At 44.9% G+C, this 72,089-nt stretch overlaps 2 protein-coding genes, 2 long non-coding RNA genes and 1 pseudogene across 4 annotated transcripts; 1 reads left to right on the forward strand and 4 right to left on the reverse strand.

Moving 5' to 3' along the window:
- Positions 1 to 4,329: 4,329 nt before the first annotated feature.
- LOC125553316 lies at positions 4,330 to 5,026 on the reverse strand. Its single transcript, XR_007304026.1, has 3 exons — positions 4,726 to 5,026; positions 4,544 to 4,645; positions 4,330 to 4,468 (listed from the first exon to the last, which is right to left on the reverse strand). It is a non-coding gene; the product is annotated as an uncharacterized LOC125553316 (long non-coding RNA).
- A 6,852-nt stretch (positions 5,027 to 11,878) lies between these two features.
- On the reverse strand, positions 11,879 to 23,138 carry LOC125550118. The gene is made up of 5 exons (XR_007301539.1): positions 22,650 to 23,138; positions 13,008 to 13,249; positions 12,769 to 12,847; positions 12,240 to 12,537; positions 11,879 to 12,137 (listed from the first exon to the last, which is right to left on the reverse strand). It is a non-coding gene; the product is annotated as an uncharacterized LOC125550118 (long non-coding RNA).
- LOC125550116 (putative disease resistance protein RGA1) lies at positions 13,260 to 21,473 on the forward strand. Its single transcript, XM_048713031.1, has one exon. The coding sequence runs from the start codon at positions 16,261 to 16,263 to the stop codon at positions 20,416 to 20,418; it is 4,158 nt and encodes a 1,385-aa protein (XP_048568988.1). The 5' UTR covers positions 13,260 to 16,260; the 3' UTR covers positions 20,419 to 21,473.
- Positions 23,139 to 33,442: 10,304 nt separating the features above from the next.
- On the reverse strand, positions 33,443 to 36,038 carry LOC125550119 (disease resistance protein RGA2-like). Its single transcript, XM_048713032.1, has one exon. It carries the CDS (start codon positions 35,715 to 35,717, stop codon positions 33,840 to 33,842), a length of 1,878 nt encoding a protein of 625 aa, XP_048568989.1. The 5' UTR covers positions 35,718 to 36,038; the 3' UTR covers positions 33,443 to 33,839.
- A 13,957-nt stretch (positions 36,039 to 49,995) lies between these two features.
- On the reverse strand, positions 49,996 to 56,465 carry LOC125550120 (annotated as a pseudogene).
- Positions 56,466 to 72,089: the final 15,624 nt, after the last annotated feature.

Consider the following 72,089-nt stretch of genomic DNA (forward strand, 5'->3'; position numbering starts at 1 on the left):
CAAATTTGAAAAAAAGTTCATCAATTTTATAAAAAGGTTCATCGAAATTGAAAAAAAAATCATCAAATTTGAAAGTAAGTTCACAAATTTTAACAAACTTCGTCCATTTTAACACAAAAGTACGCGAACCAGGAAGGGAAAAAAAAGAAAAGAGGGAAGATCAAAAGAGTGGAAAGATGAATATAGCTACGTGAGGTCTGGTGGCGGAGTGGTGGGTTCGTTGTAGCGGCAAATTTGACAATTTTGACCTGTGGACGAAATCAATTCACGGAATGAACTGCCCGTGAAACTATTTCACACGCCTAACCCTTTTGTGTAGCGCCCGCCACGACGGCGCCACACCCTATTGTGCAGCGCCCAGCTCGGAGGCGTTGCACACCAGTCCATCGTGGCAGCCCCTGGGCCCGCACCCAGCAGTGCAGCGCCTCCGAGCTAGGCGCCACACGCGTAATGTGCAGCGCCTCCGAGGTAGGCGCCACACACTTAAAGTGCAACGCCCAGCGCGGGGGCGCTGCACTGTGACTTATCTAGCCACTTGGCTGCCCCCCCCTCCCCCACCCCCACACCACACACTCCAACCCGAGCTTTGCCCCCTCTCCCACTCTCTCCCCCTCTCAAATCCTCTCCCAAATCTTGCATATTCGAAGAATTTGTCCATGGATTTCGAAGTCAAACCCTCCCTCAAGGTAATCTTCTTCGATCCCCTTGTTTTGATCCAAGTAAAGTTCTCCCATTGCTCATTTCTTGCTAGTTTGGGGAAACCCTAGTTTTGTTTGGATCTAGAGATTTGCATGGAGATGTGAGATGTTTGTTTGCCAATTTCTATGATTAGGCTTTGTTAGTATGCTAGGGTTATTCTTATGGGTGTTCTTATGTTGGTGCTAGGGTTAGGTTTAGGGCTAGGGTTATGGTTATGGTTATGGTTAGGGTTAGGGTTATGATTAGGGTTAGGGTTGTTGTTTGATATATATATTAGGGTTTCTATTCCGTGTTAATCCTTGGATTAGTACTCATGGAAGCAACGTTACCTTGTGTTTCTTGGAATGCTTATAGGGATGGGAAGAACATGTGTGTTTGTTCATCATGGGGACAAAGACGCCTTTTTGAGAGGCAATATAGAACCGGACCCGGATGAGCTTGACATGGTGTTTGATAGTAGTCCTAGCTATGCGGAGCTTTTGCAACAAGTTAGGAAAGATTTGAATTGGATGGACCCTAGTGATATCATTGAGTTGGAGGGAAGGCATAATGTTGGTTTTGGAATGCACGTCCGTTGGAAGACAATGCGTGTCAACTCGGAGCAACGTTGGGTTGCATACAAGGAGACGGTGGCCGAATCACTAGACAAGGCTCTTGAGTTATTTGCAACGAAGAAGGTTGATTCAAGTTTGCATTTGGACTTGAACCGGAACCCCTCCCCTTTGGTTGCTAGTAGCCCCCCACCCTTGAAGCGAGATGAAATTGTTGAACCTCTTTTGACAAAAGAAGTGAGGCCAACATTGAGCCCGTTTACAAACAACCAAGATGAAGTTTTGCAAGAGGACAATGATGAGTATGCGGACGATGACAATGAAGTTGATCTCCATGACAACAATGTGGGTGATCTCGACAAATATCATTTGCAAGAGACAATGGACCATTCCATCCCTTTTTCCCGTGCATATGCATCGGACTTGGATGACGATGGTCCCGATGAACAAGTTGATGCGGAGGGGTTCACGGTGAAGGAGGCCGAAGCTTTTGAGAAGGTATTTCGTCGGGATCATCGGACTACATTGTTCAAGGATGTTAGTCTCGCGGATGAAGCCGTGGTAGATGGTGGCCAATGTGCACCTCTTGGGGTTAGGCCAAGCTCTCAGCGTGATTTGGGAGACGACAAGAACCGGATTGCTAAAGGTTCTAAGTTCGACACCTTGTTGGAATTGAAAATGTGGCTCGACAACTACTCGGTTACGCATTATCGTCCACACAAGGTGGTGCACTCGGACGTCAATGTGCGCTACACGGTTGCATGTGCATGTGAAGATGAAATATGTCCGTGGATTGTGCATGCAAGACCATGGAAAGGAGGTCCAAGTTGGCATGTAGTGAGTTGTGTGCCAACTCACATGTGCCAAGGCAAGAGGGTGGATGGCAAGATCGTGTCTCAAAACCACAAACAACTCATGTCCGAGTTCATCGCTTACAGGCTCTCCAACTCAATATCCACACTTCCAACAATGAGCGTCCAAAATGTCATTGACCTTGTGAAAGCCATCTTTCATTACAAGGTGAAGTACGGCAATGCATGGAAGGCGAAGCAAGCCGCATTTAAGATGTTGTATGGTACATGGGAGGAAGCATACAACTGAATCCCTAGGTTGTTGTTAGCCATGGCCGCGACAAACCCGGGCATGGTTCATGTGGTCGAGCCTCATGGGCACCAAACAACGGTTCATGAAGGAAGGAAAGTCAGAGTATTTGGCCGTGCTTTTTGGGCGTTCGAGCAATGTGTGAGGGCTTTCGAACATTGTATACCGGTCATCGCAATTGATGGCACGTTCTTGACCGGACAATACAAGGGCACCTTGTTGGTTGCGATAGCAAGTGATGCCAATAACCGGGTGTTGCCATTGGCATTTGCTTTGGTTGAGGTGGAAAACAATGACAACTGGGAGTGGTTTCTGTATCTTTTGAGGACGAAGGTGTTACCTGCTCAAAGGGAAATTTGTGTCATATCGGATCGGAATCAAGGAATTCTTAACGCGGTGGAGATTGACATTCCCGGGCATGCTCCATTGCATCATCGATGGTGCATGAGGCACTTTTGTTCGAACTTCTATAGGGCATGTGGCCTTAAGGAGTTGGCCGACGATCTTCAAGATTGTTGTCTCGCTTTCTCCGATAGGCGCTTTGCCACTTTGTACAACAAATTGCTCACACACAAAAAGCTTGATGCCGGGGGTCAAGACTTTCTCAATAGGCACATTCAATACCGGAACAAGTGGGCACGTGCTTTTGATGAAGATGGCCGGAGATACGGTCAAATGACAAGCAATATGGCCGAATGCTTCAATAGGGTGCTCAAAGGTGCACGTGGATTACCCGTGACGGCAATAGTTCAATACACATTTGACAAGATGAATGCGTACTTTGTAAAGTACTCGATGGAAACCGATGCACAGATAGCGGGTGAGAACCCATGAAAGTACAAGTACAAGTTCCCATCCAAAGTTGATGAATGGTTGGTATTTCAATCACGGAAGGCGGACTCAGAAGAAGCTATATTGTATGACAATGAAGAGTGGAAGTACGAAGTGAAAGAGCCAGGAGGAACCACAAATGATGGCCGGCAACATGGAGGGAAGGCTTTCAAGGTGTCGTTAACACAGTGTGATTGCACTTGCGGGAGGCCATTGTTGCTTCATCTCCCATGCTCACACTTGTATACCGCCGGTCGTGTTAGGAATGTGGACATCAATCACCCACGCACCGTGAGGGAGTCGGAGTTCTCAATTATGACGGTCAAGAAAACATGGGCTCCCCGCTTTCACCCGTACTTTGACCAATCACAATGGCCGGAGTATCATGGAGTTCAACTATGGCCGGATCCGAAGTTGAAGGTTGTTAAACAGGGTAGACGTCAGACAAAGCGTCTTAGAGGCGACATGGACGGATGGGGCCATGGTGGCCGCCATGAAGCGGGCAACGACCAATTCCAAGAGCCTCGTGAGAGCTCCCGTTGTGGGGAGTGCAAAGGTCAAGGCCACAACAAAAGAAAATGTACAAAACCAAGGAAAAGGTCCAAGACAAATGATGCAAGCACAAGCCAACAAGGAGGTACACAAGGGAGCCAACCAAGTGGTAGCCAACAAGTGCCAAGCCAACCAAGAGGTAGCCAACAAGTGCGAAGGCAACCACGCGGTAGCCAACAAGTGCCAAGGCAACCAAGTGGTAGCCAACCTAGTGCTTTCCGCGCTTGCTGGCTCCTCCCCCCCTCTTGACGGATATCTTCTTCACCTTCCTAGGAAGAGGAACCCGCTCCGGCTCCGGCTCCAGTACCTCCACGTCATCCATTTCGTCATCCAAATAGTCATCCAAAGCAGCCATCCGTGAGGTGCCGACCGTCCTTTTGCCTCTTTGGGTGAAGTCCTCAGGTGTGTATTTGTTGATTCCCTTCCTAGGCTTTAACTCGTATGCAGACCGAACCTTGTAGGTCCCCAAGACCGTATCATCAGGAACCTATGCATCCACAAAAGATATGGAAAGACCGTGTGTGAGGATATAGTTAGCAATGCATCAACAATTGGATATATATCCTCATGCCATACCTCTTGGGTGACCACACCCGCATCCTCATCCTCCAAAGGATCAGCGTTGCCAGAAGTTGGATCTGATGGTGTCACCGACCTAGAACGTTCTGGTGATACATACTCGGGGTCACGACAACCGAAAGGTTTGATAGCCGCCTTAACTTTTGGCCCTGGCGCTGCAACATGAACAAGTGAATGAGACATCGAACGTAGCAACACATGTTAAGTGCTAGTTTGAAGGAGATGTGAACCTTAATGAATGCTCGAAGTGCACCTTCCCCATCACTTTTGCCAGCCGGGGTTGTTTCCAGAATAGTGTCGGTCTCATCAGCTGCTTTCTTGATCTGGGCACGCTATGAACAGAAACGGTATTAACATGTTAGGCAAGTGAAGATGTGAATAGTGCGAATGGAAAAGCAAAAAGGGAAAATACCACAAAGTTCATCATTGGAGCTGAAGGGATCACTGAGTTGCCTTTCCTGACTAATGCGTTGTACTGGTGCTGGGCTACCTCATCAAAAACGGTGGATTCTTCCAAAATCTCCTCGACATACGCCGGCTTGCATACCTCCACACGGGTGCTTGCAAGAAACCATGTGAGATAGTTGTTGAACGCGATCGGGCAATGCTGACGAAGCTGGGCTCATTTTCCAGCCCGAGCTTGCTCCACAGCAAGCTTGAACTGTATGATATACTTGATGTGATGCTTGGACCAATCCTTGATCTTCCGCTGCTTTTTCTTATCCAACCTGCAAGTTAGAAACAAAATATTAGCATCATCAAAACCGCCGAGAAGCCGCTAAGTGCTCAAGGTTGATTATATCTTACGCGTGTAGCACTATGTCCGTGTCCTCCCACTCTGGCGGGTGTGGCTGGAACAAACCAAACTGGCGGAACACCCGATGTGGCAGGTGAAGCTCAAACGCCCAGTTGCATATGAGTGGACACCGCATATGCCAGAGATCCCTATCTCTAATGCACATCAGATTCAGCTTGAACTCTAGAGGGTTCCCAAAGCTATCTCCTTTTCCATACGGTTCCCATTCAACCTACAAAATGGGATAGAATGCAAAATTGATATCGAGTTACGATAGAAGCATCATAATCACTTATGCAATGTCGATTCACCTGCTCAGGCGTGATCGCGTCCATCTCGCTCCTGTATAGCTTGTACATGACCGAGGGATCATCCGTCATCTCATTTAACACATCCCACTTGTAAGCCCAAGTGGGGAGCCGTAGTGGGTCGCCTTTGTCGTCCCAATCCTCGTACTTCACGGTCTTCGGTCGTCCAACCGGCAAACTCTCCCAGCTCCATAGGGAAAGTGCGAGCAAACAACCACCAATACCTCCAGATAGCCTACAACAGGCTTCGTCCAACCGCACATAAAAAAGAACTTGGCTGAATTAACAGCAAGATTGGATTCATAATGTACCAATGAAGTGAAACAGAAACAACTTCATACCTGTCTATACAAGTAAGCCAGTGTCGCCGAACCCCAACTCCATTTGCTATCGAAGACGGTCAACGCCTTGAGCCACATCCATGGAGCATTCTTGCCTGTGCCATCAGCAAACATAGTCCTGGATATCACGTAGCACATGTAGACACGAGCATATGTCTTCACCGTGTCCTCATCAGCATCCTCAGGGCAAATACTGAAGTTCGATACAATGCACGTGAAAGTAGCACCGGCTGCGACTCTAACCTTCTTCTTGCCTTCTTCTTCTGGTTCGCGAGGCTCCGGAGGAACATTACCAATAAGGGCAAACATCTGCTCGCGCCACCCATCAGAATCGGTGCTCATACATAGAGGATTCCCATCAATAGGAAGACCGGTGATCATAGCTATATCCTGGAGCGTCACGGTCATCTCCCCGGTCCAAAGATGGAAAGTGTGTGTCTCCGGCCTCCAATGATCAATAAGCGCGGTGAGTGCTGGAGCATTGTTGGGTGGCGTCGACCGGCTGACCAACTGAATGAAAGGGAGAAGTCCTGTCTCCCTAACATACGGTGTGTACCGCTCATCATAGCGCATCCACCCAAGGTTGACCCCGTGAGCCCGAAGCTTCAGAGGTGCAAGCTCCTACAAGCAAACAAACAAATCATTACATATGGGGGGTATGTGTTTGAAAAAAACACGAAATTCATAACACCGGCAACTTTCATTATTACCCGCTGCTCCACCGACATAGCGTACGACTGGTGTTGTTTGTCCCAGTGATCATTGATAAGCCAAACCATCCTAACAATTTGAAAGAAAGCTTTCTTGTCAACACGATTATCTTTTGAATACAAAAAAAAGTAAAGTACGGCTACTAGATGCAAAATACAAAGCATATGTATCCAAACCATTCTTGCCAATAGAAATTTAATTTCAATAAACTAAACTAAGCCTACCTCATGCAAGATTCAATACAAATATCTTTTCCATATAAATAAAATGTCAATCTATGTATCCAAACTATATAAATAACATGTCAACCTATGTATCCAAACCACATTCTAATCTAACAAAGGTTCCCCAAATCTAATACATGCAAGATTCAAACAAAAGTTCCCCAAATCTAATACATGCAAGATTCAAACAAGGATTCCTCAAATCTTTAAAATACCATATTTTCTATGGATAGAAAGAAGGGGATCGGAAGAGAGTACCTTCTAGGATGGATTGGTGAAGAAATGCACGGACCAAATCGTCGGATCTGAAGGATTTGGGAGAGGGGATTGAGAAGGGGAGAGGAGGAAGCGCCGGCGCGCCCCTTCTGTAACTCCTGGAACGAATGGGTGGGGTGGGGGGAGGGGGAGCGGCGCCTGGCATCTAAGTCACAGTGCAGCGCCTACGGGCCGGGCGCTGCACATTACATGTGTGGCGCCTAGCTCGGAGGTGCTGCACTGCTGGGTGCGGGCCCAGGGGCTGCCACGGTGGACTGAAGTGCAACGCCCCCGAGTTAGGCGCTGCACCGTATGGTGTGGCGCCGTCGTGGCGGGCGCTGCACAAAAAGGTCAGGGGTGTGAAATTGTTTCACGGACAGTTCATTCCGTAAATTGATTTCACCCAGAGGTCATAATTGTCAAATTTGCCCGTTGTAGCTCGTAGGAACAGGTAGCAGGTTCGAGTCGCAGTTTGCGAATATATTTTATTTGAAAAACAGGAAAAAAATAGATGGGCCGGCCCTGCTCGCGGCGCTGCAGGCGCCCGTTTGCAAAATGAGCTGACGCCTGCAGTGCCAAATAGGAAACGCCCATTCCTTCCCCTTTTCTTCGTATTTACTTTTCACTCCATCGTATGGGCTCAAGGCCCAAAGACAAACCGGACCAGGCAGTCTTGGCAATCAAAATGATAGGAAATAATAAAGATGGGTCTCATAATAATTAAGTCCCAAATAGTGGAGAGAATTCCTTTCCAAAAAATGAAATTAAAACATAAAAAACCTAAATAAATGTTAAATTATCTCAACCAATTCAAGGAATATTTCTTCCTTCATATAGTAATGTTAATAATGAAAAAAAATAAACATAAATGGAAACCAGAAGAAACTTTATTCAGTCATCTCTCCTTTCCCCCTTTGTTCTTGAATATATTTCCTCCAAAATTTAAATCTATGACTCCGTCGGCGGCATCCTCGTGGACACAGGTCCACCACGAGGATGCTGCCACCGCCACTTATTACAAGTTAAGTGGACTTCAATTATTATGCAATTGGGACCGTGTTATAGTGTCTCTATCTATGACTGTTTTAGAAGCCCGTGGGAACGTACGGGCATTCTACTAGTAAATATGAGTATAGAAGCTTCTCAAAACCGAAGCTAAATAGGTTGGGCGAGGGCTCCATCATCTCGCAAAAGTGCCCATTCCTTCTCCTTTTCTCCGTTTCTGCTTTTCACTCTACCGTATGGGCAGAAGGCCCAAAGGTCAAATCAATAAGTGACATATTCACCACCTCCAATGCTCCTCTTGGGAGCTAGCTCGGACATGCACGAGTGCCCACCAAGTCCAAGCAATGCTCGACCTGGACCTTCGGGACTGCCTTGGTTAACATATCAGCTAGATTATTCTTTGTGCCAATCTTCTCAATATACAAAGTTTTCTCTCACGCGTGATGCCTAATGAAGAAGTTGCGCACGTCAATATGCTTGGTTCTCTCATGAAACTTTTCATCTCTTTTGCAAGATGAATTGCACTTTGACTATCACAAATCACAACACGATCAACTTGCTCAATGCCCAAATCACCAAGAATACCATGCATCCAAATGGCTTCCTTCACTACCTTTATTACTGACATGACTCAACTTATGTGGGATGACAAAGCAACAACATGCTGCACGGTTGCTCTCCCGCTAACACAAGACCCACAAAGCTGAAATACATAATCAGTGAGGGAACGACTCTAACCTTGATCCAACATCATCAGAATATGAATAACCAACAACATGTCCCGGATTTGCTGCCCTTTGATCAAACATCAAGGCATACTTGCTTGTGCAACCAAGGTACCTGAGGATCCACTGTACACCCTTCCAGTGTTCTTTGCCCGGCCTTGACATAAAACGGCCCACACCATGCTAACTGCATGAGCAATATCAGGCCGCGTGCAAACCATAGCATACATGAAACTGTTAACAGCACAAACATAAGGAACTTTAGACATATACTCTTCCTCCTCTTTATCTAAATGCTTCGATGAGGTAGACAATTTAAAATGTGCTACCAAAGGAGTAGAAATTGGCTTTGCCTATGACATGTGAAAGCGATGTAGAACCTTCTCAATATACCCACTCTGTGAGAGATAAAGTCTACCCAAAGACCTATCACGACGAATATCCGTACCCAATAATCTCTTGGCTCCACCCAAATCCTTCATCTCAAACTCACTCTAAAGCAATTTGTCGACATTTATGGAAAAATAGTTTACTGTAATGGAATTGGGGCTGTGGCCCTTTCGCTCTAAGAAAACAGACCAAATAAGTAGTAACCCTCCACAAGCCCAATTACTTCAGCACGACAAAATTAGATGGCACTAGTTTGGAGAGTGAGCTGTGTCGCCTTCCGTTCCTTGGGCGCCCAACTCAGTGTGGTACTATTGGAGCATCATGACATTTTATCCATTTCTGAATCACAACAGTAATCATTTACATGTACTACAACGACATTAGTCAGTCAGGGCTTGAGACCTCTCCCGCCATCAGAATCCCAAGAAGAGCATGGTCTGAAAGAAATTGTTGCTTGGAGTTGGTCGCTTCCTTGAGCTCTTCCTCAATTTTCCTTTTTTATTCTGAAATTGATCTTGCGCAAGATCCGCAAGCCTGGAACAAGAATGTAAGCTTGCACACATGATTTAGTCATGTGATGCTAGCCGGATATTATGGCACAATGAAAATTGCATGCTTGAAGAGACTTTTTTTTTTCAATTTAGTAAGCAGTAGAAACAGACAAGAGAATAAATATAAGAAGTTGTACTGATCAGTCATTCCAAGTTTTGGATGAGAGTTCTATATTTGTAAATGTTCAAAAGAGTAGCTACAGCTAGGAGTGCATCTTAGAAGGAAAAAACCCCACAAATGGACAACATAGGCTATAACATTGACCAGCGTAAGCGTCGATTACAAGGTACCATATATAAAGAGCTCTTGATTAGTTAGCATGCTTCCTTTGTTTGTCACATGGTATGAAGCTAGGTCGATTGTGTGTATTTATATTTACTTTATTTATGATTTCCTAGTGGAATACCTTTACTAGCTCCTAATTCCTAAATATTCAAAATAGCACATCTAGTGGTCTTTTTTTAAAACTTCTATGTTTATTTTATTTTGTAGAGTTTCATCCTTTAAATACAAAGGAAAAGGTTTTTACTTTTACTTACCACACCAGGCAGCCATATCAAGTTCTCAGCTCCCCCTTTTCACTCTCCCCCTCCCCCTCACAGAGCGTCCATCTATGTGCAGTCGCATGCAGCACCTAGTAGATGGACCAGACCCATAGGAACAATTTTCCCTGCGAGCCTAACACACATAGGAACAATGCTTTTGCTTTTTCTCTCACTTTCTTGTTACCTTTTTTCATGATTTTAAAAATGTTATAAAGACATAATTAGAGATTTGTTTTGCTAAAATGTTCAGTGTGCATTTACAAAAAGATTCACATACATTAAAAAAACATAGCGCGTTTTAATTAAAAAGTTTGACATTAATAAAATTTCATCCATTTAAAACAATATTTGTACCATTTAACAAAAAATATTCATGAATTTAAAAAATATGTTCATGACATATAAAAGACGTTTGTAAAATTTAAGATTTTTTTTAAAGTTCTTAACAAAAGAGATGTTCATGAAAAGGTAAAAATTATTCGTGTAATATTTAAAATATATTCATGACATATAAAAAAGTTTGTGCACTTGAACTGGTAGAGCTTTTTTTAAGTCCTGAATTTGGAGGAGAAAAAAGGTGAAAGAAAAACAAATACAAAGGAAAAAAGGAAAAAGAAAAACTGAAAATACATAAAGTAAGAAAGAAAAGAACAACATAAATATGAGTTTTTTTAGACAAACAACATAAATATGAGTATAGAAGCTTCTCAAAACCGAAGCTAAATAGGCCGAACTTTTCCTTCTCGCAAAAGTGCCGATTCCTTCTCCTTTTCTTCGTTTCTGCTTTTCACTCTACTGTACGGGCTGAAGGCCCAAAGGTCAACCGGACTAAGCAGTCCTGGCAATCAAAATGATAGGAATTAAGGGCGAGTCTCATAATAACTAAGGCCCAAATAGCGGAGAGAGTTCCTTTCCAAAAATGAAATAAAAATATACAAAACCCTAAATAAATAATAAATTAGATCAAACAATTCAAGGAATATTTCTTCCTTCAAATAGTAATATTAATAATAAAAAAATAAACATAAATGGAAAACTAGAAGCAACTTTATTGAATCATCTCTCCTTTCCCCTTTTGTTCTTGAATATATTTCCTCAAAATTTTAAAATTCGTGAACATTTTCCAACTTTGTGAACAGTTTTAAATTCATCATATTTGTGAAATTTGTGATCATTTTAAAAATTCGTGAACATTTTTTGAATTCACAAATTGTTTTCAAATTCTTGAACACTTTTTTTTGCGGGTGAAAATTCTTGAACACTTTTGGACTCATGAACATTTTTCAAACTTGAACATGTTTTGAACTTCGCGAACAAGTTTGCAAATTCATGATTTTTTTAATAAAAATTGCAAATATTTTATGAATTAATGAACATTATTTAAGAATTTAGGAAGACACAGGAAAACCTGGGCCTTGCTCGTTCTGGAAGGGGGTTTGGATGTGAGAATGTTGAAGTAATATTTATTTGTACCTACTAACAGATGAAGTAGAAAGAGTGAAGTGAGGCTTGATTTTTTTCCCTATTTATTTGGACCAAAACATGTTCAGATAGCTCACGGCATGGCTAAGTGTTGTGGCAAGAAAAACAACGGAAGGGCTCAGTTACAAAACAACATGAGATGATGTCGTCTGGTGGTTCTTAATTGGGTGTACAACTAGTTAGAATGCACACGGTGAGAATGGACGATTTTTTTCTTTTTGTCTGATGAGATTTGTTTGACAACGAAGAATATATATATGCAGGTACAAAAGATCTTCTTACAAAACAGAGATAGCTATCCTCCATGTCCATATATAGAACATGAACCATCGACAAACTTTATTTATAAATAAATGACTCTACAAAACCAGATGAATAAGTAAATATGTTCCCAATTCGCATGGCATGGCTGCTCCCACTGAGTTCAGCGCCGCAAAATGAGTTCCGTCCAGAGCATTATGAAGCAACTGACCAGCACGTCCTTTTTTATCTGAAAGACAGTAGTAACCACATCAACAAGTATGCAAAGCAAAAGCAGTAACACAACAGATAAAAAACAAGATACACACACACACACAAAAATGGTTCTTACGGGGTCGTGGCTCCAGAGCTGACGGGGAATATATATACAGCAGGAGCAGGGGCTCCTCTCCTCGGGCAGAGCAGAACCATGCCGTTTACGTAATTCCTTTCTGAATCACGACGGTAAGTAATCGCTGACAAGCACTAGTAGAGGAGAACAACATGAGTGAGTGAGTCAGTCAGGACTTGAGAGCTCTTCCAGCATCAAAACATGCTTCCCTGAAACTGCTTCCTTGAGAGCTCTGCACGCCTCTTTATTCGCATCGTGAAAATTGATCTTGTGCGAAATTCAGAAAGTCCAGAGCAGCCTGCACGCACGACACGACACGATTGGCCGAGTTGTGTGGATGTCATTCAGCTGGATGTTATATATATGGCACAATGAAAATTTAGTAAGCTGGTTATTGAAACAAACAAGAGAGCCAATACAAAGAAGCATGTTTTGTGCAGAAGCTAACCATGAAAGGCAAATCCCTTACTCCTTGGATGCAAGTTCTATATTTAGACTAAATGTTCAGATGATGCAATTTAGGCCGCACCTCACAGGATCGATCCATTCAGGCACACGAGGCTTGCAACACTACTTGAAAAAGAAACAAGGCTCCTCTGTAGTCTGTACTGCAGCAGCTCCAACACAAGTATGGAGTAGAGCACCAAAAATGTTCAGATAGATAGCAGACTGCACGCTCCATTCAAATAAGCATCTCATGAACCATGCACAACATGATAGATCTGGATGTCTTTACAAAACCAGATGAGTAAGTAAGTTTATCCTTACGGTGTCGTGGCCTCAGGAGCTGACTGAATCACACCACACCACTAATTATTGACAAGTAATAGCGCAGACCAACATTAGTCAGTCGGCATATATATGCTCCTTGAGAATCCCTGCCAGAAGAGCTTGGTCTGAAAGAAACTGCTCCTTGCAACTGCCCACTCCCTTGAGCTCTGCCTCATTTCTTGCACATTGTGATATTGGTCTTGAGGGAGATTCAGCAAGTACAGAGCAGCGATGTGAGCCTGCACGCATAGTTGACCAGGTCATGTGGATGTCAGCGCTAGATGTTACTGCACAATGAAAAATTGCCTGCTTGAAGAGATGATTTTTCAATTTAAGCAAGTAGCAGAAACAGAGAAGAAACAATGAATAAGCCAAGTCTGTTGTGCAGCCAACCATCTTTAATTACTTCTTGGATGCTACTTCAGTTTCTCAATGTTAACAAGATTATCTACAACAAATGATGCACACAAGGAAAGAAGAAGTGTTGATGCATGGTATCATCATCCACTTGGGAGCAGTAGGCCGCGTACCTTCTCTACTCTGCACCGAACAAAAATGAGAGCAGAGCATGTATGTAGCCACGTTATTCAGTAAACATTATTTGATAATGCGTGAATATCTTTTACATACATCATAAAGTGAATATTATTTAATAATGTGTGAATATTTATTTAAAATATATGATTTGTTTTTAAAAAGTACGTGAACATTTAGAGAGAGAAAATGTACACACTATATTTTCTTGATTTAATGAACATTTTCTAGGATACAAGAACACTTATTTAAAAGTAACATCAACAAAAAATATACATTTTTATTTTAACCAGGTTATGTAACAGTTTAACATCTTTTCAAAATGCATATACATTTAGACCATTTTTAAATATATATAAAAGGGAAAACAAAAAAATGAGGGAGAGAGATTTGGAGTAGAGGGCAAGTCGTACATTGTTACCGAAAAAGGCTTTCGCCCCGCTTTATATATAAAGCCACAACCAACATACAACGAGTGATACAACACCACACGCACCCAAGGCAAGGTACAAAGATGCTAAGAAGCAGCTAACACTCCCACAACAAATCCAAGTAAACAATAGATAGACACTAAGCCTCACTAGGAAGTCGAGGGAGCACTCAACCGGGAACAAGCCACCGAGAAGAGACCAAGCTACCCGCTGTCGATTTATGAGCCCCAAGGTGATGCCTTCATGAAGGATACGCCACTGGAGTGCCGCCACCACCCGATCCAGAGGATCACGATTTTCATCCGGGGCACCTTGGAGGACATGGAGTAACCACGACGGAGCCTTCAAGAAGATCACGACGTCCACGGACGACGCCTCCGTCGGCCTGGGAATGCCAGGCAGGGTATTCACCCAGGTAGACACACTCCGGCTCCGAACAGGTTGCGACCAGTCCTGGGGACAGACGCCGCATCACAGCCACCAATTGACAAGCACCAGCCGCCATGCCGCCCACACGACCATGGAGACTAGCCCGCACCTGAGCCGCGAGCTCCGCCCACGAGCACGCCGCTCCCGCCACCAAGGCCGCCGCCCTGCATCCCGACACTCCAGACACCAACAAAGGGACAGACTTGGAACCGACCGGCAAAACCCTAGCATAGCAGAGCCGCCGATGACTGGACTGCCCCGAACAGTGATCTGGAGCTCGGAAGCGCTAGGTAGGGGAAATGGGGAGAAGAGGAGCGGAGCATGTCCGGACCAGCGCCCCCTGCGCCGGTGACGGGTAGAGAGACCACCCATCCCCCTGCAACCTCCCCACACGTCACCCCTGACGCCCCACCACGGCCTCCCGCAGCCCCACGCGGGGCAACATCAGCCATCCGTCCACCATCGAGGGCCGCCGGCCCGTCCGCACCCAGCCGCCAAAGAGGGCCTCCAGAGCGCCCATCCACCGAGGGACCACCGCACCACCGGCAGCCGCCGCTGTAGCAGCTCGCCACGCGCTGCCGCGGTCCACTCCCAACGCCACGACCACGCCGGGTCGAAGCCAGCCCCCGCGCCGCCTGTCGAGGGAGAGCCACCAGATCCAGCCGATTTGGGCCGCCGCCGCCAGGCTCGCGCCACCGCCACCACCAGGGGCACATCCCGCCGGGCACACCACGTAGCCCACCACGCCGGGACAGCAGCCAACAGTGCCGCCGCGCCCCATGAAGCGCTGCGCCCCCAAACGACGAGGCCGCCCCGCGTCACCCACCACCGCTCGAGGGGGAGAAGAGGCCCCGCCGCCGCCGCTGCTGGCCGGGCTTTGCCCGCCAGCGGGCGCGGCGGCGGCAAGGGGAGTGGAGGAGGGGAGGGGACTAGGAGCGGCGGCGGCTAGGGTTTCCCCCCGTCGCTCGCGGGAGCGACGCGGGGGGAGGGGATCACGGATCAAACTTGCCGGCCTCGTCGTACATTGTTTAAACCAATCCTATATCTAACTCCTATATTGAATGCATGCCCCCATCCAGTTGCTCCAAAAGTCCGAACTGATGTAGAGAGACGGGCAATATATTTCAACACTCAACATGCAAGCATATATATGCCACATCATCGTACAATATGCATGAGAAAAGGCCCATCCCACTACCATATGTCTCTCAACATGCAAGCATGCCACTTCATCATAAAACATGCATGAAAAAAAAACCATCTCAACATGCAAACATGCATGAGAATTTTTATTTTATTATTCTATTTATATTTAATAAAAAAGTTTACAACTATATAATGATCAAACATAATAAATTATATGTCTTTTCAGTTTTAGCCTTCTATATTATTACTTCAAATATTCATGTTTCATACAACGAATTATATTAAAATATGTTGCAAGATATTCCTGCAACAACGAGCCAGTATGTGCCATTTGTGTTATGTAAAAGAAAGGACAAATGAGTTGGTACGTATCTTGGTTTGGTCGTCGCCGGCCAGATGAGACATCACATAGTAGCACTTGTACACCTAACCAAATACAGTACAATACTACTTACAAAGCTAGTAGCAAGTTGTCTGCCTTGATCAAATCTCCCACACCAGTTTGTTGAGCTAGCTAACACAAATCTACTATTGTCTCACTTGTTCCGCCTATATATACTCTTTGTTCAAGGAGCTGTCTTCTCTTGCCCACCTGCCCTACACAAATCGCTAGCTGCTTGAGCCTTTCTGCTGCTTCCACCAATACACTACTCCGGCAAGGCAAGGCAAGGCGAGGCGAGGCGGCTGGCGGAGTGTCTGCAGATAGAGAGATGGAGGTGGTTCTCGGCTCGGCGGCCTCGCTCCTCGGCAAGGTGTTGAGGACGCTGTCCGACAGCCTGGTGGCGGTTTACGTGGACAGCCTACAGCTCGGCCACAACTCGGAGCAGATCAAGGACAAGCTGCTGCACGCGCAAGTCCTCCTGCACAACGCCCAGGGGCAGGGGGGCCACAACCCTGGCCTGCAGGGGTTGCTGGAGAAGCTGAGCAGGGACGCCGACCAGGCAGAGGACCTGCTCGATGAGCTCCACTACTTCCAGATCCATGACAGGCTACACGGCACCACCCAAGAGGCCGGCCCGGATCTGGATGGTGTTGTTCTCCATGCCGGTAGTGCTGTTCGCCACGCCATAGGCAGCTTCGCCCAGTTCTTTTCTTCCTCGCGTACACCCAAGAGGGATGGTAGTGATGATGATGATGATGTTGTCGGCCGCGTCACCAAAAAGTCCAAAACCAACTCTGCTAGTGCTAGTCCTGATGGTGATGATATGCTGCATTTCGACAGAGTGTCCATGTCCAGCAAAATCAAGTCCCTGTTACAGGGCATGCAGTCCCACTGTGATTCGGTCTCCAATTTGCTCGGCATCGGCAGTATCACAAGCAACAGCATGGCATTGTCAGTCGTCCTACATCGGCCTCAGACTGCTTCCATTATTATACAAGACACATTGTATGGCAGGAGAGACGTTTTTGAGGAAACTGTCAATCGTATCACCACTCTTACCGGTACCATACAGACTGAGACTGTTTCTGTTCTTCCTATAGTTGGTCCAGGGGGTATTGGCAAGACAACTTTCGCCCAACATCTTTATAATGATGGCAGGACTAAAAAGCACTTTGATGTTCCAGTCTGGGTATGTGTATCGACTGATTTCGATGTGCTCAAGCTCACCAGGGAGATCCTTGCTTGCATAACTGCAACTGAAGAAGGAGGAAGCAGTAGTGTTGCAAATGAAACAACCAATTTAGACCAGCTTCAGAAATCCATAGCACAACGTCTCAAGTCCAAAAGGAGGTTCCTAATTGTCTTGGATGATATATGGAAATGTGGCAGTGACGATCAATGGAAAACCCTGTTAGCTCCGTTCACAAAGGGGGAAGCCAAAGGAAGCATGGTACTTGTCACAACTCGATTCCCAAAGGTAGCAGACATGGTGAAAACAGTTGATCCACTAGAGCTGCGAGGTTTAGAGTCTAATGACTTCTTCACATTCTTTGAAGCATGTATATTTGGTGAAGACAACAAGCCTGAGCATTACGAATATGAGTTTGCTGGTATTGCACGAAAAATTGCAAACAAGCTAAAGGGTTCCCCGCTCGCAGCCAAAACAGTTGGTAGACTATTGCAGAAGGACCTTTCTCAGGAACATTGGCATGCAGTTCTTGAAAAGCATCAGTGGCTAAAGCAGCAAGAAAATGATGATATCATGCAATCTTTAAAGATTAGCTACGATTACCTCCCATTTGATCTGAAGAAATGTTTTTCCTATTGTGGCCTTTTCCCTGAAGATCATAGGTTTACTTCTTCAGAAATCAATCATTTCTGGGTTGCAACAGGCATCATAGACTCTAATCACCAAGCCGATAGGGATTACTTGGAAGAGCTAGTGGACAATGGTTTTCTCATGAAGAAAGTCAGTTATCACCGTGTACAAGTGGAAAATGGTTGTCTCATGAAGAAGTTAAACTACTATGTAATGCATGATTTAATGCATGAGCTATCTAAGAGTGTTTCTGCACAAGAATGCCACAATATAAGTGGATTAGATTTCAGAGCTGATGCCATCCCACAATCTGTTCGGCACCTATCTATCAACATAGAAGACACATATGATGCAAATTTTGACCAAGAAATGTGTAAGCTAAGGGAGAGGATAGACATTGCTAATCTGCGGACTTTGATGATTTTTAGAGAATATGAAGAAGAAAGAATCGCCAAGCTTTTGAAAGATAGCTTCAAGGAAATAAATAGCTTGCGTGTCCTATTTATAGTGGTGAAGTCTGCACACTCTTTTCCATATAGGTTTTCAAAACTGATCCACCTACAGTACCTCAAAATTAGTTCAGCTTACAGAGACCGGGAAATGAGTTTACCTGGTACACTATCAAGATTTTATCACTTGAAATTCTTGGACCTAGATGGTTGGCATGGTCGTTCTGATTTGCCTGAAGACTTTAGCCACCTTGTGAATTTATATAATTTCTGTGGTGCAAGTAAACTCCACTCCAATATTTGCAATGTCGGTAAGATGAAGCATCTGCGGGAGCTAAAAGAATTCCATGTCAGGAAAGGGAGCATGGGATTTAGACTGACAGAACTTGGGCCATTGCAAGAGCTTGAAGGAGGACTGATTATACGTGGCCTCGAACACGTGACAAACAAGGAGGAAGCCGCTGCAGCCAAACTGATGTCGAAAAGGAATCTGAAGGAGTTGGAATTACTCTGGGGCAGAGATGGACCAACTACAGATGCTGATATTATTGATGCTCTTCAACCACACTCTAATCTTAGAGTACTTACAATTGCAAATCATGGTGGTACCGTCGGTCCTAGCTGGTTGTGTCTTGACATCTGGTTAACTAGTTTAGAGAGACTCACTATAGAAGGCGTATGTTGGAGCACCCTCCCACCTTTTGCAAAGCTACCAAATCTCAAGGTACTCAATTTGAAGAAAATTTCTGGAATGCATCAGTTTAGGCTGCAATGTGGTGGCGCTCCAGGGAAATGTTCTATGCGCTTGAAGACAATTGAGTTTCGTGAGATGCCAGAACTTGCTGAATGGGTTGTGGAACCTAATTGCCATTCCTTTCCAAGTCTTGAAAAAATCAAATGCATCCGTTGTCCCAATCTCCGTGTGTTGCCCTTGTCCGAGGTATCTTGCACCAATTTGCGCAGACTTGAAGTTTCTATGTGCCCCAAGATGTCTCTGCCCTCCATGCCTCACACCTCCACACTGACAGATTTGGAGGTTAAAACTGTCAGCGTGACTGGTGATCCAGACACGTTGTTGCGTTATGATGGAAAGAACTTGGTTGTGAGTGGGTACGGCGGTGCTTTGGCCTACCACAATCTGGATAAAGTAGAAGATATGGATATTGAAAATGTATCGCACATATCATTGGCAGACATTGAAAAGTTTAAATCCCTAACAGATCTAACTGTTGGAAGATGCGACGGTTTGTTCCCTCAAGAGCTGGATGGCAGTATTGTCTTGGGTTCAGTAAAGAGTCTGAGATTAGTTGTATCTCATCTTACCAGCAGCAAATCATCATCGTCAAAAGTGTTAAACTGTTTCCCAGCTCTTTCTGTGTTGTACATATATGGAGATGAAGAATGTGTAATGCAGTTCCCATCATCCAGCTCACTGCAGAAACTTACCTTCTCAAGGTGTAAGGGCCTGGTTCTTGAGCATGTGGAGAATGGAGGAGGAATTCAGGAGCTCCAATCATTATCAATATTCATGTGTGGCAAATTGTTCTGTCGGTGGCCCATGGGAATGGGAGAATCAGAGACCATTTGCCCTTTCCCTGCTTCCCTGAGGGAACTTGATATTGCCGACGAGCCAAGCATCAAGTCAATGGCTCTGCTCTCAAACCTCACGTCTCTCACCACTCTAAGGCTAAAAGAGTGCCGTAATTTAACAGTGGACGGATTCAATCCTCTCATCGCAGTCAATCTCATAGAACTGCAAGTGCATAGCTGCAGCACCTTAGCAGCAGACATGCTCTTAGAGGTGACCAAATTATTGCCTGCGGGTTACATCTCTAGATTGGAGAAACTCAATGTGAATAACATCTGTGGCTTGCTTGTTTCTCCTATTTGCAACCTCCTCGCCCCGACCCTCCACACTCTTGAATTGGAGAGGATGGAAAGCTTGACGGAAGAGCAAGAGAAAGCGCTGCAGCTCCTCACCTCCCTCCAGAATCTAAAATTTTCCTATTGTGAGCGTATGCAGTCCCTCCCTCAAGGGTTACATCGCCTTTCTTCTCTCGAGGAGTTACGTGTCGTTTCGTGTCCAGAAATCCGATGGATGCCCAGGGAGGGCCTCCCGGTTTCGCTGAGAAAACTAGAGATGATTTGGCGCAGCGCTGAGATAGACGAGCAAATTGAGAAAATCAAAAGAACAAACCCAGATTTATCCGTCTCTTGAAGGATAATAACTACACCAAATTAAGGTAACACTTGTCGCCTCCCTATTTTTATTTTTTCTATTTCTGAAGCAAGGTTTATTCCCCAAATCTGTGCCTCATCTTAACCACTGTTGTCAAATCTTACAGACTAGCAAACTCATCGTTGCAATCAATCTTATGTGCACACAAGTTGTCAAACCTGCATTAATCAACAGGTGCGAGATACAACCAACTGACTCTTCATTCTGCATGCAACACTAGCTGTTGACTCTTCATTCTGCTACATCAGAACCAATTTCTGATCCTTAATTTATGACTGCATTCATAGTGCATTTTCTTCGCCAGGCTTCTGTTCCCAAATAAAGAAGGGCGTGGGGCTCACTTGGTTCTGATCACGAAGAGGACTTGAGTCGTAGCTGCAAGAAGTGATCGAGGCTGGAATCATGGAATTGAATTATCAGGCTTGTGCTCATTTTTGGCATGAAGCAGCAGGACTGAACAGTCCAATTTAACTGTTGGCGAAGAGCAGGATTATCTTGTCTTGGTGGTGCATTTATTTCCTTTACAGAATGGTATGGATTCCTACTATTACCGTGAAGTGAAACTAAATTGAGGTCCACTATACAAGAGAAGGGAGAATGCTTTCCAATTTGTTTGATTCTTGAAAAATCCATATTTAGCCTGATACTGAATTATACCTGTTAGGACCGGAGCAATGAGGACCATTATTTGGTCAACCACCAAGTTTAGTTTATGCTGGGGCAGAGTAGTGAATTTCACAGCTGAGTCAGAGCAAACAAACAAACAAACAAAACAGATGGAGCAACAATTGTCTTGATATACTGAAAGGTCAGTACTTACTTGACATTTTGTTCTCATTTTTGGGTTTTCCCAAGTAATGTTATGCTCAAAAGTGCCGTGCACTGAAAGATTGTACTACGTAATATCTGAATTACTCGAATCTGTCTGTCGCCAGAATGTTGCTGCTGCTTTGTAATTAAGGGCCACATTCCAGCTGATATAATTGTGTTGCGTGTTTGCAGAATATCAATGTAAGTGATGGCTCGCAATGGGATGTCCTTGGTTTGGATGCAGCAGCGAGCGGAGCATTCCCACTGACAGCACTTCAGCTCATCTCAGTGAGAGAGAGGGTCGATGTTGGGCTTTAATTCGTCAGTCTGGTAGTAGCACTCCAGTTCAGCATCACCTCGCTGTTGCTCCAGTCATTCACACAGCTGCTTGGAACAGAGCGACTTGTACAGTGCTGAATCTGCTGCTTCAGTTCAACTTCAGCAAAGATTCTTCTTCACCTGTGAATTCGGTACAGCTTCACAGGCCCGCCAGACAGTGGCGGAGCTTGAGAGTAATTCAAGAGGGGGCCATTAGTGAAAAGGAACCAAGTTAACAGGGAAGGAGGGGCTAATTTATAGTTTAAACACTAATTAGGCTCATAATGTAGCCTGTTCTTCAATGGATGCAAAAAATAAGGGGGGGCCATGGCCCCTGTTGGTCTACACTAAGATCCGCCACTGCCGCCAGAGGTGGTGGTTCAATTCAAGGTTGCGAAAATACGGTGGAAGTAATGCGGAGGACGGCGAATAGAAAAGAGAAGAGTGCTGCTCGGGCAAGAAGAGGGGAGGCGGATATGAACGAATTGGCGCGGGCCCTAGCATTGATTCCTACATGGCGGGTGTGCACGGGCGCTTCTGGGCCTCCCATCTCCGCCCCAGATATGGGCCGGATATGGGGAGTGCCCATCAGTCCGGGCGTTTAGTACGGAGAGAAGAAAGCTTCATGGTTGGTAGCTTCTTCCTGCGTAGTACATCGTAGTCCTTTCTGGAATGCATTCAAAAGTATGAAGATAGCATTAAGCTCCCAGTGCCTGCAATCTTGCAATTCACAAGCACAGCAACATTAAAGTGCAGTTGAGTGTTATGTGTAAAGTGGAACTAAATATGTAAACTAAGTATTGCTGTGTTTATGAGCCGTGAGAGTATAGAGGATGTGAGTTGTGTTTTTCTCCTTGGTTCTGGAGGAAAGGATAACGGTATTTTTGTGTAGGGGTCGTAGGTTAGGTAGGCAAGACAGCTCCCCTCTTCGTTGAACAATAATTAAGATGTATTCAGGACAGGTGTAGATAACCATACATACAAACAAAGTAAATACTAACAAAATCTCGAGTGTAGCTTGATTCTTATTTTTCAAAATCAAAACGCAGATGCTGTCCTGGATCGATAGAAATGCTGGTTACCAATTAATCCTTTAGAAAGTCACCAATTAATCTTGTCCAGCTGCAGCTGATGAATATTATCCTCCATCCATCTGAATCTGAATCTGAAAGAAAGAAAGCAGTGAGATTGGGCTGCCGCTTGGGAGATTGGGCTAAAACCACATTTGGACCGGATCGAACGGGGGGAGAGAGAGAGAGATGGGAGGATGAGGTAGCTGCGGTGGCGCGCGTCGCGTCGGCCGGGGCACCTCCGCCGCCGCCCCGACTCGAACTCTTCCGGCTCTGGCCCGGATCCGCCACCGGTGGCTCATCGACGACCTCCTCCCGGATAAGCTCAAGCCCAAATCCGAGGCCGCCGCCGCCGTTGCGCAGCAGACTCTGTCCGCCATGTCGAGGTTGCCTCTTTTCGCTTCTTTTTTTTTTGGCGACGAAACATGAAAAATGTGATTCGTTTGTAGGAATATTCATTGAAAACATTTATGTTTTTTTAATAAGAGGAAATGTTTATGCTTTGATGCCACGAGCATTGATTCTCCTCCCTCAAATTTAAAAAATAAAAATTCCACCCCTTATCATAAAACACGTATCAATTCACCTATAATACAACTGGATCTTCAGATTATGGTGTTGGTAGTCGATAACACCCGAATTCTACTGATTTTTCAGGGATACTTTATATCATCATCCACAAGTTAAGTATTGGGACCAAATGCTCTTGTAAACTTGCTTGTTTTGTATGATAACTGAAGTGGAAACAAGTTTTTGATGCCATGCTACAAACAAATGGGGAAAAGTAATGAAATATGAGGGATGGGAGATCGAGGAGCAACTGCAATTGAATGGAATGGAAAAAGATTACCGGCCGCCACTTCTTCTACACCTCCCTCGATTGATGTCGCTGCGTCTAGCCGTCCAAAACCTCCCCAACTGCCTTCTCTACACAAGTGAGATGGATATTGCAGATTCGAGCCAATGGCTTGGCCTACGTGTCGGCACCGACGCATCGGGCCGCATCGTGGTTTCCTACTATGTTGCTCTAGCTCCTCATGTAGGAGCATGGCAAGGAGAAAAAGCCAAGCAGGGAGATTGGCAGTTTTCCTTGCGAGATCGAGAAAAAGGACGGATCGGGAGCGAGGGGTGGGAGTGGGTCGTGGTTGTTTCTCTTTTCTTTCTTTTAATCGCGCGAAGGAAGACCGGGAGGGAATGTTGGACCCCCTTTCATAGTAGAGACATCTTCCCTCAAAAACTAAAATAGTAGAGACATCTTAATTATTATTATCTTGAGTGAATTCCAGTTTTTACCCCTTACTTTAGCATTTTTACACTAATTACCCCATTTAATAAATTTTCATCCAGATTACTCCATTTAGCAAAAGTTTTGCCAGTTTTTACCCCGGTAATTCTTTTGAGAGCGATCTGCCAACTAACTCCCTGCCATTAGATTCTCTTGGCGTTTTTTTAATGCCCGAACCGGTCACTTGGTTTAGCCGCACTCGATTTTTTTTCTCATGGTTGTCTGTTGTATGTGTGCATCACATCGCAGGAAAGACGAACAGTTATCTTGAGCCATCAAGTACGTTCAATTTTGCATTGTGGGTTGTGGTTCGTAGGTTTATTGTGATGATATTTAGTCAAGATTGTCACTAAGTGGGGTAATCTGAATGAAATTTTGTTAAATGGGGTTACTAATGTCAAAAATGCTAAATTAGGGGGTAAAAACCAGAACTCACTCTTTTCTTTTCTTTTTCTTTTTTCAATTTGCCAACAGGTGGAGGAGGCCAATCAGAGAAAAAAAATTCCCCAACTCCAAAATTTGCCCATCCGAAACCCTCGCCGCATACACCCACCATGCCGCCGCCGCCGCCGCTGCCGGAGGAGGTCTTCTTCCGCCTCCCGCCGGACGAGCCCGAGCACATCCTGTGCGCTTCCCTCGTCAGCAAGGTTTGGCTCCGCCTCCTCTTCGACCCTCGCTTCCGTGCTAGCTACCGCGATTTCCATGGAGCTCCGCCCATGTTGGGCTTCCTTTCTTCCTGCCTCTCCAACTCCGTCCATGTGGAGGCGGAAGATAACATCCCGCACTTGTTACCCACCACGAAATTCCGTGTGCGCATTCCCGACGACGACTGGGGAGGCAGGACAGGAGCTATGCTGCTTGGGAGTGGGACTGCCGCCATGCCCGCGTTCTCCTCGGCGGCCAGTCTTACCGATCCGTTCCACTCCTCGTTTGGGACCCCATGACGGGCCGCCGGAGGGAGCTGGTCCCGCCCCACCAATTTGGCTGCAGCTACGGGGCAGCGGTGCTCTGCACGGTGGCCGGCTGTGACCACCGTGCGTGCCACTCAGGTGGCCTACATCGGTGTTGATAGGATTGAACAAGATGACCAATGTGTGGCGCGCGCATGCATATCCTTGCCGGTGACGACGGCTGATTCAAGCAAGCCGTGCTCTGATCATTCTCGTTCTCGTTGTTTTGATAAGTGGAGCAAGCCGTGCTCTGCTCTTCATCTTGGGCCCATTGCATCGTGGTGTCTACCTCCAAGACGCACTGTACGTCAAGCTCATGCAAGGTGATCACATCACATAGCAATTCTCAAGTACGACCTGGGATCTAACTGCTTATCACTCATTGGTGCACCGCCGGCTGGGTATATCCTCCTCAATCGATCACGCCATCCTCATGGCGATGAAGGATGGCAGTTTGGGGTTTGGACATGTCGACGAGTTAACCCTCCACTTGTGGTCAAGACTACACAGGGGTTCTTTGCTTTTCATCCTCACCATGGAGCCTCTACAAAGGATGTTTGAGCAAGCCACGAGCAGAGGCATTTTGGAGCCTTTGGCGCGTTCTGGAGTAAGGCAACGTTTATCCATCTTTGCGGATGACGTGGTGGTGTTCATTAAGCCAAAACCTTTGGAGCTGGAGATTAGTAGGCGAATCTTTGAGATGTTTGGGGAAGCGTCGGGGTTGCGGATAAACATGGCGAAGTCAGCTGTTCTTCCTATAAGATGCAATGATCAGGAAATCACATTGGCGAGCATAGAGCTGGGATGCCCGAGAGGATCATTCCCAATCAAGTACCTGGGTTTACCTTTGTCTCTAAGGAAGCAATCACCAGCGTAGTTGCAATACCTTGTGGACCAGATGGCAAATTGTTTACCGAGGTGGAAGGCGGCACTTATGCCAAAAAGTGGGCGCCTAACTTTGGTCCAGTCAGTTCTATGCGCCATGCCCATACATGCCATGATGGCTTTGGATCTCCCGATGAAGACTATTGCTGCGATGAACAAAGTGTGCAAAGGTTTCCTTTGGTGCCGGAGGGCCGCTGCCAATGGCGGAAATTGTGTTGTCGCCTGGGACTCGGTGTGCACACCGAAATGGGCAGGAGGCCTGGGGCTGCCAAATATTAGATGGCTTAACGTGGCCATGCAGGCCAGATGGCCATGGCTGCAACGGGCGGACATTTGTAGACCATGGAGTGAATTTAGCATCTGAGTTTCAAGGGAAGCGAAAAGACTCTTCCGCAGCAACAAGGAGCGAAGCAAATGCTGGGCTTAACACACTCTTTTGGGAAGATCGTTGGATTGATGGCCTGAGGGTTCAATACATTGCGCCAAATATCTATGGTCAAATCTCGCGAAGAGTCAGACCGACGAGGCTGGTGGCACAGGCCATCTCGGATGGGTCTTGGGCATTGGATGTTGGTCCCGAGATAGGAGATGAGGCTCTACAGTAATTCCTCTCGTTATGGGTCAGAGTGAGTGTATGGGAGCCTAACGTGGATGTGCCGGATATGATATCTTGGGCATGGGAGACTAATGGGCAGTACTCGGTGAGGTCGGCATACGCGGCAATGTTTTGGGGCAGGACTGTTGAGCCCATGGCGGAGCTGACTTGGAAGTCTAGGGCACCTTCCACTTGCAAGTTCTTTACATGGCTTGCGTTGAGGGACCGATGTTAGACCTCGGATAGACTTGCATGGAGAGGACTACCTCATCAGGACGCATGCCCTCTATGCAACCAGGAGGAAGAAACGATAAACCATGTGCTACTAACATGCGTGTTTGCCAGATCGGTATGGGCCGTCATATGTCAAGCTCTGGGCAAGTTGGACTGGACACCGACGGCGCAGGATACCCTTGGCTCATGGCTTAGGGAGAAGCAGGAGCCTCACGGCCTACGGCGGAAGGATCTGCATACGATTTTCATTCTAATGCTTTGGGAATTATGGAAGCATCGCAATGCGATTGTGTTCAATGGAGCGTCTCCTTCGATGAGTGAACTTCTGAGTAGGGTGAGGTCAGAGGGTATGACTTGGCTGAGTGCCGGCAAGTTTAAAGGCAACGTTGATGTTTTCTTCCGTGGATTGTTTAGGTGGGCTAGTAGTGAGGAGTGAGTTGTAACGAACTCTTGTAAACTATGGTGGAGGCACTCTTTTGCCTTTCTTCTTTAATATATAATATGCACACTCGTGCATATTCGAGAAAAAACAGAGGGGTTCTCATAGCATTCCCTCATGGACTCAGCGTTCTGTCATCAATCTTAATAACCATCTCCCCATTCAAAATCCCAGTAAAAAAGACTTGGACTGATTGTCTCTTTTTTCTGAAAAGGGGGGGTCTCCCCGGCCTCTGCATCATTTTCGTGACCACGGGCCTTGACATCTACTCCCTCCGTTCGGAATTACTTGTCGTAGAAATGAATGTATCTAGATGTATTTTACTTCTAGATACATCCATTTTCGACGTCCACGACCAGAACCACGTCTAGATCTAGTAGCTCGGTCAAGTCCTCCTTCTCGTCCTCTTCCTTCTGTCCGACGAGCCCGGCGAGAGGAACCAATTCACCGTCGCCGGCGTCATTCTCGTCCTACTCCTGGTCCCCTTCACTATAAAAGACGTGGTCGGCGGCAGGAAGAAGAATAAGGCATGACATCTACGGCAGCGGTGTCGGCGGCGGCGGTATAGGAGAAAGCCCCCCGTTGATCCCATCACTTCGTGATACGTCTCCAACGTATCTATAATTTTTGATTGCTCCATGCTATATTATCTACTGTTTTGGACATTATTGGGCTTTATTATCCACTTTTATATTATTTTTGGGACTAACCTATTAACTGGAGGCCCAGCCCAGAATTGCTGTTTTTTTGCCTATTTCAGAGTTTCGCAGAAAAAGAATATCAAACGGAGTCCAAACGGAATGAAACCTTCGGGAACATGATTTTTAGGAAGATTATGATCCAGGAGACTTGAACCCTACGTCAAGATACAAAAGAGGAGGCCACGAGGTAGGGGGGCCCCCCCCAGGGCACGCCCTCCACCCTCGTGGGCCCTTTGTTCCTCCACCAACGTACTCCTTCCTCCTATATATACCTATATACCCCCAAACGATCAGAACAGGAGCCAAAAACCTAATTCCATCGCCGCAACCTTCTGTACCCACGAGATCTCATCTTGGGGCCTGTTCCGGAGCTCCGCCGGAGGGGGCATCCATCATGGAGGGCTTCTACATCATCACCATAGCCTCTCCAATGAAGTGTGAATAGTTTACCTCAGACCTTCGGGTCCATAGTTAGTAGCTAGATGGCTTCTTCCCTCTTTTTGGATCTCAATACAATGTTCTCCCCCTCTCTTGTGGAGATCTATTCGATGTAATCTTCTTTTTGCGGTGTGTTTGTTGAGACCGATGAATTGTGGGTTTATGATCAAGATTATCTATGAACAATATTTGAATCTTCTTTGAATTCTTTTATGTATGATTGGTTATCTTTGCAAGTCTCTTCAAATTATCAGTTTGGTTTGGCCTACTAGATTGATCTTTCTTGCAATGGGAGAAGTGCTTAGTTTTGGGTTCAATCTTGCGGAATCCTTTCCCAGTACAGTACGGGCAGCAAGGCATGTATTTTATTGTTGCCATCGAGGATAACAAGATGGGGTTTTTATCATATTGCATGAATCTATCCCTCTACATCATGTCATCTTGCTTAAGGCGTTACTCTGTTTTCATGAACTTAATACTCTAGATGCATGCTGGATAGCGGTCGATGAGTGGACTAATAGTAGTAGATGCAGGCAGGAGTCGGTCTACTTGTCTCGGACGTGATGCCTATATACATGATCATACCTAGATATTCTCATAACTATGCTCAATTCTGTCAATTGCTCAACAGTAATTCGTTCACCCATCGTAAAATACTTATGCTCTTAAGAGAAGCCACCAGTGAAACCTATGGCCCCCGGGTCTATCTCCATCATATTAATCTTCCAATACTTAGTTATTTCCTTTGCTTTTTTACTTTGCTTTTATTTTACTTTGCATCTTTATCACAAAAATACCAAAAATATTATCCTATCATATCTATCAGATCTCACTCTCGTAAGTGACCGTGAAGAAATTGACAACCCCTTATCGCATTGGTTGCGAGGAGTTATTTGTTTTGTGTAGGTATGAGGGACTCGCGCGTAGCCTCCTACTGGATTGATACCTTGGTTCTCAAAAACTGAGGGAAATACTTACGCTACTTTGCTGCATCATCCTTTCCTCTTCAAGGGAAAACCAACATAGTGCTTAAGAGGTAGCAAGAAGATTTCTGGCGCCGTTGCCGGGGAGTCTATGCAAAAGTCAACATACCAAGTACCCATCACAAACCCTTATCTCCCGCATTACATTATTTGCCATTTGCCTCTCGTTTTCCTCTCCCCCACTTTCACCCTTGCCGTTTTGTTCGCCCTCTCCTTTTTGTTCGCCTCTTTTTCTCTTGCTTTTTGTTTGCTCGTGTGTTGGATTGCTTGCTTGTCACGATGGCTCAAGATAATACCAAATTATGTGACTTTACCAATACCAACAATAATGATTTCCTTAGCACTCTGATTGCTCCTCTTACCAATACTGAATCTTGTGAAATCAATGTTGCTTTGTTGAATCTTGTCATGAAAGATCAATTCGCCGGCCTTCCTAGTGAAGATGCCGCTACTCATCTAAATAGCTTCATTGATTTGTGTGATATGCAAAAGAAGAAAGATGTCGATAATGATATTGTTAAATTGAAGCTATTTCCTTTTTCGCTTAGAGATCGTGCTAAAGCTTGGCTTTCGTCTTTGCCTAAAATAGTATTGATTCTTGGAACAAGTGCAAAGATGCTTTTATCTCTAAGTATTTTCCTCCCGCTAAGATCATCTCTCTTAGAAACGATATTATGAATTTTAAGCAACTTGATCATGAACATGTTGCACAAGCTTGGGAGAGGATGAAATTAATGATACATAATTGCCCTACTCATTGTTTGAATTTGTGGATGATTATACAAAAATTTTATGCCGGATTGAATTTTGCTTCTAGAAATCTTTTAGATTCGGCCGCAGGAGGCACTTTTATGGAAATCACTTTAGGAGAAGCTACTAAACTCCTAGATGATATTATGTTTAATTATTCTCAATGGCACACTGAAAGATCTACTAATAAAAAGGTGCATGCGATAGAAGAAATTAATGTTTTGAGTGGAAAGATGGATGAACTTATGAAATTGTTTGCTAGTAAGAGTGTTTCTTCTGATCCTAATAATATGCCCTTGTCTACTTTGATTGAGAATAATAATGAATCTATGGATGTGAATTTTGTTGGTACGAATAATTTTTGTAACAACGCGTATAGAGGAAACTTTAATCCTAGGCCTTATCCTAGTAATCCCTCTAATAATTATGGAAATTCCTACAACAGCTCTTATGGAAATTTTAATAAGATGCCCTCTGAATTTGAGAATAGTGTTAAGGAATTTATGAATTCGTAAAAGAATTTCAATGCTTTGCTTGAAGAGAAATTGCTTAAAGTTGATGATTTGGCTAGGAACGTTGATATAATTTCTCTTGAAGTTGATTCTTTAAAGCTTAGATCTATTCCACCTAAGCATGATATCAATGAGTCTCTCAAGGCCATGAGAATTTCCACCTAAGCATAATAATCTTCAACAGCTTCACCCGTTGCAGCATCATTGGGCACATCGTCTGGTTCCTCTTGATCTTCACCAGCTCCCCCCGTTGCAGCATCACCGTATTCAGGGGGCACATAGTTGTCATCTTACTCTTCTTCTTCGCCGTCTTCCATCATAACCCCTATTTCTCCGTGCCTCGTCCAAACATTACAGTGTGGCATGAAACCCTTGTAAAGCAGGTGGGAGTGAAGGATTTTCCGGTTAGAGTAAGACCTCGTATTCCCACATTCAGTGCATGGACAACACATAAAACCATTCTGCTTGTTTGCCTCAGCCGCATCGAGAAACTCATGCACGCCCTTAATGTACTCGGAGGTGTGTCTGTCACCGTACATCCATTGCCGGTTCATCTGCGTGCATTATATATAATTAAGTGTCCAAATTAATAGAAGTTCATCATCACATTAAAACCAAAGTACATACATAGTTCTCATCTAACAACATATAGCTCTCCAGAGCATCTAATTAATTAAACCATACATTGAAACTATGTAAAACATTTCAATGCGAAAACAAATGCGATCATAATCGCAACCAAGGTAACAATTGATCCAACGGCATAATGATACCAAGCCTCGGTATGAATGGCATATTTTCTAATCTTTCTAATCTTCAAGCGCATTGCATCCATCTTGATCTTGTGATCATCGACGACATCCGCAACATGCAACTCCAATATCATCTTCTCCTCCTCAATTTTTTTATTTTTTCCTTCAACAAATTGTTTTCTTCTTCAACTAAATTTAACCTCTCGACAATAGGGTCGGTTGGAATTTCCGATTCACATACATCCTACATAAATAAAATCTATGTCACGTTGGTCGGCATAATTTTCATAAACAATAAATGAACCAATAGTTATAAAGATAATATATATATACCACATCCGAATCATAGACAGGACGAGGGCCGATGGGGGCGGATACCAAAACCATCGCACTATATAAGATGCAATAATAAAAGTAAGAAAATAATACAAGTATCTATGTAAACATACAAGTAAGAGTATTTTTTCCTTTCAGAAAAAAGATAAGAACAAGAGGCTCACCACGGTGGTGCCGGCGATGAGCTCGGCGCGGGTGATCGACGGCGGTGAAGACGGGGACGGGGCGTGACGGACCACTAAATCTAGACAAATATTGAGAAAAATGGAGCTTGGAGGTCGAGCTTGAAGAGGAGAAAGCTTAAGTAGTGTGGCTCGGGCATTCCATCGAACACCTTGTGTGCATAGGAGGTGAGCTAGAGCACCACCAAGCCCTCTCCCCCTCGGCCAGAAAAAAACAGAGCAATTTGCTCTGCTCTTACGCGATGGGGTATATATAGGCACCTCATTGGTCCCGGTTGGTGGCATGAACCGGGACTAAAGGGAAGGTCCCGGTTCAAGCCACCAACCGGGACCAATGGTGGTGGGCCAGGAGCGAGGCCCATTGGTCCCGGTTCGTCCCACCAACCGGGACCAAAAGGTCCAGACGAACCGGGACCAATGGCCAACGTGGTCCGGCCGGCCCCCTGGGCTCACGAACCGGGTCCAATGCCCCCATTGGTCCCGGTTCTGGACTGAACCGGGACTAATGGGCTGATCCGGCCTGGACCGTTGCTCCCTTTTCTACTAGTGCATGCTTCAACTTGGAATCTTGATTATAAATTCTGTGATGGTATCTCTTCTCGTCGTATGGTATGAGACGTTAATGCATGTATGTATTGACAGTCACATCAAAAGTAGGGACTTTTATGTCATTGCAGTCAATCCAGCCAATTAATTATAAGAACCTTCACATGCTCTCTTCAAGTTCACGCAAGTTAAGTAACCTAGATGCATGAAAACTAGTACATCCCTTGTCCGTTTGTGCCGTCCAAGCGTTGATGCATGTGCTATTCACGTGAAATCCGCAAGTGATCTTGAGGCATGCAGCATAAAAAGGATAAACTTTACTTGAATTTATATGTCACATCGGCCAATCAACATTTTGACCAATATTGTACAGTAAAGCTTATTGGAGTGACAGTGGTCACACGCTTTTTTGGTCCATGCATGAGCATGATTAGGCGCGTAGTGAACCAAGAGCATGAAAAGTAGCATATATGAACTTATTCACTTAATTGATAAAGCCAATGTACACGTGATAGCATACATGGCTAAAGAGAGCTCTTTCTTACCGTAAAAATGTTCGGGAATTTCTAAAAGTATACATGGCTACAAGATGAGAAAACAATAAATAACAAATTATTCATTCTTCTGGCTGCATTTCGTCGCCATTAGAAGACCAACATGATGGTGTCTTCTCCTGGTAATCCCAATTTGACGCATTTTGCGTCTAATTATCGAGGCTTCGCACAGACGATCGAGTGAGCGACATATGGGTTGTCCCATTAGATAGCTACTTGAATCCGATTTTAGAAACATGTTTGGTTTTACCTGTTTTGTGAACCTTCTGGAAAGTTCAATCCATTCTGGTTTGAATTTTCTTTTCCTTTTCCTTCTTCTTCCTATTTTTTTGGTTTTTTTTCTTTTCTTTCCATATAATTTTTTGGATATCTTTTAGAAAGACGTAAATTTTAAAAAATATTCGGATCTTAAAATACATTTGGATTTTCATAACATGTTCGTGATTTGAAAAATTGTATACATGTCTCAAAAAGTGTCCGGGAATTTCTTAAAATATTCAAAACAGTTTGTAAAAATGTTCATGTTTGCAAAAAAGTTCAGAATTTTAAAAAATATTAATGATTTATTTCCACAATTTCAAAAAAGTTCGTGCTCTTTGCAAAACGTTTTTATAATGATTGAAAAGAGGGGCACTACAGAGGTTCAAGACACCACACTGTCGCTGGGTCACTATTGTACGTACATGGAAAAAAGAGAATATCTGAAGTAGGTGAATGTCACTTGCCCGCCTGTTCGCATTGTTGGGCTTGGCCCATTTAGAGACGCATGTTGGCAAGCTCGCCCTTTTTTACTTGCACCACCCACCCTCCCTCCTTTTCAGCGGGAAAAAGAAATGAACCTGGCCACATTAGTCATGGGCGCCAGCACACCCGATGCATATGCGCTCCTCTCCTCTCTCTTTCCGAGCACAACGTGTATGCGCGTGGGACCGGAGACACACTGCTCATCGTTGGGGTGTATGTCGACGACCTTGTTATCACTGGTGCCGAGCACTTCAAAAAGGAAATGAAGCACCTCTTCAGCATGAGCGACCTCTAGTTGCTGCGGTATTACCTTGGGCTAGAGGTGAACCAGGAGCGTAGGCGCACTACGATCACTCAGGCGGCTAAGCCACTTATATTTTGGGATGGCATCAGCTCTGAAATCTAAGCCACTTATATTGAGGCAATCTTGTGCAGAAACAATCTTAGATAGCTCATGCATCAAATCATGCATTACATAGCAATCAAATTCCTTCTGTTGTTGGTATCGATCATCCCAATAATACCCTTTCTTCTTCATGAGAAAACCATTGTCCATTAGTTCTTCCAAGTAGTTCCTATCAGCTTGGTGATTAGAGTCTATGATGCCTATTGCAACCCAGAAATGATTGATTTCTGAAGAAGTAAACCAATAATCTTCAGGGAAAAGGCCAAAATAGGAAAAGCATTTCTTCAGAACAAAAGGGAGGCAATCGTAGCTAATCTTCAAAGATGGCATGATATCGTCATTCTTTTGCTGCTTTAGCCACTGATGCTTTTCAAGAACTCCATTCCAATGTTCCCGAGAAAGGTGCTTATGCAATAGTCTACCAACTGTTTTGGCTGCCAACGGGGAACCCTTTAGCTTGTTTGCAATTTTTCGTGCAATACCAGCAAACTCATCTTCATAATGCTCGGGCTTGTTGTCTGCACCAAATATACATGCTTCAAAGAATGTGAAGAAGTCATTAGGCTCCAAACCTCGCAGCTCCAGTGGATCAACTGTTTTCACCATGTCTGCTATCTTTGGGAATCGAGTAGTGACAAGTACCATGCTTCCTTTGGCTTCCCCCTCTGTGAACGGAGCTAACAGGGTTTTCCACTGGTCCTGACTGTCACATTTCCATATATCATCCAAGACAAGCAGAAACCTCTTGGACTTGATACGTTGTGCTATGGATTTCTGAAGCTGGTCTAAATTGGTTGTTTCATTTGCAACACCGCTGTTTCTTTCTTCTTCAGTTGCAGGTATGCAGCCAAGGATCTCCCTGGTGAGCTTAAGCACATCGAAATCAGTGGATACACATACCCAGACCCTGACTTGGAAGTGTTCTTGAGTCCTTGCATCATTGTAGAGGTGAGTGGTGAAAGTTGTCTTCCCAATACCCCCAGGACCAACTATAGGAAGTACAGAAACAATGTTTGTGGCAGTAGTGATACGGTTGACAGTTTCCTCAAAAATGTCTCCCCTGCCATGGAATGTATCTTGTATAATCATGGAAGCAGTCTGAGGCCGACGTAGGACGACTGGCGTGCAGCTGCTTGGGATAGTGCCGATGAGCAAATTGGAGACGGAATCACAGTGGGACTGCATGCTCTGTAACAGGGACTTGATCTTGCTGGACATGGGCACTCTGTCGAAATGCAGCATATCATCACCATCAGCAGTAGCACTAGCACTAGCACTAGCAGAGTTGGTTTTGGACCTTTTGGTGACGCGGCCGGCAACAGCAGCAGCATAGTCACCACCATCCCTCTTGCTCTTGGGTGTAGGCGAGTAAGAAAAGAAGGGGACCAAGCTGCCGAGGGTGTGGCGAAGAGCAGTAGCGGCGTGGAGAGCTTGATGGCGGACAACGCTCTTCAGATCCGGGCCGGCCTCTTGGATGGCGGCGTAGGTGGTGCCGTGGAGCCTGTCATGGATCTGGAAGTAGTGGAGCTCATCCAGCAGGTCCTCTGCCTGGTCGGCGTCCTTGCTCAGCTTCTCCAGCAAACCCTGCAGGCCAGGGTTGGGGTTGTGGCCGACATGGCTCCCCTGGGCGTTAAGCAGGAGGCCTTGCGCGTGCAGCAGCTTGTCCCTGATCTGCTCCGAGTTGTGGCCGAGCTGGAGGCTGTCCACGTACGCCGCCACCAGGCTGTCGGACAGCGTCGTCCACACCTTGCCGACGAGCGACGCCGCCGAGCCCAGAGCCACCTCCATCTCTGTGCAGACACTCCGCCGGCCGCCCCGCCACGCCTCGCCGGAGTAGTGGTGGAGAGGAAGCAGCAGAAAACGCAGGTGCTAGCGGAATGTAGCGGGCGGACAGCTTGGATCTGAGTCGCCGCACTTGGATTTGGATCTGATTCCAGCAATGGGTTAGGATCTGAGTCGCCGGAGTAGTCGTCGCTGGGGAAGGGGAGGGAATCTGGATTAGGAGAGCAGGTGACGGAAAAGTGCGGCCTTTCTTCCTTGCTTGCTTCCTTCCTTCCACAACAGCTCCACTCCCCTGATGAGTGATGGCTGGAATGGGATGGGACGCTCTGCCACAACAGCAAATTCGACTGTAGACCTCTGGAATTCGACTGGAATGGGATGGGATGGGATGGGACGCTCTGCATCCGCTGCCCTCCTGCGCCTCAATAATGCGCCTCTTTTTAGTACGTACAAACAAATACACCCCCAAACAAAACAAATACATCCTTTAATCCGGTACCTGAAAATTTGGGTAGGGTACTCTAATTCTGGTTTCAAAAAATGACATGAGAAATTTGCCCATGATTTTTGCTGCCTGGAAATTCAGGTTCGGGTTCGCGTAATCCTGATTTGCCCGAAATAAATCACACTGAAAGGGAAAGAAGACATGAAACTAGAGAGCGTTTGTCGAGCATCATGCCGTGTCGGGAAAGATGCAAACTTCTCCCGGGTGGCTCGGCGACTAGGACCATGCTGCCGCGTTGGGGCCTATAATTAAGATTTGACGGAGCTAAACCCGACCGATGTCGAGGTAGAGGTAGGGGATTCAAAGCTAAACGTCTATGTACATACAATGGTACCAGCATCGGTGGCCACGGAGAGGCCGTTTGTTGTCGTTTATATCCATGGAAATTCAAGAGGGTGTCTTCATACGGCCCCTGGAGGTGGAGGGTGTGGTAAAAATCCTTCTTCTGCCACGAAGGATCTAGGATTCAAGAGGGAAAAGTGCATGTTTAGTCGTCATACTCGTTGGCTTGTAACACAACCGTCCTGCGACTTCCAGAATGTTTCAACAGTGAATGTCCTCAAACACGTGAATACATAACAGATACGGTCCTGGCTACAGCTGAGACAACTGCCATGCCATCATACAGTAGAAACTTGGGCGAAACTTAGCAGCACACAAGAGAAAAAAAATAATAAACAGTGTGGCAGGTTCCAACTTGGAACCTCAAGCACGAGCTACCCAGGAGACCTAATCATATTACTCCCTCCCCTCCGTTCTAAATTACTCGTCACAGAAATGAATGTATCTAGAACCAGAATACATCTAGATACATCCATACCCGCGACAAGTAATTCTGAACGGAGGGAGTATTAGGCAAGTCTGTCCGAGCTAGGATGTTTTTATACTGATAGCTAGCCTGTGTTACCTCTTCCAGCAATTTTTTCGAGAGAATCTTCAAACGATTTTCCTCATATCCTCTTTCTACCGGCTTCCCTTCTATCTATTTTTCGGACTTCAGTTTATTTATTTTTTTAGATTTTTCCTCTTCAAAAAAAAATGTCCAATGCTATTGAATTGTCTTTCCTTCTTTCAACACATATTTAGAAAATGTTTAACCTGTATTAAATATTTATTGCCTCAAGTTATTCTTACAATTTTTAGAAATACTTTCAACATTTTTTTAATACAAGTTGAACAATTTTTATGTAGAAACACCAAATGATTAGTAATAGTTTTTAATACACATAAAATTTTTACTTAAATTTCTAAATGAAGATATGGAAATTTTCGTTACATTTCTTTTTTGTAAATCGACATAAATTTTAGAAAAAAAAATTACCTCTTCAAGGTACACAATAATGCAAATAGAATTAATATTAAAATACACAATAATTGTATGCTCATAATTATTGTATTTTCACTTACTTTTAAAAAAGAGTGAAAACATAAGTACACGCTATGGCTAGCCCGTGCGTAGTCCTAAGCAGGAGGTCTCATAGGTTCGAAACCCTGCGCTCATATTATTTATTTTGCTATATTATTTCTCCCTCTTGTACTCCCAATCTATTATTTCTCTAATCTCGCAAACAAAACTTATTATTTCTCTAAAAAATATTATTTCTCTCTTATACACTGCCAAGTTGGGTCCACAGTTCTACAGTATGCTGACATGGCAATAGTCCCAGCATCTGGTGTGCACGCGTCTGTACGACCTTATCTGTTACGTATTCACGTGTATCAGAACCGTATTGGAGCATTATGTGAGTACAAGGATGATTGTGTTACTCCCTCCGGTCCTTTTTACTTCGCGTATAAGAACTGTCTGAAGTCAAGCTTCATAAATTTTGACTATATTTATATAAAAAAATATTAATATCTATAATACGAAATTTATACAATATGAAAACTAAAGTCATGACACATCTAATGTTGTTGATTTTTACATTCTGAATGTTGGTATTTTTTTCTATAAATTCGGTCAAAGTTTACGAGGTTTGACTTCAAACAAATCTTATATGCGAATTAAAAAGGACCGGAGGGAGTACAAATCAGTGAGGACGAGGACTAAGCATGCAATTTACTCGGAAAAGTGTCATGTTTTCCGAAGTGTGCGCAGGGTCCGTTCCTCCATTGGCATCAAAACCTTTTAGGTGTTGACCTGAGTCCATTCCATGACACATGAATGTCCTGGCATTTTTTTTAAGGTGCGTGGCATATTCGACGCATTTACTGCATTTCTAGAGCATTTTGAAATCTAGAAATAAATAAACCTATGGGCTAAGGGGCCCACCAGACAGACAAGCGTGTGAAATCACGCGAGCGGAGTCGGAAGCCCTTGTTATTTTGCTTGGGGTCATATTAGAAGGAACAAAGAAAGCAAAAATACTTAAAAAGGGAATAAACAAACAAATAAAGAAATTTATATGAATACAACCCAAAAGATTTCACAAAAGCTCGGCATTGCTCTTCTATGTCGAGTTCCTGATCGACGGAACTCGGCAACTATTTGGGAAAATACGATTTAGCCAAAAAAATCCCCCACGCGCCTCACTCTCCAATTCATGTGATCTCACTCCCGCTGCCGCACCCTGTTGCCGACCCCTTCGCCGATCCACCTCCAGGTGGTTGTCTCCTTCTCGAACGTCAAGTTCAACATCAGCTTAGGTAACACGGTCGTCTTCAAGCTGGGTGTCACTCCGTTCGACATGGCGAGGAAGAGCATGCATGCACTCAACTACCTCGTAAATTTATGAGGGATTATGCATTATTTCAGTTCTTATCAGCTAGCTTTAAGTTGGATTATGCATTACATGCTGCAAACTAATTTGTAACTTCCTTGCTGTATTGTTGCAAGCGTATTTCCGTAAGCACTCTGTGTTATCCTATAATGGTTCAGTATCATATAACTTTTCTTACAAGTGTAGAGAGGCATCTCTCTCCCTAATCGTCGTGTTATCCTTTTGAGTAGATGAAGCTAAATTCTATTGAAATAACTGTCTACTTGTGGATCATGCTTTGTTGTTGATGTATATTGATGCCCTTTTCACCCTTTTTATGCCACCAAGTCATGTAATCGACTAAATGATCCATATTACCTACTATATTATTCTTGCTTCACTTAACAAAACATGATAAACTATCAATAACAAATATGAGCAAAATAACAGATTGCTAATGACGGGCTTGAGCTCGGGCGCGGCATGCCGCCATGCCTCTGCCAGCTAGTATGTTTACATTTGAACTGTAAATGTAAGGTAAGTTTTGAACCGTGACTCGTACGTAAGTTGTCAGCAGCAGCAACGTCCAGAAAAATTGCAGAGCAGCAATGGCGGCTATTGGTGTCCATCTGCGAGGCGGCAGCACTGGTAAACGAGGAAGCAATGCACAGAAGCATAGGATATCAGGAGCGCTCGCTGTTGATGTTGTTCTACTCCGATAAAGGGTGAATTTTATTAGCTTAAAATGGAGCATGAAGAAGATACAAACACAAAGAGCACACATTCGGCCTCTGCATAGCTAAGATGCACACAGCCAAAATCAACACACACACAAAAATACGCCGGCAAATAGCAAAGTCATATAAGACCGAATCTATGCTCTAGCAAGAAAAAAGAAGGATCAAATACATGATTGGCAAACTACTACCATGACCTTATCTGCATCAACAATCTCTTGACACCACACGGCTGATGATGTTCTTCAACAGCAACGCCTTCGGGGAAGAGAGCGACACTCAATCACCGCCGTCACTGGATCCAACCACCCAAGGCTAGAATCTAGGTTTTCATCCTCAAGAATCAGTCCAAACATATCCGAGCAATGCCTTCAACAAGGTTACGACATAAAAACATCGTCATTGTCAGGTATAAACAGACCTAGGCTTTCACCTCGGAGCTCGAGACCGGGTGCTCAAGTGGCACCATCATTGACGCCACTTTTGTGCTGTCACCATCACATTTTCGCAATCCCAGTAGCTACGTGTGATGTGTACCGCCACCGCTACACAACCATCCCTCCGCATCAAGTAGTCGTCGATAGTTTGCATCTCACCGTCGAAGTCAACCACTGGGTCTGGAGAGGATCACTCACGAAGACCTTTCAGTAGCCACTGTAATTCTCAGTGAGGCCGCCGCCATGGCTAGAGTGGTAAAGACCAACACCGATGGTAGAGTAAATCGCCGCCGAGTACTACCTCGCCGAAGAGGCAACCGCCACAGACCGGAGCGGTAAAGACCAACACCGATGGTGGAGTACATCACCGCCGAGTACCACTTCGCCGGAGAGCCTTGTTCGGTCCCGTCGACCAGAGCTGGATGCCAGAAACAACCCACGTACGCAAGTCCGTGACAACGAGAATCACCGTAGGCCACAACCGGAGGCCACTTGTGCTTGAGCGACCGGCCGCTGAGCGCCCTATACATCGCCATGCAGCCACCACCCATGAACGGATTGCAAACCACGACCAACAAGCAAGATGGATCCATCGTTGCAGGAACAAGCCTCCATGAGAGAGGGAGTGTTGCACCCAAGGGGCAATCCCCGCCTCCACTTTGGTAAGCGCCTACGATGACGGCGGTGCGTGCGGCTTCGATGAGAAGGCAGACCTGGCGGAGGCGATTGGATCTCCCGGGTCGCCCCTTCCGAGCGACACGGGAGTCAGTTCGTTGATCTACTAGGGGCGGCAAGGAAGGTGCTGGCCTTCAGCAGGAACGGCGCATGTGACGGCTTGGGTGCAGTAGAGGGGTCGCGTGTGGGCAGCGCAGATCAACCCTGGGGGTGGCGGTAAGAGCAGGAGTGAAGGAAATATGCCCTAGAGGCAATAATAAAGTTGTTATTTATATTTCTTTATATCATGATAGATGTTTATTATTCATGCTACAATTGTATTAATCGGAAACTTAGTACATGTGTGAATTCATAGACAAACAGAGTGTCACTAGTATGCCTCTACTTGACTAGCTCATTAACCAAAGATGGTTAAGTTTCCTAGCCATAGACATGAGTTGTCATTTTATGAACGGGATCACATCATTAGAGAATGATGCGATTGACTTGACCCATCCGTTAGCTTAGCACTGTGATCGTTTAATTTATTGCTATTGCTTTCATCATGACTTATACATGTTCCTATGACTATGAGATTATGCAACTCCCGAATACCGGAGGAACACTTTGTGTGCTATCAAACATCACAACGTAACTGGGTGATTATAAAGATGCTCTACAGGTGTCTCCGATGGTGTTTGTTGAGTTGGCATAGATCGAGATTAGGATTTGTCACTCCGATTGTCGGAGAGGTATCTCTGGGCCCTCTTGGTAATGCATATCACTATAAGCCTTGCAAGCAATGTGACTAATGAGTTAGTTATGGGATCATGTATTACGGAACGAGTAAAGAGACTTGCCGGTAATGAGATTGAACTAGGTATTGAGATACCAACGATCGAATCTTGGGCAAGTAACATACCGATGACAAAGGGAACAACGTATGTTGTTGTGCGGTTTGACCGATAAAGATCTTCGTAGAATATGTAGGAACCAATATGATCATCCAGGTTCTGCTATTGGTTATTGACCGGAGATGAGTCTCGATCATGTATACATATTCTCGAACCCGTAGGGTCCGCACGCTTAATGTTCTGTGACGATCGGTATTATGAGTTTATGTGTTTTGATGTACCAAAGGTTGTTCGGAGTCCCGGATGTGATCACGGACATGACGAGGAGTCTCGAAATGGTCGAGATCGATATATTGGATGGCTATGTTTGGACATCGGAATGATTCCGGGTGAGTTCGGGCATTTACCGGAGTACCGGGAGGTTACTGGAACCCCCCGGGAGTATATGGGCCTTATTGGGCCTTAGTGGGAGAGATGAGGAGGCAGCCTAGGAGGGGGCGCCCCCCCCCCACAAGCCCAATCCGAATTGGGTGGGGGGCCGGCCCCCCTTGTAATGCCCTCGATGCGGCTATATCTCCCACGTGTCGAAGCACGACTTAGAGGCATAACCGCATTGAAAGCAATGTCGCAAGTGAGGTAATCTTCACACAACCCATGTAATACATAAGGGAAAGAGATACATAGTTGGCTTACAATCGCCACTTCACACAATACATGAATAAAGCATTACATCATCCAAATACAATCAAGGTCCGACTACGGAACCAAAATAAAAGAAGAACCCCAAGTGCGACAAAGGTCCCCGATCGACCCCAACTGGGCTCCACTACTGATCAACTAGAATGGAACAACACAAAGGACAAGATCTTCATCGGGCTCCTCCTGAGCTTGGTTGCGTCATCTGCACGGACTCATCGGCACCTGCAAGCTGGTTTGGAAGTATCTGTGAGTCACGGGGACTCAGCAATCTCGCACCCTCGCGGTCAGGACTATTTAAGCTTATAGGTAAGGTAAAGGTATGAGGTGGAGCTGCAGCAAGCGACTAGCATATATGGTGGCTAACATATTCGCAAAAGAGAGCGAGAAGAGAAGGCAAAAGCACGGTCGATAAAAGTATGATCAAGAAGTGATCCTAGAACAACCTACGTCAAGCATAACTCCAACACCGTGTTCACTTTCCGGACTCCGCCGGAAAGAGATCATAACGGTTACACACGCGGTTGATGTATTTTAATTAAGGTCAACTTCAGGTTTTCTACAACTGGACGTTAACAAATTCTCATCTGCCCATAACCGCGACACGGCTTTTGAAAGTTCAAATCCCTGCAGGGGTGTCCCAACTTAGCCCATGACAAGCTCTCACGGTCAACGAAGGAATAGACCTCCTCCCGAGACATTCCGATCAGACTCGGTATCCCGGTTCCTCAAGACATCCTCGACAATGGTAATACAAGTCCAGCAAGATCACCCGCTGTGCCGACAAATCCCGATAGGAGCTGCACATATCTCGTTCTCAGGGCACACCGGATAAGCTAAGCGTACAGGAGCCGACGTAACCCAAGTTGCCAAGGGATGGCCCTGCACGGTGCTCTGGGTTGGACCAACACTCAGAGGAGCACTGGCCTAGGGGTTCAAATAAAGATGACCCTTGAGTCTGCAGAACCCAAGGGAAAGAAAAGGCTAGGTGGCAAATGGTAAAACCAATGTTGGGCCTTGCTGGAGGAGTTTTATTCAAGGCGAACTGTCAAGGGGTTCCCATTATAACCCAACCGCGTAAGGAACGCAAAATCCGGGAACATAACACCGATATGACGGAAACTAGGGCGGCAAGAGTGGAACAAAACACCAGACATAAGGCCGAGCCTTCCACCCTTTACCAAGTATATAGATGCATTAATTAAATAAGATATATTGTGATATCCCAACAAGTAAACATGTTCCAAGCAAGGAACAACATCTCCATGTTCCAACAAGGAACAAACTTCAATCTTCACCTGCAACTAACAACGCTATAAGAGGGGCTGAGCAAAGCGGTAACATAGCCAAACAATGGTTTGCTAGGACAAGGTGGGTTAGAGGCTTGGTTCATCAATATAGGAGGCATGATAAGCAAGTGGTAGGTATCGCAGCATAGGCATAGCAAAAGAGCGAGCAACTAAGCAAGCAAATATAGAAGTGATTTCGAGGGTATGGTCATCTTGCCTGAGATCCTGCAAGGAAGAAGAACGAGTCCATGAAGAAGACAAACGGACGTAGTCGAACGGTTCCTCACAAACGCGACGTTACCGGAACCAACCCAAAGAAGCAACACCGGAAAGAAAGCAAACAATATAGTAAAATAACCATCACATAATCATGGCACGATGCGCAAACAAGTATGATGCATGTCCGGTTTAATGAAGCATGGCATGGCAAAGTGCACAGACAAAACTACAAATTAAGTGGAGCTCAATATGCAATATTGACGAAACACCACATCAATTATTTAGTTCGATCTTGTTTATGTACTCAACAATATTAAATGTTGTTAAACATGGTAAGAGGTGAAGCATAACAAAACTACACCTTCTAAACAATTTAAATGGGGCCGGACATAACAAATAACGAATCCGGTAAATCCCCATATGCATTTATCAATTTAATGCAAACAACGATTTTAAACATTCTTGATGTTGTTAACATGATGCGGATGACATGTGCAAGTTTTATGCAATTTTAATTAAAAGTTGATAAGAGCATAATGAAGCATTTGTCACCGTGGTGGAAAGGAAAGGGGTGCCACGGCAACGATAATGAAAATGGTGCCACGGCAGCGTTCCGGTTCCGGTAACTCGATTGAGATACCGATGCAACGGAGAAGTGTGCGGGTGCGTGCAAAAGATGGTGGGGCGCTCCCGGATACCGGGTTCCCACATGTCGGTGGCAAGGCAAAAGAGGGGCAACGTGCACCGATAGTTCAGACTCGAGGCAAAACAAGGGTGCATCTCATACAACATGCATTCATTCGTTCACGGGCATCGTCTCGAGGTTATACCTTCGAAGCATGCAAACGGGACGGTAGTGGAAGTAGGGGTACACGATGTCTTGTCGAAAATCATGGCGACGGTAGTTGTACCCATGTTGTCGTTGAACTTGATGGAACCAATGTCCTCGAGGGTAGTCGTGGGAAGTAGTCGTACTCGCGAACTTGTCGGATCCACGACGACGGTAGTTGTTCACGGCGCTTGTGACTCGCGGTTCTTCGGGCAACGATAGTCATGCACGTCCGTAGATGTTCGGGGTCGCGACATGAAACTTGACTTCCACGGGGTCTTTGAGGGTCGACGGTAGTGGTTCACGTTTTGAAGCCGTTCGAGTCATCGGTGGAGGAACTTGGCGGTCCATGTAGTCGAACTTGGCGCATCCGAATGGTACTTGGTGAATCCCCGTAGTCATGCACGGGTCGTAGAGGAAGCGTTTCGGTCTGTTCTAGTACGAGCATCCATATGGTCTTGCCGATGGTGTACTTGACGAGTACCATGGAGGCGGTCTTGGCATGCAACGAGCAACGATGTGGTGCATAGACAAGGAGAAGGCCAACCCAGACGTTGTGCGGTGTTGGCCTCAGGAGGGCCATGGCATGGTGCAGACAGGAGGAGGGGGCATCTGCCTGTTCGCGCGCGAGGAAGGAGCACAAGCAGCGGAGGGGAAGAAGGCACTACAGCCACCCAGATGCAGAGACGATGCGTGAAGGCTGGAGGCCGGGGACGGCGGACGAAGCAGCAGCGAACAAAACATTATGGAATGCAAAACATTATTCAACAAAACATGTACCATTCAACAAAACATTATTTGTGCAATTTCAGAAAAGATGTTCATGACATATCAAAAATGTATGTACCAATTAAAAAATGTTTTATCAATATTTTTTTAAAAAAAGTTCATGAAATAAAAAAATGATCCTTTTTCATGAAAATGTATTTTTTGGCTGAGGTGGTGATGGCATGCATGATGATCTACGTCGACGATGATGATGACACACACTTTTTGGCTGAGCTGCACGGCTCGTTCGGCTCGTTCTCGTTAAGCTCATTATCGTTAAGCTTGTTAATATTAACGAGCGAAAACCTCTGTTCAATTCGGTTTGTTGTAGGCTTGTTATGCTCGCGAGTGTTCATGAGTGTTCGTTAAGGTAATAAACAACATAATATGATCCCATAAAAAATTCACAATGGAATGCATTAAACAAGGACGTAGAGGTAATAAACAACACACAAAAATCCCATGATCCCATCAAAAATTCACAACGACATAAATTTAATAAGGACATTTGGTTTCTTGCGGCTGGCTCCTAGTTGACTCTGTGGTCTCCTGGCAGAGTGGTGGCTAGCTCCTAGGTCTAGAAGAAGTGCCGAAGTGGGCTGGGATCCTGGGCCTAGGCTGGGCTAACTAGCAACTCTTTTGTCAGTGGGCTGCTTTAAACTAGAAGTCGCATGTCAAACTTTTGAAAATTAGCGAGCTAAATGAGTTAGCTCGTGAAACTCATTTACTCGCTCATTATGCTCATTAATCTTAACAAGAAAAAAAACAATGTTTAGCTTGGTTCATTAACTAACGACCACGAGCCAAAATGAGCTGAACTATCGAGCACTCATTATTCTGGTGAGCTTCAAGCTTTTTGTCCAGCCCTTGTGGGGCGATTGGATCTTGATGCGTGATCACATGAATTTTTCGTCTGCCTATTGTAATCGCTAAGTGCACCCATATCAAGAAAAATGGTGTGAAAAAATCCAACGAAGACTTCACTCGGTGATGATGGAGGGGCTACGATGTAAAGATCCGGAGAGTCGTAGCCTATTTGCCGAAAAAGGGTTTCTCCTGCTTTATATATAAAGCAACCAACACCACATTACATATGAGCAAGCCGATACAAACACATGCCACCGCATACAACACACCCAACCAAGGTATGATATAAAGGTGCCAAGCACTGACACACCATGGCAGACAACACACCCAACCAAGGTATGATATAAAGGTGCAAAGCACCGACACACCACCCCAACAACAACCAAGCTAACTAAGACCGCTTGAACTCGACGGAGACCTCCATAGAGCGCAAGTCACCGTGAAGAAGTGAAGCCGGACACGGATGAAGCATGGGCTCCTCGACGGTGCCTCCAAGAAGGGCACGACACCATAGTGTCACCACTGCCCGATTGCGAAGATCAAGTTTTCACCCGGAGCAACATGGAGAGGAGGAGAGGCCGCGAAGGAGCGTTCAGGAAGGAAACTATAGTAATTTTCAGACGTGCGTTACAGTGCAAGCTTACTGCTAGGTATAAAATAATGTTTAGCATAAATTTTTACTAAATGTAGGTCTTTTGAATCAGCATAATAATGTTTAGTTGATACCTTATAGGGTTTCACTAAGTCCTAAAATCTGGATAATAGTATTTTTTTTATATTTTGTTTTTGCAGAAATCAAGGAGCCCCTGCATCATCCGACCTCGAGGTGAGACCAGCCAAATCCCCATGTTTAGTTGATGTCGGTGATGATGTAGTTGTTTTCATAGATGTAGTAGAGTAGTAGATGAGTAGTTGTGACAATGTGATGAAGCTGGCTAGTTTTTTTAGAAAGTATCTGTGAGGCTACTCCCTGTTATATGCACTTCTGTTTCATTATTGATTTTGAAAAATGCCGACAAAATAGATGCATAGATGCATTTGCATAGAACACCTCCGAGTGACCTATGTTTTGCCGGAGTGTTGATTAATTTCCGTTCCGGCAAATTTCAGACGCTCGATATGTCCTTTTTAGCAAAGGTCATGCCGGATTTGTTTTCAAAAAGGTTGCAATTTGTTTTCAAATTAGATAACAAAATTCAAAAACCGTGAACTTTTTGATTTTTTTTCTTTTTTTCTTTTTTTCCTTTCGCGAGAGGCACGATCGTGCCTCTTGGAAATGAAAAAACATATATATTTGTTTTGCTTTTGTGAGAGGCGTGGATTTGCTTTCACGAGAGCGGCAGATTTGCTTCCGCGAGAGGCACGGTCGTGCCTCTCAAAAACAAAAAAACATGTTTTTCTCCTTCGTTGAGAGGCACGAATTTTCTTTCATGAGAGCGACGGATTTGTTTCCGCGAGAGGCATGGTCGTGCCTCTCGGAAATTAAAAAAACACATTTTTTTTCCTGTGAGAGACACGGATTTGCTTTCGTGAGAGTGAAGGATTTGCTTCCGCGAGAGGAATGGTTGTGCCTTTCAGGAACGACAAAAACACATATTTTTCCTTCCGCGAGAGGCACGGGTTTACTTTTCATGAAGGTACGAATTTGTTTCCGCGAGAGGCATGGTCGTGCATCTAGGAAACGAAAACATGTTTTCTTTTTTTTCGCGTGAGGCACTGATTTACTTTCACGAGAGGCACAGCCGTGCTTCTCGGAAACGAAACAAAAACATGTTTTTTTTCTTCCTTTCACGAAAGATACGGATTTGTTTCCATGAGAGGCATGAATTTGCTTCGGCGAGAATAGTCCTGGCCATGGGCAGCCCGGCCCGGACGGCCCGACCCGACCCGGCCCGGCCCGATGCTGCTCCCGGGCCGGGCTCGGGCCTAGATTTTGAGCCCGAAGACTGGGCCGGGCCGGGCCCGGGCCCATCGTTTTCGCTTTTTCCTGAAGGACGGGACGGGCCGGCTCGAAGCCTGACAGGCTTTTATATGTTCGGGCCGGGCTCGGGCCCAGAAAACAGGCCCGACGGCCGGGCCGGGCCGGGCTCGGGCCTGGGTTTTTTGCGTCGGGCTTGGCCCGGCCCGGCCCGAAGCCCGTGGTATGGCCAGGTATAGGCGAGAGGCACGACCGCGCCTCTCATAAACGAAAAAAACATGTTTACTTCTTTTTTCCGCGAGAGGCACGGATTTTCTTTCGCGACAGGTATGGGTTTGCTTCCGCAAGAGGCATGACTGTGCCTCTTGAAAACAGAAAAATACGTTTTTTTTATTCTGCGAGAGGCACAAATATTCTTTCGTGAGAGGCATGGTCGTGCCTTTCTGAAATGGAAAAAAGCAAAAAAATCTTCCATGAGAGGCACCCTCTCTTGGAAAGGAAAAAAGTGCTCCCGGTAGGGTTTTTCATCTTTTTTTCGTGAAAAAGAAGTTCGTCAAAACCTATCAACATGAGATCTAGTTTTGAAGATCTCGACGCGAGGAATCCAACAGTAAAAACGGTTTGAGATTTGGATGCACGGTTTAAGACATAAAACATTTTAAATAAACAAATCTAAAAAAGAATATCAGGTTGCAACAAGTGGCGCACATATGCTGGGAGATGAGGTGACCTTTGAAAAAAGTGTTGATTTCGTCTACAACCTATGCACAATCAGAAGCGACACCGGGTTTTTTTTTGACGGGAGAAGCGACACCGGGTTAGTTAGGATGCGTCCCTTGTTTGTTGCGTAGATGGGTCAGGTCCACAGGAACCTTTTTCCCCGTGAGCTTATAGGAATACTTTTTTTCTCACTTTCTTGTTTCCATTTTTCATGATTTAACAAATACTCCTTCTGTTCTATAATGTAAGACGTTTTCTGACACTACACTAGTGTCAAAAAACGTCTTACATCATGGGACGGAGGGAGTATGTTATAAAGAAATATTTAGAGAAAAAACATTTTGTTAAAAATGTTCAGCGTGTATTTACTAATTTGTTCACATAACATAGAAAATATTGGTGCATTTTAATTAAAATGTTTGGCATTAATAAAATGTAATACATTTAAAAAACTGTGTACCATTCAGCAAAATTTATTCGTGCAATTTGAAAAATATGGTGATGGCATAATTAAGAAAGACATTTATACAATTTTCAAAAAAAGGTCTGAGAATTCTTTTAAAAAAGTTCATAACATAAGGGATGCTCATAGCATATAAACAGTGTTCATGAAGATGTAAAACATTATTCATGCAATATTTAAAATATATTTATGACAATAAAAAAATGTCCGTACATTTAAAGCGGAAGAATTTAAAAATGTTTGTATATTGGGAAACACAATACCGTATCTAGGATCCACAATGATGTATGTGGGAGCAAAAGTATGGTATCTGGAAGCCACAATACCGTGTCCGGGAAGAACCATTCTGTGACTGGGCACAACAAAGTCGTAACATGAGGATAAAAACTGTGTATATTTCTTTATAACATTTGTTAAATCATGAAAAAAGGAATAAAGAGACTCGTATATTCAGGGCAAAACTGATGTATCTTTTAATAGCATGTATGACATATTCAAAACTTATGCATGTATGTGGGTGAAAAGAAAAAGGAGATATGACATTAGTGTTGTTGTATCCCTCTACAAGCATGTATGTATGTATGTATGTATGTATGTATGTATGTATGTGGGTAAAAAGAAAAGGAGACTGGGGCTTTATCCTCCTCCATCAATAATACATGGCTGGGTGCTAACCACAGTTAGACCGAACAAAATCGGCATCATCGGTCCATTCGTCCGTGGTCACGGAACAAAATCATGATCAGAACACTGGGAAGAAAAAAATATTGTCAGAGGAACTGGCAGATGGTTGGTACTCTAGAAAAAAAAACACAATTCTACCGTACCAATTTCATTTACAGAGGCGAAACAAAAATTTCTCAAGTCGTGCTGGACCGGTCGTCCTTCCTTTTCCACCCACCAAGAGGCTGAGGTTGAGGCTGAAGCTGAATCTGAATAACTTGGCACCGTTTGGATGTCCCTTCTTGGAATGCGAAAAGAAAAGTAAATGTTCTGAATCAGCTGTGAAATAAGATAAAATGAACTTGGGTCAGAAATATGAACAAAGCACAATCTTGCTTAAACACTCAATCATTCATTACCTTAATTTGTGTCAAGGATCAATGCCAGCCAATCAAACCTAAACCTGTATACAAGATCTTCATTGGTGGTTGGGTACGTATAGTTTCACTACTCTGCCCCGGCATAAATTAAACTTGGTGGTTGGCCAAATAATAATCCTCATTGCTTCCGTCCTAAAGCAGCATCCTGTCAAAGGAAAGGATTCAACAAAGAGGAAATAAAGCCATTCATTCATGGTAAGAAAACAATCTCTTCTTTTTGAATAACACAAGTTAAATACTACCTGCTACTGATGCCAACAGTTAAATTGGCCTCTTTTGTTCAGTCCTACTGATTCATGCGAAAAAAGAGCACAAGCCTGATAATTCCATGATTCCAGACTCGGTTCTTGCAGCTACGACTCAAGTCTTCTTCTTTTTTTTTTTTGGAAAAGGGGTGATTCCCCGGCCTCTGCATCAGAAAGATGCATACGGCCATCTTATTAACCAAAAAAGGTAGTGTCAACATGGTTCCAATGGTCTCCACAAAAAATAAAAAGCATAAACAGCTCACACAGAGCCGAGGAAAGACGCCACAACCGGCTGGCTAAAAAAATAGATAGGAAATCTAAATGCCTATCCTATTACATGACCGCCATCCAAACCGGTTGAATATATCCCGAGCTACCGTCTCCCATCGGAAAGACCCAGTAACCAAATGCTCCCTGGCCTCCGTCTGGGTGAGTAGCGACCATGAACGGATCAGTGCCGTAGTACGGAATATGACCTGCAAAAAATGTATACATGATATTCTGTTAAAAACCAAATCATTTCTGCAATTCCAGATAGTCCACAGCAAAGCACAAACTCCAACCCGAATATGTCTCGCTAAGTTAGGCTCAATCCCATTAATCCCATTAAGTCTTCTTCTTGATGGGTACCAAGTGAGTGAGTCATGTCTCACACGCCCTTTTTGCAAGACAAGACAGCCCTCTCTGCCACATAGGAGTACATGATATATCCTGTCAAAAGGAAAGGATTCAAGAAAGAGCAAGTAAGGCACTTGATTCATTCATTCATGGTAAGAAAAGAAACAAAATCTTCTTTCTGAATAACAGCAGCCAGTTAAATACCTCCTCTTCGTCCTGTTCAGTCAACAGTTGCTTCATGCGAAAAAAGAGCACAAGCCTTCTTCTCGATCGGTACCAAGCGAGTGAGTGATGCCTCGCACGCCCTTTTTTATTTCACATACATAGGGAACACAAGCCTGACCAAGAAAATGCACGCATATATATTATGAAAACTGACATCAACGGTGTATCAATCTCAAGTCTACTAGCACAGAAAAGGAGTACAAAAAGAAGTGAATGTAGTCATAAATTAAGGATCAGAAATTTGGTTCTGGAGCTACTAACCGGCAGATTGGACTTGCAGAGAAATATCGATATTTCTCTGCAACAGAAATATCGATGGAACAGTGGTGGAGTGGAGTGGAACCTGCTAGTCTGTAAGATTTGACAACTGTGGTTAAAATGAGGCAGAAATATGGATGACGAATAAACCTCGCTTCATCACAAATAGAAAAACAATAAAAATAGGGAGGCGACAAGTGTTACCTTGGGTGTAGTTGGTCATCCGTGACGGATAAATCTGGGTTGGTTCTTTTGATTTTCTCAATTTGCTCGTTTATCTCAGCGCTGCGACGATTCATCACTAGTTTTCTCAGCGAAACCGGGAGGCCCTCCTTGGGAAATGATTGGATTTTTAGACACCCAACGACATATAACTCCTTGAGAGAAGAAAGGCGATGTAACACTTGAGGAAGGGACTGCAGACCCACGCAGGAGTCAAAATTCTAGTGTCTGGAGGGAGGTGAGGAGCTGCAGTGCTTTCTCTTGCTCTTTGGTGAAGCTTTCCGTCCTCTTATCAGACCAGAATTCAAGAGTGTGGAGGGCCGGGGCGAGGCGGCTGCAAATTGGAGCAACAAACAATCCACAGATGTCATCCACCCTGAGTACCTCCAATCTAGAGATGTAACCTGCAGGCAATAATAATTTGGCCCTCTGAGAGGCCACCTCTGAGAGCATATCTGCTGCTAAGGTGTTGCACCCACCCACTTGCAGTTGTATGAGGTTGGCTGCGATGAGAGGATTGAATCCGTCCACTGTTAAATTACTGCACAACCAGAGCGTTAGAGTGGTGAGAGCCGTGAGGTTTGAGAGCAGAGCCATGAGGGAAGCAGGGAAATAGCAAATGGCCTCTGATTCTTCCATTGGCCACCGACAGAACAATTCGCTACATCTGTATATTGTTAATGATTGGAGCAATGACTTGTCCTCCTGAATTCCTCCTCCATTCTCCACAGGCACAAGAACCAGGCCCTTACAGCCTGAGAAGGTAAGTTCTTGCAGTGAGCTGGATGATGGCAACTGCATTACACATTCCTCATCTCCATGTATCTCCAACACAGAAAGAGCTGGGAAACAGTTTAAAACTTTTGACGATGATGATTTTCTGCTGGTAAGATGCGATACATCTAATTTGAGACTCTTAACTGAACGGAAGACAAAACTGCCATCCAGCTCTCAAACCGTCGCATCTTCCAACAGTCATATCTTCTACTTTATCCAGATTGTGGGAGGCCAAAGCACCGCCATACCCACTAACAAACAACTTCTTTCCATGATAAGACAATTTCTCAACATCCAAATGTGTCAGTGTGGAGGTGTGAGGCATGGAGGGCAGAGACATCTTGGGGTACCCAGAAACTTTAAGTCTGCGCAAATTGGTGAAAGATGCCTCCGACAAGGGCATCACACAGAGATTGGGACAATCGATGCATTCGATTGTTTCAAGACTTGGAAAGGAATGGCAATTAGGTTCCACAACCCATTCAGCTAGTTCTGCCATCTCATAAAACCCAACTGCCTTCAGGCGCATAAAACATTTGCCTGCAGCGCCACCACATCGAGGCCCAAACTGATGCATTCCAGAAATTTTCTTCAATTTGAGTCCCTTGAGATTTGGCAGCTTCCCAAAAGGTGGGAGGGTGTTCCAAGATATGCAGTCTAGAGTGAGAGTCTCTAAACTTGTTAACCAGATGTCAAGACACAACCAGCTAGGACCAACGGTACCACCATGATTTACAATTCTAAGTACTCTAAGATTAGAGTGTGGTTGAAGAGCATCAAGAATATCATCATCTGTAGTTGGTCCATCTCTGCTCCAGAGTAATCCCAACTCCTTCAGATTCCTTTTCAACATCAGTTTGGCTGCAGTAGCTACCTCCTTGGTTGCCACGTGTTCAAGACCACATATAGTCAGTCCTCCTTCAAGCTCTGTCAATGCCCCAAGTTCTGACAGTTCAAATCCCATGCTCTCCTTCCTGACATGGAATTCTTTGAGCTCCTGCAAATGCTTCATCTTTCCGACATTGCGAATATTGGAGTGGAGTTCACTTGCAGCATGGAAATCATGTAAATTCTCAAGGCGGCTAAAGTCTTCAGGCAAATCAGAACTACCACGCCAAAGATCTAGGTCCAAGATTTTCAAGTGATAAAATCTTGATAGTGTACTAGGCAAGCTCATTTCATCTTCACTGTAAGACGAACTAATTTTGAGGTACTGGAGGTGGATAAGTTTTGAAAACCTATATGGAAAAGATTCTGCAGACTTCACCACTATAAATAGGACACGCAGACTATTTATTTCCTTGAAGCTGTCTTTCAAAATCTTGGCGATTCCTTCATCTCCATATTCTCTAAAAAACATCAAAGTCCGAAGATTTGCAATAATGTCTTTCTTCTCCCTTAGTTTACACATTTCTTCCTCAAAATTTGCATCATATCTGTCTTCTATGTTGATAGATAAGTGCCGAACAGATTGTGCGATGGCATCAGCTCTGAAATCTAAGCCACTTATATTGTGGCATTCTTGTGCAGAAACACTCTTAGATAGCTCATGCATTAAATCATGCATTACATACCAATCATATTCCTTCATGAGAAAACCATTGTCCACTAGTTCTTCCAAGTAATTCCTATCGGCTTGGTGATTAGAGTCTATGATGCCTGTTATAACCCAGAAATGGTTGATTTCTGAAGAAGTAAACCTATGATCTTCAGGGAAAAGCCCACAATAGGAAAAGCATTTCTTCAGATCAAAAGGGAGGCAATTGTAGCTAATTTTTAAAGATGGCATGATATCATCATTCTTTTGCTCCTTTAGCCACTGATGCTTTTCAAGAACTCCATTCCAATGTTCCTGAGAAAGGTCCTTCCGCAATAGCCTACCAACTGTTTTGGCTGCCAACGGGGAGCCCTTTAGCTTGTTTGCAATTTCTTGTGCAATACCAGCTAACTCATCTTGGTATTTCTCAGGCTTGTTGTCTTCACCGAATATACATGCTTCAAATAATGTGAAGAAGTCATTAGGGTCCAAACCTGTCAGTTTTAATGAACCAAAACCAACTGTTTCCATCATTTGTGCAAGGTTTGGGAATCGAGTTGTGACAAGTAGCATGCTTCCTTTGGCTTCCCCCTCTGTGAACGGAGCTAAGAAAGTTTTCCACTGGTCCTGACTGTCACATTTCCATATATCATCCAAGACAAGCAGAAACCTCTTGGACTTGATACGACAGGCAATGGATCTCTGAAGATGATCTAAATTGGTTGTTTCATTTGCAACACTGCGGCTTCCTCCTTCTTCAGTTGCAGGTATGCAGGCAAGGATCTCCCTGGTGAGCTTCAGCACATCGAAATCAGTGGATACACATACCCAGACCTTGACTTGGAAGTGTTTTTTAGTTCTTGCATCATTGTACAGGTGTTGGGCGAAAGTTGTCTTGCCAATACCCCCTGGACCAACTATAGGAAGAACAGAAACATTCTGAGTCTGTGTGGCATCCCCGGTGGTGATACGATTGACAGTTTCCTCAAAAGTGTCTCCCCTGCCATACAATGTGTCTTGTATAATCATGGAAGCAGTGAGAGGCCGATTCAGCACAAGGACTGGGGTGCTGTTGGTTGGGATAGTGCCAATGCTGAGCAAATTGGAGACGGAATCACAGTGGGACTGCATGCCCTGTAACACGGACTTGATTTGTCTGGAGATGGACACTCTGTCAAAATGCAGCAGCGCATCACCATCTTGGGCAGTAGCAGAGTTGGAGTTGGTGACACCGGCAACAGCAGCGGCAGCAGCATCACCGCTACCATCCCTCTTGGGCTTGGGTGTAGGCGAGCAAGAAAAGCATTGTACCAAGCTGCCTAGGGCGTGGCGAAGTGCAGTACCGGCGTGGAGAGCTTGATGGCGGACAAGGCCGTCCAGATCTTGGGTGGTGGCGTAGGTGGTGCCGTGGAGCTTGTCATGGATCTGGAAGTAGTGGAGCTCATCCAGCAAGTCCTCCGCCTGGTCGGCGTCCCTGCTCAGCTTCTCCAGCAAGCGCTGCAGGGCAGGGTTGTCGCCGACGTGGCTCCCCTGAGCCTGGGCGTTGTGCTTGCGTGTGCAGCAGCTTGTCCCTGATCTGCTCTGAATTGTGGCCGAGCTGAAGGCTGTCCACGTACGCCGCCACCAGGCTGTCGGACAGCGGCGTCAACAGCTTGCCGAGGAGCGAGGCCGCCGAGCCAAGGGCCACCTCCATCTCTCTCTCTCTCTCTCTCCCTCTCTCTCTCCCTCCCTCCCTCCCTCCCTCCCTCTCTCTCTCTCTCTCTCTCCAGACACTCCGCCGGCCGCCCCGCCTAGCCTCGCCTCGCCGCGCCTGAGTAGTGGTGGAGAGGAAGCAGCAGAAAAGAGCGGCGGCTGCTAGCGGTGGATTCAGCTGCGAGGATTGAATGTGGCGGGCGGACAGCTTGGATCTGGGTCGCCGCACTCACTTGGATTGGATTTGGATCTCAGTCGTCGCTGGGGAGGGGATCTGTATTCTGGAGACTGGAGGAGAGCAATGGATTCAAGAGGTGACGGAAAAGTGCGGGCTTTCTTCCTTCCTTCCACTACAGCTTCGAGCTCCACTGATGAGTGTTGAGCACATGGGATGGGATGCTCTGCCACAACAGTAAATTCTACTGTACTGTAGATCGGCAGCCACATGGGATGCTCTGCTGCCCTCTTTTTTACAAATACACCCCCAACCAAAGCTACAGCTACATACTTTCATTGAGTCATGACGCCCGGGTTTACCTGGAAATTTTGGTAGGGCAATTAGGGTTTTGATAAATGACATCCCAAATTTGTCCATAATTTTTGCTACCCGAAAATTCGGGTTCAGGTTCGGCTAATCCTGATTTACCCGAAATAAATCACACTGAAAGGGAAAGGAGACATGAAACTGGAGAGCGCCCGTCGAGCATTGTGTCGTGTCGGGAAAGATGCAAGCTTCTCCCGGACGATCCGGCGACGAGGACCGGGCTGCGGCATTGGGGCCTACAACTAAGGTTGGCCAGAGACAATGGCACTATGACTTTGAGGATGCCCCCCCCCCCATTTGACGGAGCTAAACCTAACAGATCTCGGGGCAGGGGATCCAAAGCTCAGCGTCTAGGTGCGATGGCCACGGAGAGGTCGTTTGTTGTCGTTTATACCCATAGAAATTCTCTGGAGGCTGAAAATTCATGGGACCTGACACGGTGTCTTCATAAGACTCTTTTAGGGTGTGCTAAAAATTCGAGGGCATTTCATGGAAGCCTGCATGGAGGTTGTGTGGAAATGGTATTTTCTGCCCGGAACGATCTAGCATTCGAGAGGGAAAAGTGTCACGTTTTCTGAAGTGTGTGCGGGTTTGTTCTTCCGTTGGCATCAAAACTTATTAGGTGTTGACCAGAGTCCATTCCATGACACATGAATGTTCTGGCATTTTTTAAGGCGTGTGGCATATTCAGCGCATTTACTGCATTTCTAGAGCATAATGCCAAACATTCAAGATAAGTGATTGAGAAAAATAAACCTATGGGCTAAGGGACCCATCGGACAGGCGGACGTGTGAAATCGCGCGAGTGGAGTCGAAAGCCCTTGTTATTTTGCTTGAGGTCATATTATAGAAGGAACAAAGAAAGAATGAATTTTATATGGAAGGAGCCCAAAGATATTCAGAAAAGCCCGGCATTGCTATTCTAGGCCGAGTTCCTGATAGACGGAACTCGGCAACTGTTTGGAAAATACGATCTAGCCAAAAATTTCCCCCATGCGTCTCACTCTCCAATTCACGTGATTTCGCTCCCGTCGCCGCACCATGTCTTCCGCCTCCGCGCCGAGCCCCTCCGACCGTAGAGTGTCGAATCTGCCCCACCTCGCCGCCTCCGCGTCGAGCCCCTTCGGCCATAGAGTGCTGAATCCGCCCCACCTCGCGCCGAGCCACTCAATCAACATGTTCTCCGTTTCAACAGGATCCTCAGGAGGATATGGAATCATGTCGTTGCTCGGTCCAGGAGGAACATCGTGCGACCACCAGTTCCTTTTACGCTATGCGGATGAATGTTGAAGTTGGCTTCAAACCTTTTCCCTTGAGGTGCTTTGCGTCCCTGAGATTGCTGGTACATCATAACCAGATGTTTGGGCATTGTGCACTTTTCAGTAGAATGCGTGTAGCATCCACACTTGTTGCAAAAGCTTAGATTTATCAAACCTGGGCTTTGAAGTGCCTTTTCCCTTGCCTGGGTTTCAGGATCTCCTGTTCCCATTACGCTTTTCGCTTATGCTCGAAGTTGGATTTTTTACCCTGAAAGGTACCATTAAACTTTTGTCTATTTGTGACATTCAGATGAATTTCAGGTAAAGGTTGTGCCCCAGCTGGGCGCTGAGAGCCATTCTTAACGAGTAGCTCATCATGCTTTTCAGCTTGAAATAACATGTGAATAAGCTCGGAATAGACAGTGTAGTTACGAGCACGGTATATTGCTGTTGGAGGATCCTATCTGAAGGGAGCATAGTAGACAAAGTTTTCTCTATCTTCTCCATCTCGGTAGGTTCCTTCTCACAAAAGCGCAGTTTGAAACATATCTTATGAACAACATGATTGTACTCACAAATGGACTTGAAATCCTGAAGGCGAAGATGAGTCCAATCATGCAGTGCTTCTGGCAGAATTACGGCCTTCTGCTGTTCATACCTCGTTTTGAGGGCCAGAAACAGAGTACTAGGAGATTCCTCCTGTAAATACTCAGACTGGAGATCTGGATGAATATGGTGTCTTATGATGAATAAAGCAGCATAGTTCTGTTGTTCCGTTAGTGGCATTACTCCAGCCGCACTAGTAGAAAAAGGGTCAAATGTGAAGCACATTAGTGCCGGTTTGTATTTGAGCCGGCACAAATGTATACATTAGTGCCGGTTCCAACGGCTAGTCGGGCCGCTCTCATTAGTACCGGTTCGTGGCTAACCTTTAGCACCGGTTCGTGCCACGAACCGGTACTAATGAGAGTGGTGGCAGGATGTTGTCAGTCTGGGCCCCCTCCAGCACCTTTAGTACCGGTTCTTGGCACGAACCGGTACTAAAGGTCGTCCTACATAAACCCTTCGTCCACCCGAGCTCGCTCTGTTCTTTCCCTTTCCCCTCTCCTCTCTGTTCTTCCCCTCTTCCTCTCGAGCTCATCACACATTTTGCCCAAAATTTGTCAAGATTTAAAGGCCCCCATCCATTCAAATGATCACAAAGGTTAGCAACTTTGTCCTTTCATCTCTCATTGCTAGATTAGCTCTTGCAATGCTTTATATAGTTATTAATTTGTGAGTTTAGTAATTTGGGAGGAAATATATATATGTGCTAGTATTTGATTTATATGCAATTTGAGGTCAAAAATAACACTTAGTTTGCATATGTAGGTGTGGTTTACTTAGTGCCTTCTAAATCTCCGTTGTAACCACCGTCGATCGCCCGCACCGTCCCGTCGCCGGCACCACCTTGTGGTGAGCCTCTTGTTCATGAAATTTTATATAAAAAATTGATGTTTGTGTGATTTGGATATATAGTTACTCGTATAATTATCTTACCCGTACGTTGTTTGTTATACATAGTGCCGTGGTTTTGATATCCGTCCCCGTCGGCCCTCGTCCTTGTTATGATTCGGATGTGGTATATTCTCTTTTAAAACTATTTGTTGCATTTTGTGTTCATGACAAATTATGCCCATCAAGTTGACATAGATATTTTTATCTAGGAGGTATGTGAACCGGAAATTCCAACCGACCCTATTGTCGAGAGGTTAAATTTAGTTGAAAGAGAAAACGAGTACTTGAAAGAAAAATTGAAAAGAATTGAGGGGGAGAAGATGGAATTGGAGTTGCATGTTGCCGATGTCGTCGATGATCACAAGATCAAGATGGAGAAAATGCGCTTGAAGATTAGAAAGATTAGAAAATATGCCATCGATAGTGAGGCTTGGTATCATTATGCTGTTGGATCAATTGTTACCTTAGTTGCGATCTTGATCGCATTTGTTGTTGCATTTAAATGTTTTAGCTAGAGAGTTATTTGTTTGTTGCATTTAAGTGTTGTATGAACTTTATGTATGAACTTGTATTAATTTGGTCTATTCGGTGTTGTGTAATGAAGATGAGCCGGCAATGGATGTACGATGACCGATGCTCTCCCCAGTTCGTTGAGGGCGTGCATACTTTTCTGCTTGCGGCTGAGGCAAACAAGCGGGCGGATGGTTTTATGCCTTGTCCATGTGCTGGCTGTAAGAATGGTCGCAATTACTCTACGTCAAGAACCATTCACGTCCACCTGTTTGAGTCCGGTTTCATGCCCCACTATAATGTTTGGACCAAGCACGGAGAAAGAAGGGTTATGATGGAAGACAATGAAGAAGAAGAGGATGACGACAGCTATCCTGGCCATGGGTTCCCTGAATACGATGATACAACAATGGGGGAAGAAGTTGAGCCGGTAATGCGGGAAGAAGCTGAGCCGGCAATGCGGGAAGAAGCTGAAGAAGAGGCATCAGATGAGCCCGTTGATGATCTAGGTCGGGCCATTGCCGATGCAAAGAGAAACTGCGCAAGTGATTTGGAGAAGAAGAAGTTGCAGCGCATGTTAGAGGATCACAAAAAATTGTTGTACCCGAATTGCGTAGGTGACAAGAAAAAGCTGGGCACCACACTGGAATTGCTGCAATGGAAGGCAGAGAATGGTGTATCTGACAAGGGATTTGGAAAGTTGCTGGTAATGATAAAGGATATGCTTCCAAAGGACAACGAATTGCCCGAGAGTACGTACGAAGCAAAGAAGGCTGTCTGCCCTCTAGGGTTAGAGGTGCAGAAGATACATGCATGCCCTAATGATTGCATCCTCTACCGCAGTGAGTATGAGGATTTGAACGCTTGCCCGGTATGTGGTGCATTGCGCTATAAGATCAGCCGCGATGAGCCTGATGTCGAGGGCGAGGGCCCCAGGAAGAAGATTCCTGCCAAGGTGATGTGGTATTCTCCTATAATACCACGGTTGAAACGTTTGTTCCAAAACAAAGAGTATGCCAAGGCGATGCGATGGCACAGAGAAGACCGTAAGAAAGACGGAAAGTTGAGAGTACCCGCTGACGGGTCGCAGTGGAGAAAAATCGAAAGAAAGTACGGGAAGGAGTTTGCAGATGACGCAAGGAGCGTATGGTTTGGTCTAAGCGCGGATGGCATTAATCCTTTTGGGGAGCAGAGTAGCAACCATAGCACCTGGCCTGTGACTCTATGTTTGTATAACCTTCCTCCTTGGTTGTGCATGAAGCGGAAGTTCATTATGATGCCAGTGCTCATCCAAGGCCCTAAGCAACCCGGCAACGACATTGATGTGTACCTAAGGCCATTAGTTGAAGAACTCTTACAACTGTGGAATGGAACAGGTGTACGTGCGTGGGATGAGCAAATGGGGGAAGAATTTGACCTAAAGGCGTTGCTGTTCGTGACCATCAATGATTGGTCTGCTCTCAGTAACCTTTCAGCACAGGCAAACAAGGGATACCGCGGATGCACGCACTGTTTGGATGATACCGACAGTATATATTTGAATAGTTGTAAGAAGAATGTGTGCCTGGGACATCGTCGATTTCTTCCGAGCAGGCATCCCGTAAGAAAGAAAGGCAAGCATTTCAAAGGTGAGGCGGATCACCGGACGAAGCCTCGCCACCGTACTGGTGCTGATGTACATGATATGGTCAAGGATTTGAAGGTGATATTTGGAAAGGGTCCTGGCGGACAACCTATTCCGAAGGACGCTGACGGACGCGCACCCATGTGGAAGAAGAAATCTATATTTTGGGACCTGCCATATTGGAAAGACCTAGAGGTCCGCTCCGCAATCGACGTGATGCACGTGACAAAGAATCTTTGCGTGACCCTGCTTGGCTTCTTGGGCGTGTATGGGAAGACAAAAGATACACCTGAGGCACGGGAGGACCAGCAACGTATGCATGGAGAAGACGGCATACATCAGGGTCATGCAAGCTACGCTCTTACCAAAGAAGAGAAGGAAATCTTCTTTGAATGCCTGCTCAGTATTAAGGTACCGTCTGGCTTCTCGTCGAATATAAAGGGAATAATAAACATGGCAGAGAAAAAGTTCCAGAACCTAAAGTCTCATGACTGCCACGTGATTATGACGCAACTGCTTCCGGTTGCATTGAGGGGGCTTCTACCGGAAAACGTTCGATTAGCCATTGTGAAGCTATGTGCATTTCTCAATGCAATCTCTCAGAAGGTAATCGATCCAGAAATCATACCAAGGTTACAGAATGATTTGGTGTAATGTCTTGTCAGTTTCGAGTTGGTGTTCCCACCATCCTTCTTCAACATCATGACGCACGTCCTAGTTCACCTATGCGAAGAGATTAACGTTTTGGGTCCTGTATTTCTACACAATATGTTCCCCTTTGAGAGGTTCATGGGAGTCTTAAAGAAATATGTTCATAACCGTGCTAGGCCAGAAGGAAGCATCTCCAAGGGCCATCAAAATGAGGAGGTCATTGAGTTTTGTATTGACTTTATTCCTGACTTTAAGCCGATTGGTGTTCCTGAATCGCGGCATAAGGGCAGACTGGATGGAAAAGGCACGCTAGGAGGGGAACAAATAATATGTATGGACGGACATTCTCTCACTGAAGCACACTACACAGTTCTACAGAATTCCACCTTGGTGGCTCCGTATATGGATGAACATAAGAATTTGCTACGCTCCAAACACCCGGAGCGGTCTGAAGACGGGATTACACGTGAACAAACAAGGAGTTTCGCCAGCTGGTTGCAGACACGTACCATGCATGGCACCTCTATTGAAGATGACCTGTACTTGCTGTCCCAGTTACCATCTTCGAATATAATGACTTTCAAAGGGTACGAGATAAATGGTAATACATTTTACACGATCGCCCAAGATAAGAAGAGCACCAACCAAAACAGTGGTGTCCGCTTTGATGTAGAAACCAAGACGGGAAAGGAAACATATTATGGTTATATACAGGACATATGGGAACTTGACTATCGATGTGGTTTAAAGGTCCCTTTGTTTCGGTGCAAATGGGTCAATATGACACGAGGCGGGGTAACGGAAGACCCGCAGTACGGAATGACAACAGTGGATCTCAACAATCTTGCGTATGCAGACGAACCATTCGTCCTAGCCAATGATGTGGCACAGGTTTTCTATGTGAAGGACATGTCTACCAAGCCAAGAAAAAGAAAAGATAAGGAAGTGAATGCATCGTACGATGAGCCAAAGCGGCACATAGTTCTTTCTAGGAAGAGAAACATCGTGGGAGTGGATGACAAGACAGACAAGTCAGAAGATTATGAAAAGTTTGATGAAATTGCTCCATTCACAGTGAATATTGACCCGAGCATCCCGTTAAATGATGAAGATTTTCCATGGTTACGGCGCAAAGGGACACACGCCAAGAAAAAGTTTCACACCCAAAGATCTGGGATGTGATCGGCTTCACTATCATCACTTTCTTCTGTGTTTCACACCCAGAGGGGAATCTCTGTAATAGTTAAGATAGTTATGTGTTTTGGCATTTGAAACGCGAAGAAATTTTATGTGCAAACAAATTCTTTCATGCCTTCACTGATTTTTAAAGTTAAGTTATTCACAAACTAGTGATTCACACTAATTTCAAATATTCACAAAGAAACTCTAAATACACAAAAAAAACACAAAAATAAATAAAGCAAAAAAATAAAAAAGCCCGCCTACTAGGCCAGAGCGGCCTGCATACGACTAGAAACCCAACCTGTTGTTGGGCCAGGATGCAGGCCCGCAAAGGCCAAGTGGGCCCACAGGGCAGCAAAGAACACGTAGGCCCAGTAGGCCTGCTTTGGAGAGGAGCTCGAGAGAGCGACCGCACTGGGGTTTATAAACCAGTGCGGTCGCCCCTCGGCTAGCGAGGTGGGACTAAACTTGCCGCACCGCACCTGCGCCAGCGCACCCCCTTTAGTACCGGGTCGTGGCACAAACAAGTACTAAAGGGGGGGCCTTTAGTACCGGTTGGAGCCACCAACCGGTATTAAAGGGGGTGCGGTTCCCGCCGCTTGGCCTGGCTAAAACAGGCCTTTAGTACCGGTTGGTGGCTCCAACCGGTACTAAAGGTGCCTTCTATATATACAACACTTACGAAAATTTCATTCTCCCTCTGTTTCTTCCTCTGTTTCCCCATTGAAGCACCGCCCGCGCGCCCCGATCGATCGACGCCGTCGCCGTCGCCGCCCCCGTCCCCGTCGCCGCCCCCGTCCCCGTCGCCGCCCTCGTCTCCGGCGCCGCCTCTGGCCCGTCCCCGTCGCGCCGTCCCCGCGTCGCCGCCCCCGCGTCACGCCCCGGCCTGTCATCGCCCCCGGCCGTCGCCTCGCCGTCACCGTCGCCCCGCTGTGAGCTCTCCCCCTCTAACCCCTCTCCCTCGCCCCTGGCGGCCACCATGGGTGCCGCCCCTCCTCGAGCCCATACACACACACACAAGCATGATGAACACACACACACACGTACATATGTATGAATTAATGCATGTATATATTAGTATATACGTATTTTATATGTTTAATTAGTTTAGATTATTTAGATTATTATTTTTTCACTATTATATATGTATGAATGCATGTTAGATGGATATAATTAGTGTTTAATTAGTATGGAATTTTTTATATAATGTTGTTTTCAGTTTTTTAATGGATGTATAGAAGTTGTGTTTTCTGTTTTTAGTGTTAGATGCTTAATTAGTATGAAATAGTATATAGATTTTTGACATATGCAATGATAGCATAATTAGTGTTATATAGAAATGTTAGAAATTTTAGTTATCAAAATCCAATCATTAAAAAAATGTTACTTTTTGCAGGCATATAGCTAGTATTTGTTCTCGACGATGCCCGACCCGCATCCTCGCCGTCGACCCGTCCGCGACGACGTCCGGCTGACCCATGTCCGGGACTGGGCTCCGCCGGGCTGGCACTGGGAGGTGCTGCCTGGAGGGGCGCGCCGCTTGATGAGGAACCCGGCCCCGGGTCCCGTCGTCGACCCTGATCTCGTTTGGTGGCGTTCGCGTGGGCTAGTTTCGGTGCGGAGGGACCCGGCCCCGCCGGAGGTGGTACGTCGTCGTGTCAGGGAGGAGGACGAGCACGTCCATCGCTACATGGTTGCGTTAGAGGGCGGCAGGTTCTCCAATACCTGGCAGTTTCTTCAGGGATCTCACTTCAGCTATGATCCTGTGAGGGTTCCTTCTCTTTGGGTGTCCACCGCCCGCGCCGCAGGAACCGCGAGTGTCCTAGATTCTTCTATAGTATTCGATCTTTAATTAGCTACCTAGCCAGTGATGTACTATTCAATATTATATATTATTCGAGACGATGTATTCGAGATTATATATATTATTCTAGACGATGTATTCAAGATTATATCTATTATTCGAGACGATGTAATTTGAATACTAAATTGTTTTATATTTCTTTTGGATTAGTTAAATAAAAGCTATGGCAGACAATATCGACAGAGAGGGAGAACAGACCATGTTCGATATGATACGCGGGCCAGATGATGATCAGAATGAAGAAGATTATGACGGCTCCGAATTTCTAAACAACACCGGAGAGGGTGATATGATATTCGATCGCGACGACCGAATTGATGAAGTCATGAACTACGATTATGACGATGACGAAGAACATGTTGATCCTGAAACAAAAAAGACCGGCAAGGTATATATATTTATATAAGCAGACATCTGGTGATCATCACATGTTTTAAATGACTTGAAGATATATTAACGAATCGATCTTTGTTCTTTCAGCCATCCGGATCGAGCAAATCTTCAGGCAAAAAGACGAAACGAGGCCCGAACAAAAAGTTGAAGGAGGGCATAAAGTACAATATCGAGGCAGTCAGACCTAATGGCGAACCATTAGCGCCTAAGAAGATTGCGGACAAGTTCGTTCGTCAGTGCGGAGTTCTTGTGAAGGACCAACTCCCGATCAAACTTCAAGAATGGAGAGAGCCAGCAAAGCCACGTCCAGATGTTACTTTTGTCGACAAGAATCAAAAAGATCTGCTTTGGGATACTCTCATGGAACATTTCACCCTACCAGATCATTTCACAGAAGCAGATGTGCAGAAAGTCAAGGACGCTGCTCTTAGGAAGATGGCGGTTGCATTCAAGAACCACAAGAATCGTGAATGGGACAAGTACGTCAAGGGAGGAAGGAAGACTCCAATATTCGAGGGAACACTAGAGAACCAACATGCTCATTGGGACGATTTCGTGAAATTCAAGGATTCGGAATTAGCTAAGGAACGGTCGAGAATAAACAAGAAGAATGCCCAAAAAAAGGATAAGTTCCATAAGCTGGGGCCAGGTGGCTATGCGGTGGCAATGCCTAAGTGGGATAAGTCTGAGAAAGAGATGGAGGATGCAGGTGTCACTCCAGTTACTAAGAGCTGGCCCCCCAGGTGTAGGACTTGGTTCTATGCGCATGGGGGGGAGTTGGACCCGATGACAGGCAATGTTTCGACGAAGGCAAGTCTGAAGGGAGCCGATGATGCGATACTTGTTGCAATAGAAGAGGCACGATCGGGGGTGTTCTAGCCCAACAGAGAGAACGACGAGCTTACGCGTGCCCTGGGAAATCCTGAACACCCGGGAAGAACACGAGGCAAGGGCGCTATTCCGTGGTATGAGGGGTTTTCAGACTGGAACACCGACTACAGAACCCGTGCGAGAAAGAAGATTACGGAGGAGAAAAAGAGGAAGATGGAGGAGGAGCAGAGGAAGCGGGACTATGAACGCCTTCAAGGCCTAGAAGCAAGTCAAGCGGAATTGGCAGTCAAATTCCAGCGGCAGCAGGAGCAGATCGACTCAGTTACCCAGCAAAGGGGGTCTCAGCAGCTGCAGCAGCTAGCGGATGATCCAGCATTGGATAGCACCGCCCCATCCATGCCGAGAAGCAGCGTGGGTTCCGCCCCGGACGACACAATGCTGGGTAGATACCCCGTGGATGACATCACGGAGAACACTAACTGCGAGCTACACGTTAAAATGAAGAACATATCCATGAAGGTGGCGGACGGCGTTGCTTTTACAAATCCCCCCGAGGCAACCTTCCATTGCAACCCGATTCTAGCGGGCTATGCTCGTGTCTTGGTTGATGAGGTGGTGGACCCATCATATTCGGAGCTACAGCTTGACATTCCTGGAGGTGACGACGAGCGCTTTCTCGGAGAGGCCAAACATCGTATCATCCTATGGAAAAAGGATTGCATCATCTTTCGAAGGCCACCGACACCGCGTTAGCCGACTCCTCGTCGAAGTCCGCCACCGAATCAGCAGACTCCCGCTCCTGCAAGTCCACCAAGTCCGGAAAAGTGTCAGGCCACTCCTCCTCCTCCAAGTCCGCCACAGCGTCAGACGTACACTCCTCCTCCAAGTCCGGCACAACCTCAGGCCACTCCTCCTCGTCCAACTCAGCCCGGCCGTCAGCCGTCTTCGCCGCCTCAGCAATCGCAGAAGAGACACCTCGCAGCTATGGTGCGTAGTGGTACGAGTCGAGGTAGTACAGGAAGTACAGGCAGAGGCAAGCGATATAAATATGGTCCAAGCCTCACGCCTCTTCCGCAGAGGCCTTATGACAAGTCCGAGGAGGAAAACGCAGCCATATCGAAGGCCAAGGTGGAAGCCCATTTTGCACCGAAACCGCCACCGCCGCCAAGGGAGAAAGTGCCTAAGGAAATGATTGACCACTTCATTCGTATGGCTCAACCACCAGCTCCCAAGCCTGTTGACACAGACTATGAGCGCCACATCAGGAAGTTAAATCGAGCACGTCTGCGTAAGGAGGCGAGCTCGGGATCGAGCAAACAACAAGCAGCTGTCAAAAAATGCGGGAAAACCATTCCCCAGCTGGGAGAACAGGCGGCGCAATCGATCCCCTCGCTTGTTGTGCCAACAACACGTGACAGTACGCGCGCCCAATATTATTGTGGGCAAACAGTTTACGTTCCCGAGGTGGGCAATGTGGTAATAACCAAGGACCATATAATGCAGGCTGAAGTTCTCAACATCACTGTTGGACAACTCCTCGAGATCGAGCCCATGCCTGTGCTTACAGAGGATGAAATAAAACGGAAATATGTCCGGGGCCAACCTTTGGTCGAGCCAGACAAGGTCAAGAACCTCCCAACGAGAATGTATGAATTGCATCAATGGTACATGAACATTACCAAGATTTCCAATCGAGAGTCCCTCATGGTGAATGTCAAGGAGGAGCATTACTTCCATCAGAAAGCTCTGTCCGTTGAGTATTCTGAACTGTTTCAGTTATACAATCAAGACGCACTCGACAAATCTATCGTCAGTTGCTATTGTCTGTAAGTGATTTCTTTCTGTAATTTAAGTCTCAAACTAGCTGTAGTGATCCTTTTGATCAATCATTACCTGTAATTATCCTTACTATATTCTTTTCTGTGGTATTATGCAGGATGAAGATGTATGAAATAAGAAAAGGTGGACGCTTTGGCATTGGGTTCATTGACCCAAACACCGTTAATGAATACACATGGCTAATAAATCCACATCATGAAAAGGACGTAGAGGACAACATGCTAGAGTTCTTGAAGCGCCTCAAATACAATGAAGATATACTACTTCCTTACAACTTCCAGTGAGTCACACTGTCTTGTACTACAAATTCTCTGTTTTTGCCTACTAGCTAGGTACATGTTTTTGCTTACATATACCCGCTTAATTAAGACATGCAAACGTGTATGCATGCAGATTTCACTGGATCTTGTGTATCATTAAAGTTGACGCCGGAACAGTTGAAATACTGGACTCACTACTCAAAACAAATACTGACTATAACATCTTGTTTGGGATAGTCAACAGGTAATTTCAATCATTATTAACTATATATCTCGGCCTATTTAGTTCGTCATTTCATGATATGAACTATTTAATAACCCCTTTATTCATTTTCTTTGTCGGCGGGCAGGGCTTGGGCAAGGTTCATCAGCGTCACGGAAGGCGAATGGAAAAAAAATCTTAAATGGTTTCGACCCAAGGTAAGTAATTAAGTAGTACTAGCTAGCTAGCTAGCTGCCATCTCTTTAATTATCATGCTTGATTAATTATTATCTGATCAAATTCCATTCTCGTAAAGGCCCTGAAGCAGGCGCAGGGGACTGATCTGTGTGCATTCTGCATTTGCGAGAACATTCGCATGATGGTGTCCGAAAGGAGAAGATCTCAAAGACAGGAATGGGTACGCTTGTCAGAACACTATTCACAATTTTTACACCATTATCGATATCTAGTCACACAACTAATACACATGCATATTGATCTTCTTCTTAACAGTTCAAAGAGGTGCGGGAGAAGCTCCTAGAAACGGAGCGCGTAGAAGCACTTCAAGAGGAAATAGCGGGATTTTTGCTCGACCAGGTCATAAATCCGAAGGGAGAATACTATTACCCGCTACCGCCCTCATGAAAACCACTTCCAATTGTCATCGTGCTCCGAAGGCACCAATTAGGCTAATGCCACTGGCTCCGAAGGCAACATGCATATGTAGGAGAAATTGTATATAGCTATACATGTGTGTATCTGTGAATTAATTAATATGGTGATTTGTGAGACATTGATGATATATATATGCATGATTGGTTCCACTAAAATTCTATATATATATATATATATATATATGCATAACGTGTACAATGTGTAGTATCGTAAAATACCAGCAAACGAAAAAGAATTAAAATGGAAACACAAAATTAAATGAAAAAGAAATCATAAAACTAAAAACCCCCCAAACCTTATAGTACCAGTTGGTCTTACCAATCGGTACTAAAGGGCTCCAGGCCCCCGGAGCTGGCTCGTGCCACGTGGTTGCCCTTTAGCACCGGTTCGTGCTGAACCGGTACTAAAGAGGGGGGGGCTTTAGTTCCCACACTTTAGTGCCGATTATGGAACCAGCACTAAAGGGCCTTACGAACCGGTGCTATTGCCCGGTTCTGCACTAGTGCCGGGAGAGGAGCCTCAGGGGGCTGGATTGCACGCGCAATCCCACGGGACGCAAGACTGATCTTGATGTCCATAGCCCATGTAGGGTAGTTGTGGCCATTGAGGGCAAGCTCCTCAAACTCTTTGGCAGTCACTTTTGCCTACATGGGGAACAAAGATAATTCATTCACGGGCGGTAAATTAAAAAACCATCATTGTTCTGTAATAAAAATGCAAAAAATTGATACTCAAATGAAAACTTGAAAAATTCTCAACCTCAATTATGGGAACATAACACATTGAAGATCACTTAGATCTCGCAGTAATAGGCCGCATTGCTATTACCTTGTGTATGCCACAATTTAAATATAAGGAATACACGTTGAAGGTAATCGTTTGTCTTTTGACGAAACGTAGACCTCACAGTAAGAGGGGATAGTCTGCAAATGAGCGGTAGATCCCAACTTATTACCTTATGATTCCAAATATAATGAGAGAGAAATATTCAAATATTTGCAAGTTTGATATGCGTGATAAGATGATCTCCATCGCAAAAACATTTTCAAGAGAACTTATTATGTGGTAAACACATGGAACATGTCGTTCTTCCCAGATGAAATCCCGGTACTATATCTATAGAGAAAAGTATATTTTTCGTCTCTCAATTCTTGGCGGAGTCTATATTTGGTCCTTTAACACCAAAACTGGACAATTTGCATCCTTAACAATTACCCCGGCTTTGACCGTGCCGACTCAAATTCACGTACTTTTTCAGGTCCACTTAACATTTTCAAATTCGGGTACTTTTTCAAATACGTGCTCTTTTTAAAAATTTGTGTACTTTTTTCAACTCAGTGTACTTTTTCAAATTCATGTACTTTTTTTAAGTTAATGTGTTTTTTCAAATTCATATAATTTTTAAAAATTGATGTACTTTTTCATATTCACGTACTTTTTTGGAAAGAGTTCATGAATTTGAAAATTTTATGAAAACTTAAAAAAAGTACGCGGATTTGGATTTTTTCACACAAATTAGAAAAAAATATGTGCATTTGAATAAATTATGTCAATTTGAAACAAGTACGTGAGTTTCAAACAAAGTTCATGGATTGAAAAAGGAACACGGATTTGAAAAAAATATACGCAGACTTTAAAATGTATGCGGATTTGAAACAAGTACGCAAATTTCAAAAACAGTTCATGGATTTGAAAAAATGTACTTGGATTTGATAACATTACACGAACTTGGAAAAAATACATGACTTGAAAAAAGTACACAAATTTGAAAAAAAAATCATGGATTTGAAAAAAGTACGCAAATTTTAAAATGGTTCATAGATTTGAAAAAAATATGTTTATTTTTAAATAAATTACAAGATCTTGAAAAAACTATTTTGAAAAGAGTATGTAAATTTCAAAAAGTTTACGGATATGAAAACATTACGTGAATTTGAGTCAGCACCGGTCAAAACTGGGGTGAGTTAGAACCAAAACCGGTCCAAATCGAGACCAGGGACGAACAATGTCCGGTTTCAGTAGTTGGGGGTGCAGGTTGTCCGGTTTCGGAGTTGAGGGACCAAATCTAAACTTCACCAAGAGTTGAGGGACGAAAAATATATTTTTCTCTTATTTATATTATCAATCCATTACATAATATAAACTCACTAATAATTACACAAGTCCTAAACTAGATTTAATCTAGAACTAGACTAGAATGTAAGTAGCAGTGAAACTAGGTACTAAATAGTACTAAACATAGTCTAAAACTGCACTAATACAATAATAAGTACTAATGTTTAATTAAAAACAGAGAAAAAAAGAAAAAGAAAAAGGAGACCGGCAGAACATGAGATGGGAGTAAAGATATCGAGATGGGATAGTGGGAAAATGATTTATTAGTTACCAGTGTTCCTGTGTTCCTGTGTGTGTAAGCAAAATGAATGGAGACACACAGATTAGAATATGGGTGCATCCCTTGTTCGTCCGAGGAAGACATTATTATTACTACGGAATAGATGAATCCCGAACGTTCGGAATTTAAGCATATCATCCCAAATGTTTTTTGATGGCAATTTTAGTTGCCGCGAGGTGGCAACTTTAGTTGTTAACACATGGCAACTTTGTTTCAGTCTGATTTTTTGTCAAAAAATTGCCATTGTCAACATCGCCTTAACTAAAGTTGCCATGAAAAGAGTTTGAATTAGTATGCTTAAAAATCGAACGTTCAGG

Source organism: Triticum urartu, chromosome 4 (assembly GCF_003073215.2).
Source record: "Triticum urartu cultivar G1812 chromosome 4, Tu2.1, whole genome shotgun sequence".
NCBI classification, from domain to species: Eukaryota; Viridiplantae; Streptophyta; class Magnoliopsida; order Poales; family Poaceae; genus Triticum; species Triticum urartu.

Excerpts from the sequence above, each read along its gene's own strand:
- LOC125550116 (XM_048713031.1), top strand. The coding sequence starts at position 16,261 with ATGGAGGTGGTTCTCGGCTCGGCGGCCTCGCTCCTCGGCAAGGTGTTG.
- LOC125550119 (XM_048713032.1), bottom strand. The coding sequence starts at position 35,717 with ATGGAGGTGGCTCTGGGCTCGGCGGCGTCGCTCGTCGGCAAGGTGTGG.